Genomic DNA, 71,080 nt, shown 5'->3' with positions numbered 1-71,080 from the left:
AAAGTGTCCCCGGCTCGCCACCAGGCCCTGGCCCGCCATCAACCGCCATCGGCGCCTCCGGACGTCACTGGGCGTCATCGAATGTCGGTCTTAGAGACAGACCGCGTGCCCTGGGTCTAGGTCAAACACTGAAGAGAATATCTGTCTGTCTGTCTGTCTGTCTGTCTGTCTGTCTGTCTGTCTGTCTGTCTGTCTGTCTGTCTGTCTGTCTGTCTGTCTCTGTCTCTCTCTCTGTCTCTGTCGCTGTTTCTGTCTCTGTCCTCTGTCTCTGTCTCTGTCTCTGTCTCTGTCTGTCTCTCTCTCTGTCTCTCTCTCTCTCTCTCTCTCTCTCTCTCTCTCTCTCTCTCTCTCTCTCTCTCTCTCTCTCTCTCTCTCTCTCTCTCTCTCTCTCTCTCTCTCTCTCTCTCTCTCTCTCTCTCTCCCGGAACTGGCTGTGACCCCTGCGTTCTAGCTGTTATGACCTGGCAGGAAAGAAAGCGGTAATGGCCATTTTGCTGCTGAAATGTCCGCAGAAGAGCACCTTTGAAAACGTTACAGCAGGTCTGACGTGTTCAAAGTCTATATACAAACGCATTATTCAAATAATTTATTAACTATGAAATAAAATCACTGTTTGTGTGCTCTGCGTCTTGCCACAATCTATTACCTGGCTTGCGAGAAGGAAACGCGCTTTGTTAGCATTGAATTAACCAAGGCTCTATAGAATAGGAAACTGATATTGGTGCAGTGTGGGCGGGTGAACCATGTACCAATATGCCTTATAAGTCAGCTTGTGGTAAATTTGTAGGTAAAGTTATGTGTAGCGCATTGCCCTGCGAAGCTACATAGTTCAGCCCAGCCGCGGTATACACCCGGCGCCCCGTCTGACCCATGACCCGTCGTGGCCGGCGGCCGACGCCCTCCACTTCCGGCGGGACCGGTCGGCCGCTCCGGCAGGGTGTTTGTTTACACTCTGCCACCCGAAGGCTGTAACGAGCCCGGCCGGACATACGACACGTAATACTCTGAGCTCCAGAGACCAGGGGGATGTGAGACTATGTGGGCGTGTGAGCATGTAACGCCGATGGGTGGCAAATCTGGACTGTACTTGATTTGTGTTCATGGGAGGGCATAAAGCTGTTTTGTGCTGCTTATACATCAGGACTCAGGTCACTTGCTTATGAAATCACTGATCAGTGATAACTCTAGTGAATAGTCACAAAAAGTGCATTTTAGCCAACTTTTTGGTAATAGCACTTTTAGCAATCCGTCCCAACCGCATGTACTGAAAATATATTATTGTTTCGCCATCCCGAGCTCGTCCGCAGTTGCAGACGCCACCTCGGAGATCAGCCCCCTGTGGCGGACCGGTCACCCTACTCCGGTGACCCATTAGCGCGCACGTGTTGGCGGCGCCGTCCGCACATGACTCCCCGTGGCACGTGCTCCGCAGTGTCCTCTCCACACAACAGCCCCCTGTGCCGACTGTCGAGGGCCCGCTGGCCGGTGCTCGGCAGCGGACCCCGAGAGGCACAACATCCGGTCCCGCCGCCGGAGAGACCAGCTCAAATGGCCGCCGAGACGGACAACTGTCCCACTGGATGCGTCGTTTCCGTCGTTCTGTGTTTTTCTAGCGAGGAAATTTACGTTTCGGGCGTAGACCGTTAGCGATGTCTTTGAGGCGGCTGTTGAGGATATGGAAGACGATGCTGCTCTTCTGTCTCGGGTGTCACCTAGGGAGCCCGAGGACGCGTTTATGGGTCCGTATTTCAAACGGAAACGGTATTCATTGGTCCTGGCAGACCAGTTACTGCTAGACAATGGTGAGATTCTCCTGGAGAATTGGGGGGCCGAAGCGCGGTTAGTGACCTTACGTTATCACATAAAGTGGACATAAGCATGGAAGAAAGTCATCGCCATCGTTCGTTCGTTCCGCTAAAGTGAAGCTTGCATTCGAATGCAATGTCTTTATACTTCCACCTAAGCATGCAATCATGCGAATAGCATGATGGTAATAACACGACTGATCCTATGCTAAGATAGCGAAGGTATTTTGTAACTGCAAAGTCGACGACAATCGATAACGTGGCCTTACGAAACCAAATGTCTCTTTTAGTTCGCATTACGTTTTCAATAGCCTGTCGTAGAGCAAATCTATAGCTATAAATGCCGATTACGTATGCCATCATGACTGCCGAATTTGTATGCATTTGCCATTGACTTCGTGGCCTCCGTTTATGTATAAACCCCCAATTTCCGTTGCAAGTTGATGTCCTAACTAACCACCATCTCGCTGTTCCGCATTTATATTGCCTTTACACGGTTCGGTTATTTAAACCCCTACCCAGCAACCAGCTGTTCTCTCCGCTCTTTCCAACTGACCACGTGGTGCAGCCCTCCCCTGCCAGATGACCACCTGCTCCCCTCCCCCGCATCGCTCCCCCACCCCATGGACCCGCGACGCCAGCGACGATCAGTCGTCGAGGACGTCGATCGGTCGTCGAAACCGACGCTCCCTGCGGCGGCGTGGTCCCCTGCCTCGCTGGCCGCGCGGCCAAGAACAATGTACGGCGCGGAGAGAGCAAACAGTGTGCGTCTGCCGACTGTCTGAGCAGGGCTGTCGGCTGTCAGTCGTCCTGACGTCGAACCTGCGTTCAGATGACGGGATGGTGTACTCAGAGACGAGGCCCAGCCGAGCGCAGCCAGTGAATGGCCGAACGAAAACAATGAACGTACTTTTGCAGAGGTGCGAGGAATCAGAATGAGGGAAGAGAAACTCCGAGTGAAGGGAAGAAAAACAGTGTGAACGGCAGGACGTCGAGCCAAACGATGTTTGTGGTGTAGGCAGTCGTTTAGAGACGAGCTCAAACCGGGTTGAATGAACATTGGATATGACTAAATGTGACCGAAGGAGGAATTCGGTCAGAGTTTCACGTCATATTTCTGCTCTTACTTTCGTACGAGATGAGGTTTTCACTTTCATTCATTCATAGACGATTCGATTCTTCTTTTGATTGAGATTAGAAAACGCGTCACACATTTGAGCACATATATTTCATGACTGATGAACAGAAACGAGATTACACTCATGTGACTAGATATCTGAAGACTGACAAATAAATGAACATGACACGGTTTTGGAGTGCTTCTCCGTTTAATTATGACTCGTCCCTGACTATATAACAATTCGATATTTGCACTGCCACACGGCAAACAAACAATAACAGCAAACACATGACCAGCGTAGACTGAAGCGCAGGCCGACCGGCAGCTTGCGGTCGATTCTCGCATACAGCAGGAGACACGATGACTGACAGGCCTGGACTCCAGTCTCGAGGCCGGGACTCCAGTCTCGAGGCCTGGACTCCAGTCTCGAATCGTTCCTCCGATGAGACGGCCCACTGGACGCCGCCCGCGGCGGATTCCAGGAAACTCGCGCCAGCTCCCCAGCCGTTCTGAGAAGAGAGCGACCGGAGCCGGTGTCGTTTCCACTCGAGACTTCAGTCGATCGATACACTCGAATTCATATTCTGCAGCGGAGGAGACAAGATGTTAGAGGGTGCATGGAACATTGCCTTGCAGATCTAATATATCAAGCTTCTTTAACAGAGGTATTTGTGTTTCACTTGATATGCAAGCATTTGATGTCATCAACATGTAAGTTAACATAAATAAACAATATTATGGGACATAGTACGGTTCCTTGTTCAACACCTTATGACTCAACTCGACATGATCCCACTACCCGTTAGACCTGGCTCCCACAGTCACCGCTAATCCCAGGTAGCCCGTCATGAGCACGCGCCGCTGGGTGTTCGCACGTCTCTGATTCACCCCGCTCTAGCTGAGTTCGTGAATCAGCTGTCCCCGAGGCGTTCCAGGCCAATGAACCACGCCACCGGGAGGCTCCCACAGCTAACGATGATGGTGAAGCCTCAGGGAGTCCCGACTAGTCAGCGACGTGCGACTTTGATAGGCGCTTCGTCATTAGACGCTACTTTCACGTCTGGTGGTGAAGGAAGTCCCACTCCGCGTACCTTTGGTATACAGACGCGCCGGCTGGGGCGTCTCAGATGAAGAGGAAGCTGTCGTAGTTCCTCGCGGGTGCCAAAGAGAGGGAGCCGGCCCGTAGACTGCCCGTACGACGGACCTCTCCGGTCTCCTTGTCGCGACCAAGGCGGTTCAGCTCGCGGCCACGGCTCCAGTGCAGGAACTGAAACGAGGGACGTCAGAGTGAGGCGGCTGGTCGGAAAATAAACACGGAGCGAGGTGGGAGATGACGTCCAGATATTCCGCATAAGTCTGGAAATAGAGTTGATGAAACGGCACCGCACTTTCATTATCATCGCGGATGGTTTGTGATGTGCTCGACCAAAAATATTGTACCGAGCATTCTTGTCAAATAACCGAGCTGTTTTTAGAAGCATCTCCAGGATAAAGTCAGACTATTATTAGGCTGAACTCCGAGATGTACTAGGGTAGCATTTACTGTCCATATCCCAGGCACCCGAAACGTCTCCTGCTCATCCCATGCTCCTCCTACGCAGCAGAAGCAGGACCAGCGGAGATCTCGCCTCATCCGACGCCTGCTTATCAATCAATCCTCCCCTCCCCCTCCCCTACCACCGAGCAGCCACTCGGCCGCACCGCGCTGAGCCATTGATGTGCCACGATTGACGCACTAGCTCCGGCAGCGACCGCGGTCACTCGCCAAATAAACCCCGTCACTGGACGTCGGGGTACCGACCACCCAGCATTGCTTGCATACATCCTGACCAGAGGGAGCCGGCGGAAATGAGACAGGGGCGGGGACCGGGAGGGGCGTTTAGCGGAGGGCGGTGGCCGCGGGGGCGGAGGGGAGGGAGGAGAGGGTGGATGATGTAACCAGCATGTGGCAAAGGTGAAGTGCTAGGATGGGTGGAGAGCAACAATGAATAATGTAGCAGCGTGTGTGAGGCAAAAATAGGCGTTGCACCGTGTCGAAGCTTCTTGGAATGGTTGTTGATGTGCAAGGACGTTTCAAGGCAGGCAAGTGTAGAGGTGTGAAATTACACCAGAAGGTAAGGAAAACATGGTTAAGGCGGTGGTTATATAGTTCCCGAATGAAAGGAAACACCGCACTGTACGAATAAGCGCTACTCACCGATCTCCTGAGCGGGAAGTCTCGTCCTGACCGCGGCGTGCCCGGCGGCCTCTTCATCAGCACGAAGCTGTACTCGGCTGGAGAGGACCACTCCTGCTGGATGGCCAGCGGACGGTCGTCAGCGTGCAGCTTGCGCTCGAAACTCGTCGTGTGACACACCTGCAAGAGCAAGGTCGCATACAATCAGCGGACCGCCCAGCCGGAGACTGCACTGCTGCAAAAACTGCAGACGAGTTATGATGATGTCGGGCGCTGTCGTAAGCTGGGGCATTCCACGTCAAATCGAACAAAAATCGGCTGTTTTGCACCTTACCATCAGCGATTTCATTATAAATTTGTGAGCGAGTTCCTGTGTGGCTCCGGACATTACATTGATGTTTTTTGCACATTCTGACCACAGGTCTTCTAAATATAGTGCATCAAATTTTTACAAAATGTTGCATCTTTATATTTTTGAACGACCATAACTTTGGTTGTACTTGTTTGATTTGAATGAAATAAACCTTACTGTTTAGGTAATTTCTTAAGCATTTGTTTAGAATTGCACCTACTTAAATATATGACCTTGAAATTTGCTTAACTCTGTTCTTAAGCACAAATATTGAAGTAGCAAAAAACACGTCACCTTCGATTTGGCTCATTTTCATATATTTTATTGCCTACCATATTCTTAACAACCTGTGAAAAAATTAGAGTGGGCCATTCATAAGTTTTGAAGAAAATTGCACATATGCAAACGCATGTTAGCACGCGCAGTGGAGGGGGAAGAGCGAATTTCGCCCACCCCTCCTGTTTTTCGCCAATATCTCATAAGATTAATGCGAAATTAATTATGGCTACCTGTCAAGAATTGAATTGGACATCTCATCGTGCAAGCAACAAGAAAATCGGTTCACAACTGTTCTAGTAATAGCGGTGTAAAGTGAACATCCTGTCGCCGCAGCGACCCGGCGACTCGGCAGCCGGCGCCGACCGCTACGCGCCGCCTGAATTGTAGACTGTGCCGGGACGGAACGGAACGGTTCCGTCTTTACATCGCGCTCCCTACCGCTTACGTTCGATTCGCGTCAAATTTTGTGAGATGACTAAGAAATGTACAGGCAATCTTATGGTGATATAATTTTAAAAATCGGTTGGTAAACAATTGAAATATGAACGTGTAAACACAAAATTATGATTGCTGCGTTTCCCGCATCGGCCGAGCCCGCCTCAGCCGGCGACATGTTACTCTTAGCAGGCCTCTAACTGCCATATTTATTATTGGATTAACTAGAAATTCCCCATGCATACTAAAAAAAAATGTATGTTCTTTCGTATAGTGAAGATCAAAAGACGTGAAGATATCGTTGCGTGATAATGTTTTCGTTAAATTTACTTCATGATGCATTTCCACACGGCTCAAAATTCACCGCAAAATACCGTTAGCCTGAAACACTTTTACTATGGAACATGAATGCTTGACTACGATGACTATGCATTTCCATTCTCGCAGAGTTTGGGATATCAATAATCAGCAATCATTCATTTCAGAAAGTGTACACAAGCAAGCATGTCTTGACTCTGTCTTTCAAGGTCACGCGCGGTTGCGTGATGTTGATGCATGAAAACGGCGTTTGCTGCGAAAGTTATGAATGGCCCACTCCAATTTTTTCACAGATGGTTAGGAACGTTGTGACGGACATAATATGTAAAAATTACGCAAATCGAAGGTGACGTGTTTTTTGCTATTTAAATTTTTCTGTTTTAATTCAAGGTCCAATGCTTTTCAAGGTCACTTCAATTTAATTTTGTAATTAAAAATCAAAGCCTTATCAATTGCCTATAAGACCCTGTTAATATCATTTTGATACCAGAAAGGGAACCAGAGTTACAGCCATTTAAAAAATTGATGTGTGGCATTTTTCGCTATATTCGATGACCTATATCTCAGCGATACGTTATCAAATTTCGAAAATATTATACGTAACTCAGTTTTGAACCATGCCCAGTCTGCCTACAAATTTTTAGAAAAATCGAAGGGGATGACGGATTTCGGTGTTTGATTTGACGTGGAATGCCCCAGCTGTCATCGCAAACTGTAGCGAGCCACACTGTGGTGTTCTGGTGTCTTTCTCCCTCTAACTGGACTGTCAAGCTCTTGTGCAGATGCGTCTACATAGCACGATGGTTTACACGATGCGTAGCGGGGGAGTTTTTGTCATGGAAGCTCGAAGACTTTCACATGTATCGCCAGCGCAGAAAGCAATGTCCCGATGGATAAAAAGATCTTTACCTCGTATATGCTGAAGAGGTTGACACTCTCGCTAGAGTTGTAGCAGTTGAGGACCAGCTGGATGACCTGATCCACCGTGGTGCGCTCAGAGATCAGCAGGCTCTTGTACTTTGACTGGAACGAAAATAAACAAACTTGATATACGAACTATTACGACCAAAACATCGCTAAAGCACGCATGGTTTTGGAAATCACTTTACCAAAAATGAAACGAAATCGCAGTAAACATCATCAACATTTGCAAGTGAGGCGATGCACACTAGAAAAAAAAACACGTAATCCGCCTGATTTAGACAAACTCCTATTCAACAACCAAATGGACAATGAAGTACGGATCGTTTCATCATGCTCACCTCGGGCATGAGAACGCTGTCGCAGACCTTCACCAGGCCACCGTGCCTCATTCGCACCGTGAACCTGTAACAGACAGAACACAATGTTAAACAGCGGTCACTCTACCCACCACACAATGTGTCCACAATGCGTCCATCTAAACACCACCTGGACGGCAGGACCCGTCCTTTTAAATCCCGTAAATCCCACCCATGAATGGGACGGACACCGAACTGTTGACAGGCGCCTCACTGGGACCCTAAACACCCAGCCGCCGCGTGGCTCCAGTTCCCACGCACATAGCTCTCCGGGAGACCTAGTTTGGTGGTTTGGTCACCACATTTGGGTAACGAGCTGTCCTCGGTTGTGCCGCAGTTTTCACACGGCCTGCGGACCGGCGCCGCGGGTCTCTCAGACCGCGGTGTGGTCGAGTGTCGCCCAGCAGCGAGGGGAGTGAACGGGGACACGGCGCGAGGACAGCCCCGGACGGGCTGGAGGGGAGGGGTGCCGCTCTCACGGGTGCCACGTATACTGGCAGGCAGTCACACCCGATAGCCGTGTTGACTACAGGGCGAGTTTTAGGGCGCTGTGTGCGGGGCCGCGGGCGGAGGGAATGAGGAGGGAGGGAGAGAGGGAGGGAGGAGGGAGGGAGGAGGGAGGGAGGGAGGAAGGGAGGGGAGGGAGGAAGGGAGGGGAGGGAAACTCCCAGCCCAGCTGGCTCCAGAGCGGAACGTAATGGAGAAGACAGACGGACGAAGACGGCGACGTGACTGGCAAAAAGGCGGCGTCGAAGAGAGGTCACAGCGTGAAGAGTGCGTGACGCTATCCCGTGAGACAGCTCATGTCTGCTCTGACTTACTTGGAGTCGGCTCTGGGGTAGCAGGCCTGCAGCTGAGCGGGACACGAGTCGTCGTCCAGAACCAGGATGGTCCGCACCGCGGCACCTGTCGACAGAACAAAGAACCCGCCGTCAGTCGGTGGTCGACCGGGCCGTTATTGGGCCCACACCCACTTCCTGGTGCGAGAGGAAGCTGCGGCTCCGGCCGATTCCGGACCATCATCAGCGACCATCACGACCCGCCGGGTCAGGTCACGCCACCGTCCATCGACCGGGTCAGTCGAACGGTCACGTGATCGGCCAAACGAAGTGGCACAGAGGCGCATCTGGCACTGTCGGTCCAGCAGCCACCGGGTGAACCCAATCGACCCTGGGCGGGGTCTGTGCGCCGGTAACGCCGCACAATGTGGCGCAGTGCGCCGCGCGACCACACAATGCGGCGCAGTGGCCCAGTTTGGGCCTCCAGCACGCGACTGGGTTGGTAGGGGACCGAGGCCACACGCACATTTGGCACGCCCCCTTTATGATAGCCGTGCATGGCCGGCTTTGGGCGCTAGGCGACGGAGAACCCCGAGCTTGGCTGGGCGTCGGCGCGATCGCAATACCACAACGCGAGGAATGCGTGAAAGTTGAACGTCCGGAATGTAAGATTACTCGGCCTCGTGGAGGTCGCTGTCAAACCGCATACATTTCACTTCGGCACCTTATCTGCTAATGGCACGCATATGGATACCACACTACCGCTCTTTCATACAAGGGCATAACATTCAATAAAATAAGCCAGCCGGTATATCATTGTAGCTTAAATTGGCGACATTCGCATTTCAACTGACCTGTGCTCCTGGTGGCGACCTCCATGGTGAGGAAGAAGAGGTTCGGGTCGCGGTGCTTCATGCGGTACTTGTTGAGCAGCTGGTCCACCAGGTCTCGACAGGTGGTTGTGTACTTGACGCTCATCGTCTTGTACTCGAGGTCGGGGCGTAGGCAGCGCGTGTACACCTTCACTGTCGTCTGTAACATGGTGACACGCTGGTTAGATATGATGTTCGGTGAAGGCTCAGATGTCACCTACAGTTTCAGTGGGTGTTGTAACTACACGGAAAATACGTTTGACATGATGTGTCGTGGAAATTCGAAAGAAACTCATCATCGTCCTGGTATGAAGGAAACAAACGACATCTCGTATGCAAATACATACTATATAATGTAAAAACTTAGGATGTATATGTAAACACAGATTACGTCATCGTCTTCACAAGCCATGCACGACAGCCTGACGTGCACCATAACAGCGCTCACGTACGATATAATGGCTTCAAAGGTGGGCCGGCCAAAAACGGGTTAGGGAAGCCCAATACATTAAACTTGGTTCTGCATTTTGGGCAACCAGGCCATGAGCAACAAAGGATATGAATATGATTAACCCACTGGCACTTTGATATGCTTCGAAACGCTACAGTGCCTTGGGCTCTTTTGCGTTTCGTACATTCACAGGAATGCGAAACGCATGCATGACATCTGAAGCGGAACGCCGTTGCAGATCATTTTACGAGAATCTGCAGCCAAAAAGAGCAAACGCACTGCAGTAGTAACATGATTAAAATAATGATCATGAATAATTTCAATATGCATTGGCGAAATGTAGTTCATTCCTTATCCACCAACACTCAGGCCAGTACGATGGATAATATGTCAAAAAATATGTGTTTTGGAAACCCTCAGCAAAAATGCTTGGGATGTGTGAGTAAATGATACCTAGCTTGTAGCCAACGAGTCTCAGTAATGTTTCAAGACATAAGCGTTCGCATTCCGATGCATTAAAATTCTAGCACAAAGCACCGCAAGCAAATGATGGTGTGTAAGTAACCGCATGTATATACGAAATGCTCAGGAATTAAGACCATGCCATAAACAAGTTCATATACAAGGAATGTCGGACAAGCATCCGCCATCGAGCAGCGTACCCGGCTTCGATCACGCTCCACACGGTACTTCGGATCAGGCTCTTCCGTGAGGTCGTTTCTCCTCCACGACTCTCTGACCCACTGAGCCAAGACCAACAATGGAAATTATGTGGGAACTTTAGAAAATTGAATGATGACTGCTGATGGCGGGTTTCAGCCCGGCTAAAGAGGCATCGGGAACCATAGACGACCCACGTAAGTGCTTTAATCGACCACCGGCTTTCCAGACCACTATCCGTGGTAATGGGATACGGTCAGCGCCACTGGACGGTTCGGATGCTCCTGTCCGCTATTCCACACAAACAATGGGCTGGCCTATAGGTCTGCTTCTGTCGTCGCCTGGCTTTTGAGTGCTAGAGACCACAGGACCGATTGACAAAGCACTGCTTTCAGGCGGGAAGTTTTGTCTGAGCTGTGTGCATTTTACTGAATTTTGGTTGTATTCTGGAACACATTCGACGCGTGTGAATTTTCGTCCGCGAGACGAAGGGCACAGAAGAGGGCCGGAGTCGTTTGTTAATGCATCTTCTGCAGACGAAACAGCCCATCAGCAAAATACACTGGGCTTTCCTCAGGGAGGCATCCTAGCGCCTGTTCTATTTTAGTCCTCTACCAGACCGGGCCCGAGCAACCCTTCCCCGGGACGGGCACATTCCTAAGAGTGTTTTGACGAACGGGGACCGGTTCTGGGCCGTGTGATAATAACAGACCCCTCCCTCTCTCCCCGGACTCACCCCGTCCCCCCGTTCGTACCATGAGGAAGGTCACTGGCCGGGGTAGATCCCCGGGCCCACCCCGAGTTGAACAGGGAGGATCGCCCGACGGCGGACGACTGGAGAAGGTCCATGGCCGGTCTGCATTGTGCCAAAGGTCGGAATGATGTCTCATAGGGTCTGAGTGAGCAGTTGAGAAGCTGGGATAATCCTCGGTCATGCTAGATCGGCACGGCGAGGGATCACTCTCGAAGGAATTCGCCGTCATCACGAAGTCATGTGCCCCGTGTATCACCGAAAAGGAATTTCGGGACGATAGAAAACAAGATTCCGAGTAGGGCTGTGACATCGTCGAGTCACGTTATAGCTGTGATGGCAGTCGCCAGAGCAGGTTTGTGAAAGGGAAGGCATGAAGGGCTTCAGAAGATACAGCATCTGTGTGTTGGATTGCACGATAGAGACAAATATGCAGAACGTATTATGCGGTCGTTTGGTAAGGCTGTCCCGCCTTGTGCCATTCAATTGGTGTCTGTAAGAGGTTGTAATTGGGGCGTGATGTGTTGCTACACCATTTCATTCAGACAAAACCCATAGCATGCTGTTCTGTAGCGTTCCAAAAACTCGTTGGAACTCACCGTGGGCGGTGCGGCGGGCACGCTGGCGCTGCCCGTGCTGCTCTGCGTCTCGTTCAGAGACGTGTACGAAGACGAGCGAGACGACAGCGCCGGCTCGTGCAGCGAGCAGAAGCTCATGTTGGAGTTGATGCTGAGCGTGTCGGCCTTCTGGCCGCCGGGCCGCAGCAGCGACGAACTGGAGCGCACCTGCACGTGCTTCAGCATCTTCCTGTGGGGAGGGAAACTCGGTGAGCGATGGGTGCTGAAGACGTGGTCATCAGTCAAGGCCGGTAGACTCGCCCAATTATCCTGTGTGTGTCTGGTACGCATGGCTCTCGGCACCCTAAATCCGACCTGTCAGTTTCCTTGTTTATCGACTAATCACCATGAATTTACGATAGCTGGTGCAATCATAGCGGTCAAATAGGCGCCCCGAATTTTCCGTCTACAACAAGCATGGTTCGCCTCTCTAGTTTGCAAAGTTTTGTGCCGTCAATATCCTCAATACAATGGGTAAAAATGTTTGGCAAATAATTGAGTGCGGCGAGGAGCGTCAGGGTCGCTGGGTCGTGAGCGCTGATCTCAGCATTGCTGGGTAGAGGCGACTGTTCGAGCGATGCCGATACAGTTAACATGGTGCCAGAGTTTACCTCGTCCGGAATCTAAGCCCGGGAGGGCGGGGAAGCAAGTCGCCAGCATAGAGGTAAACAGGGCAGTTCCGCGTCTCTTTCCTTCTCTTTAGGCAACACGGATGCGACTATTGAGGATTGGCTTTTGGAGGCGTTTTATGCTAATAAATTGGGCTAACCAGGAAACGGCACATCGCATAATGCATTTGGTGAACCCAAAAATACTTTTAACGTTTTTACGAGCTATAATTTATTCCCGGGCTGCTTGTTGGTATCAATTATTTTATCGAGTATGTATTTTAATGTTGTATTGACTATTAAACAGCATCTTCTGGATAAACAAAATGCATTTAAACATTTCACATCACGTTCAAAGAGGATCTGAAATAGCAATCAACAAACAAGATCGGCTATCCTTTTTTAAACCAGTTAGCTAAGAAATGAAATGTCAAACGTATGATATAATATTATCTAGTGAATTCAACCAAACTTATGTTTTAATCGAAATTTAATCCTTTTGAACATGTACTAAATGATTTTGCTGATTTAACAATTTTATCAACAGCATTGCTGATAGCCAATTGCTGGCATTGATACAACTTTATCTACATATGAGAAGTGTGGGATTCTGCAGAGAACTTGCTAAGTTACGTAACGTGGTTTCTGTTAATTTATTCCAATCGATTTAATTAGTAAGCACAACAAATGTCACTTTAAAAGCCGATGTAAAATGAAGTTCGCCAGCTAGACGTAACAGTATGTTGTTTGATCGTTGTGTTTTATGGTCTGATTCGCGTTAGATCAAGACATTTTATTGATAGGCTTTCATTCCTGGCCTGAAAAGTTAAGACGGAAAAATAAATTACCTGTAGTGTGCAAGAAAAGGAATAAGCACATACCTGAAATACGATCCTTCGACCAGTAACTGCTCCCTCGACTGTAACTGCCTCTGATCACCTCTCACAATCGTCCCTCTGGGCACTCTCCTCACAGGACCATGTCACGAGGAGGTCCGTCGTACACCCCACCGCCTTCACAGTCGCCGCCGTACTACGGGACGACTCCCAGTCCCGTCTCGGCCCAGAGTCAGATTCGTTCCAGCGCCGCCGCCGCTGACGTCACACCCCGTCGACCAATGGGCGAGCCGTCCGTGGTCGGCGCACGCGCCCGCCCCCGGCGGTGGGGCGGGGGTGGGGGTGCGGGGGCGGGTGTGGGATATTTCTGTTATGCCAGTGGAGTAAGATAAATAAGAAAATGTAGCACTTAACAATACATTTTTCAAGCTTCTCTTATTTGTTGTGCTACAGACTTAATTCTGCTCGTGGCCGAAATAGCTCAGTTGGGAGAGCGTTAGACTGAAGATCTAAAGGTCCCCGGTTCGATCCCGGGTTTCGGCAGTTTTGGGTCCCGGGTGGGTCATTGGCACGACGTTAGTCGTTTCGACCGTTTCCATAAGCAATAAGCATCCTGCTTCACTTACCCCAGCTCACAAATTGAGGTATGGTTTTCCTCTTAACCCAAAACGCAATACATTGAATGATCGGCTGTGGGCGGTAGGAAACTATCCCCGCGTTCGATGTCTCCCGGACGACGAAGATTCTACGCCGTCCGGCCAATCACGTTCCATAACCGCAGCCGAGCCCCCGCTGACCTTGGACGGGATTGGCCGGACGACGTAGAATCTTCGCCGTCCGAGAGACATCGAACGCGGGGTATGTCTAACTTTTTCAGCATGCATGGCGGGAAGAAGAAAACTTACCAAATTCATCAATTGTTTGATTAGTAGCTTAACATTCACAAAAATAGAAACAATGTACACCTTACCCAAATTGACAGAAACAACGCAAGTAAAGTGAGAGTTACAAAAAGAGATAAGATACGAGTATGAAGTTGTTTAGGTGCATATTGCGAGCTACTATGACCTTCTACCGAATATGACGATAATATCCTTCCCCTGTTTGAAAGGCATGCCTATGTGCAAAGCTCAGATATACGAATTGCCTATAGGATCGAAAGCACGCCTTTTACAAATAACGACACAGACTCCAAGTCGTGTTTGCTCACATCTGGCCGGGTCCCTGTGTCAGGCACGTGTCAGCAGAGCGGCTCAAATGGCCCACACTGCAGGGGCTGGTTTAGACCCTCCCATATGCAGACTTTTCAGTCCCCGGTTTAGCAAACACGTGCCATCCCCGCCTGTCCTCCCCTCCCCTTTCCGCTGCTCTCATCCTCTCTCTCTCCCTCTCTCTCCCTCCCTCTCTCGGCGACGCAGCCGTCGTCGGCTGCGTCGCTGGCGACGCGTCTGCCTCGCACATGTCGCCGGCGGAAACGCAGCGGCGCGCTTTGATGTCGCGTCGGGGACCTCTCGCTCCGGAGAGAGGTGGCCTCTGAGCGTCGGTTTGTTAGTGAACAGGCGTCGCCAGCCGCCCGGCCGATCTGCGTCACTGATGGATGATCGGGGACGGACGTAACGTTTATTTCAGCACGGCTGAACAGTCGGAAGATGCATCAGTGATCCTGCTGGGAAGTTGGACGAATGTTATTTGAATCTGGCTGAGAAAAGTCAAAAGGCTGGCTCATGAGCCTGCGTAGATGCCTCGCGGACAAACATTGATTAGGAATGAAATTCGGGCTTGTGTTTCTTTGCGCTAGTCTGCTGACTTCACCTGATATTTGGAGTTATAGCATGACAACGTCAAAGGGTCGGTATGAAAGTCATTTTAACCCTCGCATGTGTAGGGGGGTCGGATGGACCCCCCCCATGGTTTTTCGCGAATAACTCGCGTAAAAAGTGGCCGATCACGACGAAACTTTCAGTACCCTCGCATTGATCAATTTTACACCTACCCTGAAAATTTCATGACCCTGACCCAAATGACCTTTGACCTGTGACCTCTTTTCCGAGACCATGTTTGGCCGGAATCGCGATTTCGCGTATGTCGGCTCGCACTAGCCGCGTGTTTGCAAGCTTTTCGTGGTTTCAAACGTTCAAACATGTGATTTGATGTTACTCCCATGTGTGTCAAGGTCACCTGAAGGTCAGGTCAGGTCATTGACCTTTGGTGACCTCGGGTGACCTCGGGTCACTTTTTCGAGTTTTACATGTTTCTAGGCTAGTTTTTGGAGCTGAATTCGAATTTAGCAACCATTTGAACATTTACGAAGTAGTTTTGGTGACTTCGTAACATGTTACGAAGCTGTCAGAGGCGGTTGACACGTACTACGAATACCCGTCACGACGCCTACTGGTTGACCTGACCTGACCTGACCCGACCTGGTCTAAATGCTTCAAGACATCATCTGTGATCAAAACTAACACGATATTCGTGATCAGCACCCCGAAAAACCCCTTAGCAGCCACACTTTACGACTTTCTAACAGGTCCCGATTTTCCCGACTTTGGGTCATTGACCTGACCTGGAAGGTCACCCAATGACCTAGGACCTTAAAATTGGGTATCATCGGCTTCCTCTCGTCACGGGCAACACGCTCGTTTTTTCCGCGAAGCTCTAGCTCGATCAGGGGCCAAACGGCAAGGGGGGGTCCAACCGACCCCCCCCCCCCCCTACACATTAGAAGCTGGCAAACGCCGCACACATGCGAGGGTTAAAGGATAAACCAAAAGGCTCCCGATGCCCACCATCTATTATAAAGTAAGATCCTTGAAAGTGAAACCAAGTCACAACCCACATCTGGCAGAAGCTCGGTTGAGGACATTCCGAAGAAGATAAATAAATTACGTGCGAGCTACACTAACAAGACGCGCTCACGCCTTTCAAGCCACCGCCCCGGCCCTGCCGGCGCCCCGGTGGCAAGCTCATTACGCCAACCGGAGGACATATTACCCACGCCTGATCGGGTGTCACCGCCGACGCCGACGGCGCCGACGCTGACACCCTCTGGCGCGGCTGTGTGACCTTGCGTCTGCCCCCACCCACCCCACCCCAGCCTCCAGGGTGACCCGGGGATCGGGAGTTCCGGCTGTCGGGGAGGACAGGGAGAGGAGGAGTGGGTGGGGAGAGCAAAGAGGGCACACGTGGCTCAGATGGAGGAATGTGGATGGAAGAGGTGACTGGCGACAGCAAGCGATCAGTGCTAACTTGATGTGTCTTTATTATCTCCTGACAGTGCATTGCTGATGCACCTAGTGGTTAATGTCATGAGCTGGTTAGTGGGTCAAGGGAATCAAGAGGGACCCCCCAGCTCAGATTACGCATCAATCTATGCTTTATATGAACGATCAAAGTCGATCATTCGATGATTCGGGTATGGCTATGCTACAGCATTTTGTAGAAATTATGTCCATCCGATGCTACATGTGATTGACTGGGTCCAACCGGTCGATTTTTCATATCGGGCACAGGATTACACTGTGTGTCACCTGCCTGTGGCCCGGCCACGTCCGATCCCATCACACTGGCTCTACAAAGAGCGGATCAATCGGATCACCAGACGCTATACAGAGCGGATCAAACTAGCTCCGTGGGCAGCCGGGACAGACAGGCGAATACCGAGCGAAGCCGTACATTAGAGGTAATCGCCTTACGGAGCCATTGATAGCCGTACTGTATCGGTTTCTGGTGCCCCTCCTACGCTCCAGGACTTATCGGAAAAATGAGCCGGAAAAAGCCAGATATTGGCGTCAGGGAACAAGGCTGAAATATAGATACAATATATGAGTCGCTCATTTGATCTACCTCAGTGATGGTCAAAGGATGCTGCGAGAACGGGCACTGGACGTTCATTGCGAATAGTGCAATATCCAGCTACTTGGATGCCTCTCAGCTATTGTGTGTAATTCTTTTTGTGTAATTACAAAACAAAATGTCCAGCAAAGAGCATCACTCACGAATGTTCAGTATGTTCAGTATGAATAGCTGCAATATCCAGCTATACATACGTTGCTGCTTGTCAGCTCTACTCTGTGTAGGTTTAGGTACGTACCATGACAAAAAAAAGCATCCACCATGGAAGCAGTAAACTTGTGAGCGCCTGATAAAACGTAAAAATAGTGATGGGTCTAAAAACTGAAAACACGTGTTTATCTAAAAAAAAGAAAAACCTTGCTACCTTCAACGATTTTTCAAAAATGTTTTATAACGTTCTTGCCTCTCACAGGTTTGCCATTTTTAAATGTCATTACTATCATCTTGACAGAAGTTAGATGGGAAGGGCCAAGGACCGTTTTCGCCCTCCCAAGCAAATCGCGGATAACCATGAGTCAAAACCGTGTGAGCCGCCAGCCTTCAACCGAATTTATCGCAATCGATAACCACGCCTTATTACAAAACCGTGTTCACTGGTATTGCAGATAAAACTGCAGCACGATCTATTGCATGGCATGATTTATGCTCATGCGGTACAGCTCAGTCGCCCCTACATTCACACCCCCGCCACCAGGGAAGTCGTTAGTAAACTGCAACGACTGCCATGTCCTTCCGGCAGCTGGACTGTTGCAAGGCTGGTGCAATGGCAGGTGTTAGGTTTCACGGTCGGTTAATCTTTATTGCTGCGCATGGTTCATAGACATATTTGTGTGCAATTGAGCGGAGATCGCTGGTGTACTTTGACTGAATGCAATGCTCCAGTTACGCTGGAAATGCTTCCTGTTCTTCAAATGAGATGGTGTGCACTTGAACAGTCCGCAGCAGTGCCGTCTTATCGTTTTTGATGGTCTTTCCATTTGAGATAGACATTTTTCTTAGTGTTCGGTGCTATTTACAAAATAGACGTGTCGATCCGCTTCTCATCTACTAATACGGAATCGGAATGCCGATGCCAAATTCGTCATGATTCATACGCCATGATTTTGTTATAATCTTTTTTTACGTCCATTGGTATGTACCTAATCCGATCTGAATAAGGGAACAGAAAACAGTACGAGACATACTTCATCGTATTTCTTGCGATGCACCCGACTGTCTAGTTCCACCTTTCCACCAGGCCTTCCCCTACTTCACTTCTAGTATTCCCCTCCCCATCCTCACTCACCATCTAACCACACGCCCTCCGCAGAGGCGGATCCAGCTCAGAGTTTTTTTTTTGGGGGGGGGGGCAAACCATAACAATTTATCGATTCTTTCCATGCCTCGTCCATAGGCGTAATGTTAAAATTATGCCGTTTGGGGGGGGGGGGCAAATACCCATTTTGCCCCCTGGATCCGCCACTGCCCCTCCGCCGGACACGGGCCATCCGGCCGGACCCGGAGGAGCGCTCCGGACTGTCCGGAAGTCGGCACGTGCGGCCGACAGGGGCAGGTGCTTCCTGCGGCCGGCGCGCGCCTCAAATCTGGCCCGGGCCGACCAGGGGACAGGGGAGGGACGGGGGCGGGACACTTCCGCTGGGGGACTGAGTTTTATGACAGTGACGGTGAGGGGTGGAAGTCGATTGCTCCACCCCCAGCTGTCCGGCGGTCCGGCGGACCACGACGGACCACAACGGACCACGACGGACCACGGCACCGGCGTGGTCGGCTGGTGGCCCAGGCCAGGGACAGGGGGTGTCCTGGCTGCTGCGCACTACGCAGCCACAGGGTAAATGGGAGGTCAGGGCTGTGGCACTGCGCAGTTTGCCCCAGGGTCAGTAGGACACTGGCTGATGCTGATGTGGGTGTGTTTATCGTGTGTGATTATCATCAACCCAGTGATATCGTGACAGCAGATCAGCACCAATTTCATCAGAACACTGCAAATGCACTGTTTCTAGGCATAAAAAATAATGTTTGGCCCTCAGCACCTCGTCTAAGGAAATATTCTCATGCATCAATATTGCAAAATAAATATGCTGTTGTCACCTCAATTTTCCATTCGTATTAGTGTATCAATTACGGAAAATCGTGATACCGATACCAAACCAAATACCAACAATATCCATGAAAAAATACCGAAACCGAACCGACTTGGGAATATGAGGAAAATACCAACTTTTTACCAAATTCTCAGCCTCTTTTACATTAGTGAGGATTCATAATACCAACAAAATACCAAATGCACTCGCCTTGAAATACCAAATACCAAGTTGGTATCGGTTTGGTATCGGTATACCAAACAGTTGGTATCCGATTGACATCTCTAATTCGTATCAACCATCTTTTCCATGCAGGATGTTCAGTCAGAATGCATCCGCCAATAGCAACTTTCCACAAGAAGGATAATTACTCACAGACAAGGGGTAGGTGGCAGGTGCGTCAATTGATGCAGTCCACTGACACTCAATATCAGCCACCTGTTGCATCATACAGCCTGCAGCACATAACACCTGCATCACCCCTCCCTCCCTCTTCCTCTCTCCCCTCACTCATCGCTCTGTACCCGGCGGCGTCACCCGGAGCCAACAGCAGGTGCGTCTACCTTGCTGCATCATCATCAAAGAGTCTTTGACCCTAAAGCGACCTTGACCAGGTGGCAGGCCCAGTCTGGACTCCGATTACAGCACGGGGGTGAAGTCCTAGACACCACCGGACTGGACCCAGGTCATGACCTTGGACTGGGTCCGGTCCGGACCGGACCTGATCGGACCGGAACCGGACCAGACCGGACATAATTTAGTCTTCGCCCGGCCCCGGACCAACGTCTATAAGCCGCCTCGCTCTTGGTCTAGCCCCGAACCAGCCCCGGACAGGCCTGGACCAGTCCCGGACCAGGCTCGGACCAGGCTCGGACCAGCCGCTGCCTGGTCCAGCCTCGGAGCGACAGGTGCCGGGCACAGGAAGGGGCGGGGCGGGGGCGGACGAGCGGCCCACGCCGCCGCCGCCGCCGCCCCACGCCGGCCAACGGTTTACAGCCAGCAGACGCCGCTGAATAGGACGAATAAAGCGATAAACTGATTGGATTAGGCGCTGGCGCCCACCAGTGCTATTGCCAGTGTCGATAGTCTATTGTGTCGGGACACTGAGGGGCGACGGCTGCACTGGTGCGCACGGACAGTGGAGGATTAATGGGGGCTCATTGGGAGGGTTCAAGGATGCAGACGTGACCCCGGGCGCCCGTATGATAATATACGGAAGCAGCACTGCGGTCACACTAACTGGTGACCGTGAAAATGTACACCATCGATTGTGTCATTAAAAAGGTTCCTCTTCTTGACCAAAGGTGAACTTGCGGGACAAACGGTCGTTCATTAGACAAAAAGGAGACTGAAAAAATGGGACAACTTCTCACCGAAAATGATATCAGGGGTGAACATTGGACAAATGTGCCGAGTTGGGGTTGCACGGGCGTAGCAAATCCGTCGCTGCCCTAGCGGTGACCTTGACCTCCGCCATCTGTTGCGGCCAAGCCGGCGTGGAATTGGGAAAGCTCGTGCTACACAAACGCGGTACAATAATCCACCCCTGAATGAATTGAACTGAATTTACCTAAAAACCACCATAAATTCGTACCTTGGTATCTCATTATTTATCCTCCCACAGAAGCTGATTGGGTCGCTGCATTCTGCCCCAATCACCCCCCGCTGTCCATTGCCCTCGAGTCCGTGCCGCCAGCCGCTGGTCAGTTCGCAGCTGCCGCTATCAGCTACCGCCCGCTCTAATCACATTCCCGGAGCAATTTCTGGCCGGCGCCGCGGCGCGGCTCTGATTGGTCGCCGCCGGTGTGACGTCACCCGGTGACGTCGCGTGGAGTACGCAGCCTCGCGGTGTGCCGCTTCAGTTGGTGACCGCGGTTTGTGAGCGGTGGTGTGGTCTGCGCTCCTGGGTCGGGATGGTAGCGTGAAGTGTGACGGGGCTTCTGATCGGCAAAGCGTTGACAACTTTGGTTTCCTATTCACAGGTGAGAAATGAGTGCTATATTTATTTGTGTTGCATGCGGCCTGGTGTGCTGGAAACTGTCCTAAGCATTCCACTATGCAATGCAATTCAAACATTTAATCTTATAGCAGTTAAAAAAACGACAAAAATATTGGTATGTGATTGGCTATTGGGCTTATGTTTATTGCTCTCCAAATGTGTGAAATGTGACATTGACCGAGAAAGATACCGTTTGCCCTTGTGGCGCAGTGCAGTTTGAGTTCTCTTCCAAATAACTTCAACGTTACACAATACCGTAGCACGATACTCCCAACTTCCGCCTGACAAACACATCATCTAAGCAGTGTTACTATGACAGTGGACAACATTCCAACACGCAGCTAACAGGACTCGAGACAATCTAGAGCAAGACAATGCCGGCTAATTAACTGTCGCTAAATAGTGCGGTCTCATCAGAGACCACGTAGCCTGTCCTGTCGTCCGTCGGGCCTTTAAAACTGTAATGCAGCCCCCGCGGGGATCTGAGGCCAGCGAACGACATGCGTCGCCGGAGAAACAATGGAGACTTCAACTGGAGCAGCGGAAGCTAGCACCGGCGACCGCAACGCGCGGACGGACGCTAGCACCAGCGCCGCCGCCCGGAGCGAGGCGCCGGGCGCCACCGGCTGAAAACATTTCCGGTGAAACTGCGTCGTCATTATTCACGTTCAAAATAGTTCCATGAAGTAATTGCAGGTGATTTTTGGGGAATTGCGCAAGCTGTGTCCTAGCGCAATCTGCTGTAAGGGTGCGTAAAGAAATCGATTAGTTGCGTTCGAGTCCTCTGTCGTAAATGAAAAGGCTTGAAGTGACAATGGATAATAACTAGCTATTCTGTTTTAGCGAAATGATTCTTTAAAACATTTTTATACATTACTTATGTCACAATTTCGTTTGTTTCATATGAATCAGACACTGGTTGCAAGCGTTTTCTTCTTGTAGTGCTTATCAAAGCGGGTGCAAAATGTTTACTTAACTATTTGAATATAGCCAGCATTGAAGATACACATGCGAAGCACATAAGATGACCATCAGCACAATATTGTTCACTGTATACAATGCATGACATTATATCTGACCCCATATCATATGTTTTCAAGGTCAGCGCAATGTGGTAACTGTAGCAGCAGCCGTAACTGCTCGATGTCAGACCTTACCCCTTTCCATGAACAATGCTGCTCGTAATCGAATACCTTGATATAACCACCCAGAGCCCACATTGCTAATTTGAGCCGGGGAGTTGAATACGTGGGCGATGTCTGCATTGTTGCTGAGATAGCATTGTCTGTGGCTGAACAATGCGCAGTGGGGTGCGTTTTGGAGATGCGATCTCCAAGGCTAGACAGACGCACTGTTCAGCTGCAACACCCCTCAGGGTTAGGGTACACCGAGGCCAGGATTGGTAACTGAAGATCCACAGAGACTGGCCTCAGTGGTCCGGCCTGCTGTTGTGATGTTATCGGTTGCCTTTGTTTGCTTTGGAGTATTGCCTAGCATATTGCTGAAATTTTATGGTGAAGGACTACATTTTCGTTGAGTTTTGCAATGATGACTATGTGATATTTATTCACTTTCAATGATAACACAAAAGCAAATATTCTAAATAGCCAGACGTTTCGGCCTCAGGGTGCCTTCGTCAGTGACAATACCGAGATACTAATACATTAATAAATTAATCAATATAATCTTTTACACTTTCAAAATACACATGACCTGGACATTTTTCAACCATTCTGCACATGAGACTCGAGATTATAAAAACCAAGAACATAATAAAAACTAAATATACATTTTTGACACGTTCAACTTTTAAAGCATGACCTTTCGATAAGATGATAATTGATATGCTACACTTCTTTTTCTTATACAAACATACACAGCACAATTGTCGGGCATAACTGTTATCAGATGTCGTTCAGTCGTATTCTTCCTTTCGAGATTCATTCTTAAATGTTTCTTTTTTTCTCTCTCTCCTTTTCTTCTCCTTTTCGTTTTCCTTTCTACGTTTTCTTAGTTTTCTTTAACGCCATTTTGGCTCCGGATTTTGCCCATGTAAAGAAGCCCGGCTTCTCATTCACTGTGTTTTCCAAAGAGATGTGAGCTGCTTCCAAAGCCTTTCGTATTGATTTGGACATTCCTTTTTCTATGACCTCAGCCTGGTTCCAGTTCGGTAAAGTTTCACATGTTTCGATGTGTAAGACCATTGCATTTGAACGATTGTGATTTCTTACGTCGCGCTTATGTTCTTTGAGTCTTGTTTCTAAACCTCTTCCAGTTTCTCCTATGTACGACTTATTGCAAGCTCCCGAACAGGGAATTTTGTACACTACACTTTCTTCATTTGTTATTTCACGTTTTCGTCGAGTCAAATTCGCAATTTTTCTACCAGAGACTACTGCTATAGAAAAAGGAATGTCCAAATCAATACGAAAGGCTTTGGAAGCAGCTCACATCTCTTTGGAAAACACAGTGAATGAGAAGCCGGGCTTCTTTACATGGGCAAAATCCGGAGCCAAAATGGCGTTAAAGAAAACTAAGAAAACGTAGAAAGGAAAACGAAAAGGAGAAGAAAAGGAGAGAGAAAAAAAGAAACATTTAAGAATGAATCTCGAAAGGAAGAATACGACTGAACGACATCTGATAACAGTTATGCCCGACAATTGTGCTGTGTGTGTTTGTATAAGAAAAAGAAGTGTAGCATATCAATTATCATCTTATCGAAAGGTCATGCTTTAAAAGTTGAACGTGTCAAAAATGTATATTTAGTTTTTATAATCTCGAGTCTCATGTGCAGAATGGTTGAAAAATGTCCAGGTCATGTGTATTTTGAAAGTGTAAAAGATTATTTTGATTAATTTATTAAAGGGACCCTCCCACCTTCAAAAAAGTTAATGAATTGGCATAAAAGTGATGTAGCGTGAATCACAAAGAGCGAAAATGAACACCTACCGAATTTTACCGGAAAATATTCAACCGTTTTCGAGATATAAGACTTTTATTTTTGTTTACTTTTTGGGAACTCCGCTGTTTCTATGACGTCACATAAAGGTTTTCTTTACGTCGGCATTTGGAAGCAATAATTTGGTATCAAAGTGCGACAAATATTGCGCGAATGATGCGTTTGGTTTATCTTATCAAGGTCAATATATGATGGCCAACAAAGGATTCCAGGACAATTCTTCTTATGGCATTTTTTCGTATCGCAATTCTTCGTCTGCAAATCTTCGTCAGGGCATTTATTCGTATCGCATTACTTTGTCTCGCATCAGGGTATATGAAAATCGGCTCGCATTTCTTCTTCAACGCAAATATATGCAAGAGTAATGGACAAATAAATGCACCGACGAAGATTTGTAGACGAAGAAATGCGGACGAAGAAATGTCATGCGAGGATTCGTTCGGGTACCATGACATTTATGTGATTTCAAAGTCAAGGTTCACAGCTGATCTGCTAAATCAAGCCAAGAATCCAAACTATCAAAAAACTATAAATATTTGTCTGTCACAGAGGTCTCAAGCAATATAAGGTTGACATATGTTGAATCAAAAATCTACTGCCACAACTCACATCTCCTGCCTTAGTTTATATTGTTGTTTTAACTTGCTTTCAAGAGAAACAGAAGCCAGTATCTGATAGGTATCACTTCAGATGATTGTTTCAAGATCTGAGTTCAAATGGAATTAAAAGCAAGATCAAGATGAAACAGGGATTATTGCTGTTAAAGTAGTTTGGCCATGATACAACAGGCACATAAATCATTAGCCAAATCAAATACTGGTTGGTTTGTCAAGATGTTTGTTGTCTGTTGTCTGTCGAGCTGCTATGAACACTGAACGCTCTCACTCTTACTTTAAAGAGAGTAGTTTAAGTTGAATGGTAGTGAGCTGTAATTAGACAAAGCAGCTATTCAGTGCTCACATCAAGCCAGGCTAGGAAATGGCATCAACTGTGGTGGGAGGAAGCAGGTTTGGTAGGCCTATGTTGTAAACTTCTGTTGTGTCTTGTGTTTGATCAACTGATGTTTTCTGCTCTGTTTTGTGCAGTGATAGTAGCAGGTAACTGCATGCTTGTCAAATTATGTGAATAAACGAATTCATAACATTGCATTTTTCTCTCCATGCAAGGAACAAGTAAGATGTTGTAGAAAATGTGATAGAGGGCTGCATTGCTGATTTCATGCACTTTATCAGAGCTTTATTTAGAATTGCTTTCCTGAAAGCTACACACAGGCCACAGCACTGAAATTCACAATGTCATAGCTTTTGACAGAAAAAAAGAAAAGACTTGCCTAGGTAAAATTGGCTGAAAGTATGGCAGAGCAGGTCTTGATGCGTATGCCCATCCGTGTGCTTGCCGAAGCCGAACTGACTGCAACACATTAACTCTGACCCACCATGGTGGCTGGCATATCCTGAACTTTCACCACTCTAAACAAGACAACTTTCAGCCCTCAGCATTGTATTAAAACACTGTACATGGCAGTTGACACTCAAAATTTGTTTCAGTGCCATCCACGGACAACATCAGTCGCCATTCACCAGGCCAGTAAAAACAGAATAGATAATAGCTTCAAACCCATGTAGTCAGAGTTACTAGGTCTGCACCTCAAAACAAAATCCAGGTGACATTCACCATGCCAGTAAAAAAAAACAGGTAGGTACTTATAGGTAACGTAACAGCTTCAAATCTGGTAACATGTTGGTCAGACTTAACACTACCATATGTACATGGAATAATATGATACCAAACAATAGTGCAACCATTCTGGACAACAAAAGTGTATGATAAAATTAATTTAGAATACTTTGGCAGCATGATTTACGAGCACAGGCAGGTGCTACCTACCAGCCTTCTCAATGCTTGTAAAACCAACATTGTAGTTTTGATTTTACCTTACATGATAACACACTTGGCTGCAATGGCACATTTAATTTAACACTGTGAAAAGACCAGTTATAACCACTTCACAAGCACAATTGCACCTCATGCCGACATCCTTTTCCAAAGACAGTCAGCAGCGTCTTTCGTCAAAACTGGAAGATCAATCCCCTTTCAACTGTTAACATCAAAAATATTTCTTCATGGTGCGATCTCCTATGGAAACCTTGCGGGAAAAGAATTAATGTCAATTGTCAGCTCTTCAAATTTCTTTGGACTTAAACTTGCAGTACCATATCCAGTTTGCTTTGATATTTTGTTTTTCATTCCATGTTGAAGTTGAACACCAAGCTCCAGATATAGCAGGCAGCTTGATCATCTTCGGCCTTGGTATAATATCAGTCCAAGTTCCAGTGGTGGGTATCTTCTAATATTCAAATTAAAATGAAAAGCAATAGGCTTTCTCAGCGCCGACGACGGATTTCACGTTGATAAAAAAGGAAGCTCAAGGTCAGCAAAACTCGGGTTCAAGGAATGGCGGGCGTTGAAATGACTGCTGACGTCATCAACAAACCGCTAATGGTTAAGAGATAGGGACTAAGCTGGTCCCACCCTGCAAGTAAAGGGAAGAAATTTCTTGAACACCATAAAGCTGCGGGGGTTGCGACCAGGATAAATGGTGGTTTCTGAGCCTGGCCGCAAACTTGGCTATCTCAACTCAAAACTAGTGTTAAGGTGGGATGGTCCCTTTAATGTATTAGTATCTCGGTATTGTCACTGACGAAGGCACCCTGAGGCCGAAACGTCTGGCTATTTAGAATATTTGCTTTTGTGTTATCATTGAAAGTGAATAAATATCACAATGTCTGACACGATACATGTCTGACACGACAATGATGACTATCTTGCAGGCTGTGTGGCTTTCCTTATGGCCCGATCAATGAATGAGCGTAGTAAACTTTGAATGACTCTGTCCCACGGGTCTTGCAGGATTTGCCAATGGCAAATCGTGCCTGTGTCGGATTTTGTTCACAGTTTTAGACCAGCGCCCCTGTCGGGTCGTGACATTCGCTGGGTGCTGCCCATTGCAAACCAGTGATAAGAACGCCTGGATTTGCTACCGAATAATGCTTTGGAATTATTTCTATCGATATATAGTTGACCTGGAATTGTATATCTAAATCTGCGCCTGACACACTTCTCAGTTATGGCATCACAGCGTTGTTTTCGCCTGCGCAGTTTTAAAGCTCTCCAGTCTCCACATATTATCCCGCATGCATTCCTCCATCAATCCAGACATTAATTCCATGAAACATCACGGATCGAGCCAACGAAACCTTCGTTCAAGATTCATAAGCAGTAAGCACCGGCTACCAAATGATCCATACCAATCTGTTACTGCCCTCTGAGTCTCTTCTACTCCACGCCTCAGCATGTGACCGTTTACCTTAGGTCGATCATATGACCAGTCAACGACGCCAGTCTTCAGTCCCTGGGTTCAGTCCACCCAACAGCCAAGTCTAGAACCATTCTCCGTAACCAGTCCACTCCACGCCCCAATCTGTAACCGTTTTTCCACTGAGTCCACTTCACTCAGCATGTAACCATTTTTTCCTAGATCCGGTCCACCCTGCGCCCCAGTCTGTGCCGGACTCAGTACCATCCCGCGGCACAGAGGCCGTCCTTCCGGCGGGGTGGCACGCTCCACTCACCACCGGCGCGGGCGGACGCCGCCGAAAACAGCTGACTGCTTCCGGCGGACGGTCCCGGGCGGAAGGTTCCCATGCCGAGTCCGCCGGGCCGGCCGGCGCACCCCTGTTTTGATCCGCTCAGCTCCTGAAACCGAACCGCACTGGGAGAGTTGGAGCCATTCAGTTAAACCGGTAATCGGTCAAAGAAATGAGGGTGCCCTGTTGAGGTAAAGGGGATGTAATTTGTATTTCAATAAGGATGGAATGTCGGCAAGTATTGCTAGATGGCCATTTGTGGTATAGGTAAGATGGGATCGTTAATTATTTCATGGCGTTTAATCTAGGTCTCTCGTTTTTCCCACAGGAAGATGCTGAAGCACGTGCAGGTGCGCTCTAGCTCGTCGCTGCTGCGGCCCGGCGGTCAGAAGGCTGACACGCTCAGCATCAACTCCAACATGAGCTTCTGCTCGCTGCATGAGCCGGCGCTGTCGTCTCGCTCGTCTTCGTACACGTCTCTGAACGAGACGCAGAGCAGCACGGGCAGCGCCAGCGTGCCCGCCGCACCACCCACGGTGAGTTCCGATCTTATCAATTCAATCCAATTAGAGGAACAAGTTACTTCTCATCCATCACTGAGATAGTCGTTGTTGATAGGCATCGCAAACACTTATCGTAAAACTGTCACATTCACTTACATGAAATAAGCTACATTTACTTGTACACGCATGAAAAATGCACAACACCTTTGATTTTTCTGTCAGTCACACTTTTGCAATTATCTGGATTTGCATCTTTATCATATAATGCTAGATGCATCGTGTGTGTTGGTGGGGGGAGACCTCGGTGTCCTCTCGGCTGGATATTAATTAATTCAGGGTGGGCGTGCGACAATGTTAATTACTCACCGTGTCTCACCACTAGCTGCCCGTGCCCTCGCCGACAGGACATCACCTTCCCGCTGTTATCGGTCCACTTCTGATTCAATATCGGTGACGAAGCGAATTTCACACCGACGCCCACAATGGCTACACGACCTTGATGGAAATTAAGTTTGGGCTTGTTATAGTTGTAACGGAGGGCCGTTTTTTGAAAATTAATTGCCTCAGATGCTGGACGATGACGTGATGTTTATAACAACCACGAGATAATGTTTGAATAAACATGATTTGGCACTTCAGAATGCATGTCAATATCAACATTGTTTCTTCTGGTCATAATACCCCCTTGCGAAGTGTGTGGGAGAAATGTTTTGCTGGAAATACCCCCCCCCCCAAAAAAAAAATAGCGTGTTTATATCATTCTCGTAATGTCTTGGTGAGGACAAAATATTCCTTGCATACCTAGGGCAGCTTGTTTACGCCATTTTGTTCACAAGCCTGCTATGTTTACGGTGAGAAAGAGACCGTTAAATATTTTGGTATGTGGCTCTAACCGGTTCTCTCTATTGAAAACGTGACAAGGTGATCTGCCCGTTCCAATATATGCTATAATCGCTAACGACATCGGTAAAGTGAAAAGTGGCCTGCATTCCAAAACAGCTCGGTAGTACGGGTTTACAATGATGTCGGTGGCACGAAGTCGACCTAAAGCGATGACAACTCAATGTGGAGCCCTCAGCAGCGTGCATTGTCGTGATGCAGATGTCAGTCCATCCAACGGTTTGGCATGAATACGTCCGTTTTGATAATGCTCAGAAAGTCAAATACGAGATCCGACAGCGGATATCTTGTGACTGAGCCAATTGAGCCATGCATATGTTACAGGGAGTATGCGATTTCAGTTAGTTTGCAACGACCCTAGGGTGGTTGTAACCTCCCTGAACGATCAGTTTGTTTGCAACGACCCTAGGGACGTTACAAAATAACTGCTCGTTCCGGGACGTTGTAACGAAACTAGGGTCGTTGCAACCTCCCTAGTTAGTATGCAACGAACCTAGGGCTGTTACAAAATAACTAGGGAGTTTAAGAATTCATCGAGTCTCGTTTCACGGGAGGGCCGTCAACAATCTTGTCCAATGAAAATCTTATTCAGTCTAGTTCATTTTAAAAGAAAAGGAGAACAAAAATTGAACATTCAGCTCAGGAGTATATGTGGTGCCCGGGACAAAACACGTAACTGTGATAATTTTGGCTGCATTATATCGCTAGCATATGCTTACATGTAGAAAATATAGTTACTGGGGTAGGTGTGATGGATATCCGTCGCTATCCGTGTGCGGGTTATCCCTCACACTTATAGGGGTGCGGGTCCGATAAAACCCATCGTTTTTTCGCGATTATCTCGCGCTAAAAGCGGCCGATCGTGACGCAACTTTGAGTGTTCTCGAACTTATCTACGTTACTGGGTACACATTCTCTATACAGTTCATGATCCTGAAACCAATGATCTTTGACCTTTGATCTGATTTCTGAGACCATGGCAGACCGAAATGATTTGCCGTTTATGTTAGCGCACTTAAAATTGCGTTTCAAGACTTCTATTGTGATTACATAAAAACGTGCCAACATGTGACCTGATGGTTGTCCCATGCATCATGATGGGTTCCCGCGCCCCGTAAGGGGGGCCGAAACGCCCCCCCCCCCTGTTCTTTTCCGTCAATATCTCATAAACGGCTGGAGATATCGCCACCAAACTTTCAGGACCCCTCCGGGCATCAATTCTACACATTGTGATCAAAATTTTTCCAGAGGCTATGATAGGTTGGCCACAAATAACGTCAGAATGACGTCATGTTCTGTCATTTTCGACCGAAAAAAGACCTTCGCGAGAAGACCTGTCAGGCCTACAGCTTTGAAGATACAGAAAAATGATCAAGACATAAAAGGTGTAGAATTGAAAGGGCTACAAAACTGCTATCTCGGATTTTTGAATTTTTTAGTTTTGACCCCCAAAAATCAAAAAAGTATTTTTTGGATATATTAGCCAAAAAATCCAAAAAGTTTTTTTTGAGTTTCGAAAAAAACGGAATATATGTGATAGCACCTACCGTCTTCTATCTACATACCAAATTTCAGATCGATACCTCGTTTTTTGGCCAAGTTATAGCGAAAAAACTGTTCAAAAATGATGACGTCAAATTTTCAAACTCAATTTTTGGTAATTCTAGACGTCGTAGAGCAAAACAAAGACAACCATTAGACTCCCCGTGACGAGCTGCATCGAATCGATGCCCATTTAATGCAAAAATATCAACTTTGAAATTTGGCCTAATTTGACCTGACCTGACCTGACCTTCACTAAAACGTGACCTAGGCTGGCCCCAAAGGCTGCCTAACCCATTTAATCGCATTTGTCATGTAAAATGGACCATAAAACATGTATCACACGACACTTTCATATTGTGACCCCGGTGACCTGACCTCGCTGTGACCTGACCTGGTATCAGTGACCTCAGATAGCAAAGTATGTGTTTGACGAACAATGTACCATCGATGGTTTTCAATAAATTACCAATTGCAAACGCATGCAGGGCGGGGCTAGGTTATTGGGGTCAGGTCAGTGACGCACAAGTCGGGAAAATCGGGACCTGTTAAAACTTTGGAGAGTTAGGTTGTTACGAGATTTTTCGGGGTGCTAATCACGAATTTCATGTTAGCTTTGATCACCGATGATGTATTGATGCTTTTAGGCCAGGTCGGGTCAGGTCAGGTCAGGTCAACCAGTAGGCGTCTTGCTAGCTGTCCATAGTATGTGTCAACCACCACTGACAGCCTCGTGACATGGTACGAAGGCGCCAAAATTACTTCGTAAATGTTCAAATGGGTGCTACATTCGAAATCAGCTCCAAAAACTAGCCTAGAAATATATGAACCCAGAAGAAGTGAACTAAGGCCATCAAAGGTCAATGACCCTGACCTGACCTTAACGTGACCTTGACACCCACCATAATGCACGGGACCACCATCATTTCACATGTTTGAACGTTTACAATCACAAAAAGACTGGAAACGAGCGGATAATAGCCGTTTTTACGAAGGGCTTCCTGGCGAATGCCCAGCTAATTTGAACAAATCTGCACAAAATGTGTACTTGATGCCTTGATGGCCGTCGTGAAATACTCCTGAGCTGAATATTCAAATTTTTTTCTCCTCTTCTTTTTAAATCAACTAGATTGAACAAGATTTACAACGATATACGAAAGATTGAACAAGATTTTCATTGGACAAGATTGTTGACGGCCCTCCTGTGAAACGAGACTCGATGAATTCTTAAACTCCCTAGTTATTTTGTAACAACCCTAGGTTCGTTGCATACTAACTAGGGAGGTTGCAACGACCCTAGTTTCGTTACAACGTCCCGGAACGAGCAGTTATTTTGTAACGTCCCTAGGGTCGTTGCAAACAAACTGATCGTTCAGGGAGGTTACAACCACCCTAGGGTCGTTGCAAACTAACTGAAATCGCATACTCCCTGTAACACATACAAGTACAGAGTGCTAAAGTAAGTTTTCTTAGAAACGACTACATCTATTTCTGTTCGGCCATTGCTGCCATCAGCTAGGGGAGACCCGGGAGGTATGGGCCGGTTTTGTGGAAAGGCAATTTTCTTCCAGTGGGCAGTGGCTAGCCCGGTTTTTCACTCTGTGCACGTGAAATTGCCTTTCGCCTGCAAAGTGTGCCTGATATTAGGCATCTGGGACCAACTATTTTGCCTTGAGATAACTTTCAATAAATAATGTGCTTTTTCGATCCATAAAAATACACCGGGAGGTATGGGCCATGGCCCGGGAGGTATGGGCCGATGCCATGTTTCATATTATTTTCTCGACAATGAGAAAATACTCGTAACTGGTATCTACATTGATCTCTCTTAGAGCCCAGGAACCGCATAAGCGGCCAACAGCTTACTTCATGGAGGTCTCTTGGGCATATATGTATTTTGGTAAACTCAATCATGCACCATGAAATAAAAAATAATATTTTTTTCTGTTCGAATGAAATTTGAAGTTAAATTTTCAACCTTGCGCGACAAAAATAAAACTTCTTGAAGATGACACTCAATGAAAGCATCTTTTTATTGAATTAGGCTCAACGGGGGTGGGTGGCTCGAACCTCCCGGTTAGGACGTCAAAATTTGCATAGCATCTCAGCTCATAATTTTGCAAGAAAGCTTCAAATTGTCTATCCAGTCTTAAGTTGCATGCTTTAAACTTTATGTTAGCATTGGTCTGACATCATAAAACGAGCCTGGTTCAAATTTATCACGAATTTTCTGTATGTACAGTATTTTACTGGAAGAGGGCAAAAACGCTTTATCGCCGCTCATTGCCAAAGAAGACTGAGGAAGATTTTGAAAATCACGTGGGTTGTATAACGGAATGGCTGCTACCAGTTTACGCGGTCAAATGTGTAAAAATACGCAACACTTCTTCAAAATTGCGATGGCCCATACCTCCAGGGGGCCCATACCTCCCGGGTCTCCCCTATATTTCATATTTGTTTTTGCGTGGCTACATTTCTTACATACATTTAAGTCAGATAAACCTGCATATCGTCTGGTCGGGCAGTTTCTTCACGACCCTCCATTTCCGTCATTGCTGCTCATACTCCTTCTGCTGGCTGGAGCAGTTCTCTGAAGGAACGGCACATGCCGTGGCCACTCAGAGGCATTCCTCGCCGACCGGAGCGGCTCTCATCTGACGTTTTTACGAGGTGTTAAACTCCCTAACGAGCGTCCGTTCGCCGGGCACCGTGTGTGCGGTCAGGACAGACAGGTTGTGGCTTCATGACGCCTCTCATCTAGCCGATCTTGTCCATCAAAAGACCGTTTCATCTACCCGGCTGGAGCGGTCAAGAGCGCGTGTCTACGGGGAGCATCGGCTTCCTCGGTCGTCCCGCTGGGGTTAAGTGGGTTCGCCGAACGTGTGTGGGAGGTACCGGATAGGAAAGGGCTCGTTCGTAGTATGGACAGGGTTCTCCTTATAGGGGCAGCTCGGTGAGAACCACGTGGCCATGACGGTAATGCGTGCCGCGTGGTCAGGTGCACCCAGCACGAGGATGTGAACGGGATGTGCTAAACGTGTCCTTTTTAGGCGCTTCCTTACCTAATAAACTATCCACATATTTATCGTCTTCGTTAAAATTTTCAAAGAATGACTATGGTGAAACGTGTTTGTTTTTTTCAAATTAATTAGGCTGCCTTCCCCTTCTTACAGACGACGGTAAAGGTGTACACGCGCTGTCTGCGCCCCGACCTCGAGTACAAGACGATGAGCGTCAAGTACACAACCACCTGCCGAGACCTGGTGGACCAGCTGCTCAACAAGTACCGGATGAAGCACCGCGACCCGAACCTCTTCTTCCTCACCATGGAGGTCGCCACCAGGAGCACAGGTCAGTCGAGCACCGGAGCGCTGGAGACCACAGGTCGTCGCCTTCACTTCCGCGGGTGTGGGGCGGTCGCATCGGGTCCCACTGCGGGTGAGTCACCTTTGGCATCGCTTCCTCCTGCGCCACAACCGCCGCCGCATCGGCCACAAGTGTGCCGCGCGGGCCGCATGTGTCTTCACCTCAGGTTTATGATTCACCTCCGCACGCAACCTGTGGACAGAGGTGTGTTGCTGGCTTTCTTCCGGTAATGTTTATGCCATTTGTCAGTTTCTGATCCACTTTGGTCTCTAATTCCATTCCTAAAGAGGAGCGAGTTATTCATCTATTTTAGACAATTGTTTGTGTTATTTTCTTTTCTTCCATCTAGCATACCTTAAATTAGCACGCAGTGTACCTACTTTACCGAGGATTGGATTTATCACGTTCGTTCAATGTACAACTACACAATTAAACCAATATACACATTTATCCCGAGTAGGTATTTATTCATCGGCTTCAGTTCTTGACCCTCAGGGTCGACCTTTCAAACGCACCTTCACTCTCTGCCGTCACATCATTGACATTCTGCGTGGGACAGAAGCGGGGCCTGAGAGGGACATTCAAGGAAGTGTTTATCGAGACGGACACGACTACGACGGACTGCTGAGAGCATCTCATACGACATTCAGTCTCTTCATACACCACCCAGGCTCCCGGTTCGAATAACAAGGTCACACGTTTCTGCACTCAATGCGTGTCCCGCTGGCTGTCCTCGCTGTCCTCGCTGTCCTCACCGATTGTCCTCGCCGGCCCAATCGTAGCTATCGGGACGGACTGTCAATGCGCACTATTGGAGCCGCCAGACGTTTCTCTGTCTCGCTCCAGCGCGCTTCAGTGCAATTTGATGCAGCGTTGATGGACGAAAATATACTCCGCGCGTCGTGCGGCTATGGGTTCAAGGCGAGCGACACAAATAGCCTTGATGGACACGGAGAAAGAACTGTCCTGGTGGTGAGGGAGGCCGGTTGGTCGGACAACACAGCGCGGCTCGGCGATTGATGTTTACCTCCGATAGGGAAGAAGCGACCAAATTACACCCATGAAGTCCGGGAAGTCGCCGACGATTATCTTTTCGTCTGCGGCGGTAGTTTTTTATGTGGTGAATATAGAGCCATTGTTCGTTTGCAATAGTGCATGTCAATGATGGGCCTCCTCTGCCCCTGAGCACCTGACATTAGTTATGTAATTATGCATTGTGCAACTGTGCATCTGAGCGTGGCATCGCGCCCATTAGGCGGCGAGTGTGCGTGCTGGCTGTCATTGTGGCGCGTTTGCTAATTCCCACCTGTCGCAATCTTCGGCGGGACAATCGCCGCAATTTTGGTGGCACGCGTGCGCGACATTGTTGCCTGGGGCGCATGTGTAGTGGGTAGATGACACTTATAGCGTCCTAGAAAAGTCACCCTTATCCCCCAACCCCGTCTCAATGTCATTGATGACATCGTTCACAGTCAAACTGCTGGTGTCGAGCCGATCCGGGGTCACGCGAGGTCAGCTTGTGGGGCTCAGTCGTCGCGGAATTTAGACAATAGCCACTGGACAATGCTCGGCTCGCGGACTGCCATACTGAACCAGTGAACCACTTCCACCGCGTGCGGTCCTACTTCTGTCCGGTAATCGCCCCGCCCGCCCGTGACCCGCTCTCGTGACAGTGCGCTGATTGTGGAGCGCACTACCGTCCGACCGCCACCTGCTGGGAACTGGACCACCCAAATGACGTCTGTCTCGTGCCGTCTGTCGCCAGGTGCCGCCGTGCGGACCATCCTGGTTCTGGACGACGACTCGTGTCCCGCTCAGCTGCAGGCCTGCTACCCGAGAGCCGACTCTAAGTGAGTATACCACAGAATGAAGGCAGCTCGAGCTGTGTAACCCGTTGTTGTCCAACCGTTCTGCTCCTCACCACCGTCCTAGTCCAGTTCACACGGTTCCGCCGCTCTCCGAGAAGTTCCGGGAGTCCGCAGGCGGCCCGCACCACTTCTCACGGGTCGTGCACTGACGAGTGGTCGCTGGCCGCCCTTCCGGCGAGGCGTGAGCGCGTCGAGACAGACACTCGCCAGTAGTCGGAGTAACGGTTCGCTCGTGCGGCCGGCCCGTGCACCGCCTCGCGCAGTCACGGCACGGAAACGCTCCCACGAATCGTCACGTTCGGGCGTCACGAGATGCGTCACGTGACACTAGTCCTCAGGCGGTGGCGATTGATGTGGTGGACACTGGTCACGTTTGCTGTTTGCTGACCACGGCTTGTGCGACCTTTTGAACGTGGACAGTATTTTCGCTGTTGACTTCTGCATTAAACTTGTACTCCGTTCTAATTTTTAGTCGAAGTTTTTATATTTTTACCGCTCAGTTTCCCAGCGTGTGACATTCACTCACTACCGTCCACTTTCAACACAGCACGTGCTATTATCCCCCTCCCTACCACAGTCCACCTCATGCCACATGTCCCGCTTCTGTCCACTGTCCAGTGACCGGTATGTGGACCACCGTCCTCTATCTATATTGTCCCGTCCCCGACGACTGCTCGTTTCGTTATGACAGGCCGTCCCACTTGTAAACGCGTCTGTCGGTCTCTGCCGTTCGCAGTCGTTCGTAGAGGTAGAGCACGTGAAGTGTGACGCCTGGCCGACCAGCTGCCGCGGCTAATGGTTTATGTGATCCATCATCGAAATGAGCCCCAGATGAAGGGTCGACCGGTGTCGGAGAGAAGAGAGCTGAAAGCGCGGGCGCACAGTGTGTTTATAGGTAAATGGATCACGCAGATAGGCTGAATGGTTGGTGATCAGAGGTTATTTTATCTCGTTTAATCTGTTATGGTGAGAAAGTCAGCCGTTTTAGTTACAGTCTATTGTGTTTCACTCTTTCAATAACATCTTTTTCGACCAAGATTACGTTCAGCATCGCTTTACTTTGATAATGACATATTTGTAACATTTACAACAAAAAATTATCCAGCAATAATTTAATTGCAAGCGCACATATTGAAAAAGAAACATCATTCGTGGGATACCTTACGTGCAATTGATATGAACAAGACATTCCCAGGACTGTAAGCTATAGCACAAAATATTTACATACATAAATGGTCGCACAGTAGGTATCGCTAGTTCACAGTTTCCCATAACCACACATATGTATGTAAATTTCCGGTCGCCACCACCACCTGACAAACGATTGGCTGTTAAAACTATGTCTCCCAGTTTCCTATAAATTGCAAATCACTAACTTTCCGTCCGTCTCGTGTTACAGGTTTACGGTACGGATGAGGCGCGGTGGCCTGGTCAAGGTGTTCGACAGTGTCCTCATGGCGGGGGTATGTACCGAATCTACATTTTGATTATCATGGTTAAATAGAGCAGCTGCTTTGGTATATCGAACGATGAGAGCTGCGTTGAGCGAACCCCGTGGGCCGCTGATTTGTGTAGCGTATCGTCGCAGCAATCACAGACGTCGCAGCATTATTAATCATCGCAGCATTAAATGGAAAATGAATTGTTATGACATTGCATTCAGCAAAGGTCATGCGCAATGCACGTTTCCTCCTAGTCCTAACAATGCCCCTGTTGTCATTTCAGTCGAAGTACAAGAGCCTGCTGATCTCTGAGCGCACCACTGTGGATCAGGTCATCCAGCTGGTCCTCAACTGCTACAACTCAAACGAGAACGTCAATCACTTCAGCATATACGAGGTACGGTCCACATCAGGGTGGTATGGGGATAGACGAAAGGCCAGGTCTATTCGTTTACTTCACTGAATGGTATACCTTGCGGAAGGTTTGCACTTTGCAGGGACATTGCAAATTTCCTGTGCAAATGAGGGTCAACTCGAGACTAGACAATTAGTAGATAACTGCTGGGCCACTCTTTTTACCCTCGTTAACCTTGACTGTTATCTCTCCAATGTTTGAATACCTTCCCGTTTCTGCAGGTGTGTCACACGACGAGTTTCGAGCGCAAGCTGCACGCCGACGACCGTCCGCTGGCCATCCAGCAGGAGTGGTCATCTCCAGCCGAGTACAGCTTCGTGCTGATGAAGCGGCCGCCGGGCACGCCGCGATCAGGACGAGACTTCCCGCTCAGGAGATCGGTGAGTGTTGGGTTTCATTTAGCATAAGCGTAATTGATTGTCTAGTTTAAAGTGATGCATATTCTATTTTCGCTGTCGCGATACTTCATTCAAGGTGGGTGGGTTATGTAATTTTTAATCAGCTGACATCACCAGCTAATCAGCTGACATCAGCGTTGGGGGCGGTTCCACCGGCTCTAATCCCACCCATGCTGACTCGCTCCCCCGTGGAGTCCCACCCGCGGCCCGCCTAAAGGGCGGCGAGCTTTGTTTACTGTCAAATGACGTCATAGGATTTCATCACAGTGAAGTGATACAGTTGGTGGTATGATTAGTCCGAATGGATTATATAGAAATGACGGAAGGAAGTTACGCTGGGGTGAACCCAACGGAAAAGACAGCGCAAACGATTAGATAGGTCAGCATCTGGTGTGTTTACCCGTGGTTTACCCACATTGCCGGGAAACTCAAACCTGTTTCTTGAGTGAAAAGCATAACCTACTTGATTCCACTTTAAGATTCGAAACAATGCAAGCAGGAAGCCGAGACCCTTTCAAAACAATATTTCATCTCAGATTTCCTTTTTGTGCGCAACGGAAGCAGGTGGACGCGGGGTGACAATGCTCCACCATGGGCTCACAAAGCCGACCGGTAGGGTGGAGTGCCACTCGGGGGGAGGGGGGGGGGGAAGCGCCCACCGCGCCCACCCCAGGTCCAATTGTCTCTGAGCCTCAAGCACAGCGGAGGGTGCCGGCAATGATTCATGGAGAGCTTTGTTCCCGTGCGGCCAAAATCGACCGTACCAAATCGGCCCATTACAAACGATGACTGTGACGTTATGTATAGAAGCATTATCGCACTTCCACCCTGCTGCTCGTGCGCTGTTGCTTTGGTCACGTGAATCAATGTCATCCCATGTCTGTGGTGTGCTGCTGTGTTACCAGAGGCCACCCAGCATTGCTGGTGTCCACTGTGTCCTTCGCTGGCTGAGTGTCGGTGATAGCACAGCGTAACCTAACCATCTTGTCCCGTGTCTTCCGTCAGTTCCTGCAATGGAGTCGAAACCGAGGGATGCTCCGGCCCAACATTGAGACGGCCGCAGCAGAGGAGCGGAAGGCCAAGGGTCTCCGGTCGCTCTCACTTTCACTGGCTCCCTGCTCTGACTACGATAATTTCCTCTACATCTGAGCCACACGAGCACTACGCGTGTGCAGCATATACCAAAGGTAAGGGGACGTGCCCGTCATGAGCTGCACTGCTGGTAAACGATACAACTATAACGACACAACTATAACGACTTAACTATATTATATCCATGTTTTTATAGACAAATATCTACTTGCTCTAACTATTGTTAGAGCAAGTAGCTCTAACTATTGTACTTGCTCTAACTTTTGTAATAATAGATATGATTTATTTCTAGCTAGCCGGTATGTAATGATGGTCCACTGACGTTTCTCTCTCCTCTTTTCAGAATGGTCTGCCAACATGTGATGGTTGACTTCACTCCGGCTCGTATAAGCTCGGATGCGTTAATTCGGTTCTCAGTTCAAAACCGTCAGTTCAGCTTTGCAAGCTCAGCAGATCGTATAGCAAAGTGCAGGCACTTTGCTGCCTGCTAGCAAACGGACAAAGTGCAGGCACTTTACTGTTACTCTATAGAGCTGAAGTGTTTTGTGTTTGAATGTCCGACACCAAACGTGGTTGTTTGTTTGATATTGTTTCACATTGTTGATGTGACGTGCGTGTCAAGACGTTGTCGGCGTTGTATTGTGGAGACGTGCGTGTTTATTGAATTATTTTTAGCCAAAACATGACTCTGCTTCGTACATAGTGACGTCTTCCGGATGAAGCCTACTGGTAGTCAACTACGCTAATTTAAAACTTGACATGAACTATGAGTATCGTTATTATTTAAAGCAGCCTGTCTGTGTGTGACTGAATGTTCCTGCTAAATTATTTCAATCTCCCGCCATTCGTGTAGCATCCTTTGTGTAGATGGTTTAATTTATTTCTAGTCACTGTCGTTTGAGAGATGTAAGTTATTGTTGTTGTCGCTTTTTAATAAAAGGACGTTTCGTTTATTATATTTGTAAGCACGAGGACGGACTTAGTCAGGGACCGGTCAAATCGCTCAGAGGATGGAGTCGCATAAGCTTAAAGGCGCTGTCGCGAGGCGCGGGAATACTGTTTGCACATATGCGTTTTTCACAGGTTAGGTCAAAATGGACACTTTTAGTTGAGCTTGATGCTCTCAATACGCGATAAACGCCGAGACAGCTGAGGACTACGCATTGAGCACAATGTGTTTCTAAGTGAGTGTAGCAAATCCGAAATCAATCAGAATGAGGAAAAATCTGTGGCATTGGAACACTTTTTAGGCTTTAGAGGAAAATATTCTATGATAATTGACATTAATGAGTGCAATCTCTGATATTTATAAGAGTATAACAATGAGCACTGTTTTATAAAGACATATTGATTGTTGTCTTCAAAATAAAACATTTTAATGAACACAATGAACTAGAATGCAGGAAAATTTTGAATCTTGGGCCCTTTCTTCATATCATTGATCTTCAATTCAGACAGCCATTTCACTGACCGTTGTCGGGTTGAACAAATAAAGATACGTAGACAAATACCTCAAATAAAGCTATTTAGTTGTCGAGTGGCGCTTGCAATAATTATGACTCGCTATTTGTTTGTGTGAAATGCGATACTCAGTCCGAAGACCAACCAACTAGCCTAAAAAGCTTTAAAAAGAGGATAAAAAAAACACGAGATAATCATGGCCACGTCTCAACAAGGATCATGTAACAGAATTCAGCTGATCTCTGCAATACTTCGCCTTCGCCTCGCCTCTCCTACATAAGGCAATGGCCAAGGCTGTCCTCGTTGATCATAGATATCGTCGCCGCCTCGCGCGTCCGTCGCTGCCGACGACTGTCGATGTCGTCACTCCGGCGCCAGCTGTCGTGCGTCGCGTCGCGTCTCGGGCGGCAGCTGCAGCCGTCGACGGGGCGCCGACGGGACCGACGGGGGCCGGCCGACGCGACGGCTCCGACGCCACGGGGTCCGCAGGAGCCTCCGACACGGAACGGCTGTCAGTGGTGTGGCGAAAGGTTTGCAAATAGATCGGAAGGCAGGGCGTTCCGTTATGTCAACAGGGTTACAAAACAATGCCGGAACAGTTTGCCGGAAATGTTTGAGACTTGGCACCTGGCAACCTGCGTGGTATTTGCGGTGCTACGGGTAAACGATTCGCATGTCAGTCGCAAAGATAATAGCGTGGTCTCTTATCAAGATCACTCACAAGTCGAGAAGTGCATTATACTTTACCCGTGCTTCTAAGTTATTCCTCCACTTTGGACATGTCCTGGGTTCAGATTCCGTCTTCTCTCGCACACGCGCACCCAATTCACGCACGATTATGTTGATAATGCAACAACCTGTCGAAGCGTGCACGTAGTTTCCTTCGTCACTGAAAAGAATGGACGGAAATATAGTTATAGGTTTGTCGCCTATGTGACTGGCGGAGGAAGAGTGTATATAGGTAACCTTGCATGAACAGTGAATGATCATTGATCAATGATATCTCAGATTAAGTTTTAGCTACGAAGACAAGTTGGTGGAATAAATCTACCTTGCGTGCGATGTTTTTACGTATAAACTCGCACATCTATAGCAGTATATAATTTTCCCACTTCTATTCAAACCGAAATGGAAATGGATTCTGCACAGCTCGTGTTTTTCAGCTTATTAACCCTCACCGGACCTATTGGTTTTCTACATACGCGCCGGCCGAGGGGGGGGGGGGGGCGGGTACGACCCCCCCTCGCCGTTTCGCCCCTGGTGGGGCTAGCGCGTCGCGGTAAAAACGAGCGTGTGCGCCGTTACGAGACGCAGAGATTGGTACCCGATTTTAAGGTCCTAGGTCAACCGGTGACCTCTGAGGTCAGGTCAAGTGCCCCAAGGTACGGTTCAGTTTTTTGGTGAATAACTTCGCAAAAAACGGCCGCAGAGCGCCGATTTTGGCAGCATCCTGTTCGCCTCGCTCAGGCGCGTCGAATGATTTACTTTTTGTCCGGGTCAGGTCAACTTGGGGTGTTGACCTCAGGTCAAGGTCAGGTCAGCACCCCCAGGTCACGAAGCTGGTCGAAAGAGGTCATGTCGCATATCATTCGATTTGGCAGGCCTTCCTGAGTCCATTGGTGGCTTTCCCGACTCGCTAGCTCAATTTGATCAAGAGTTATTGACGAAAAACTAATATGACCTTGATGACGTCATAAATGACGTCACGCAAGGTCAACATTGCAAAAGTGACGCATCTAACCTTGCAAGGAGTGCATCAAATCACGATTCTGTGTGCTTGAGATAGTTGGAGATCGTTCCCGGCGCCAGAATAGCAGTTTTCATTTTTCCCCATTGACTTATAATGGTGAGGTCACGAAAATGACCTGACCTCATATGACCTTTAGGAAAAATCCGAGATATACAAGTTGTGGGACTCATAATGGATACTAGATCCTGCAAGTTTCATTTCCCTGTGACATCTCCTCTAGCAGTGAGGGCGTTGCGAAGTTGCGACATCTGAAGACCGTGCAGAGGTTCACTTATGACGTCATAGGTCAGTGACCTGACCTGACCCAAAAATTCGGTTGGTGTCAAAAGATGCGGCTTGGATCAAAGGTCAGGTATGCCAAGTTTCAGCTCTCTATCGGTGTTCGGAGCTATCGCGAAAAAACCCTAGGTGGGGGGGGGGGCGGCACCCGCCCCCCCCCCCCTCGGCCGGCGAGGGTTAAACGGCAGGGTAGGTATCGTGGGCTTAATAAGGAAGAGTTGGGGCAAGTTTCGCCTGCATAAACCGCACAAAGATGGTTTCTGAGACAAAAAGAGAGCAAAACAAGTGTTTGAGTATTTTGTTACGCTTGAGAGCTTCCGAACCATTTGGTAATTCGATTTCCTTTTCATTATTACATCAGCGCAGCAGCTGAGAGTTCAGATAAAACCGTCCAATAAAGCTTTCTCCCGGCTTCCTTTATCAATTCACTACGGGGGCAATCCCCACATCCGGTGGACCTCGGATTCTCTCCCCAGCCCGCTTCTGCCGCACCCACAGGCTCTGAAAGAGGGGTGGAGGAGAGGGGAGAGAGGGGGAGGGGGCGGCGGAAGCTGCCAGTCGGGAGACACCCGATCTTCCTACCAGCGTGACGCCGCCGTCGTCTTTCACCCCCTCTGTCTCCTCCCAACCTCCATGTGTCGCTTCCGTCGGGGAGAGGGAGGGAGGAACGACGAATAAGACGGCAAAGACACGACACAGCCGCGACGACCTACCGCACATCGGCGGCCCGTGCCACGCGCCGCGAGCCACGTGTGGCGGCCCGGTGAAGACGCACGTGTTGTCGCCGGTCTGTGAGGCACGTGACAGGAAGCCGGTGTTCCGTCGGGCTCGGTGGGGCCTCTCAGAGCCGCGGAGCTGGTAAACAAACAGGTCTGGAAGCTGCTCCCCGGATCAGCAGCCGGGCCACGTCCGGCGGAAGCGCGCCTCCGCCGCCCGCGGTCAGAGGTCAGCCCCGAGGGCACCGCCGACGCGCGCAGTGCTTATTTCAAGGTGTTTGTGAGGTAGAGTTTAATTACTACGCTTCGTCACTTTCATCTGCGGAGTTCCCATTCCTTGTGTTTTTGAATGGTGAACATATTTTGGCCTTGATCATATTTGTTGAAAAATTGGATAAATGCAGACCTGAGAAACTACGTAGGCAAAAAGAAAGCATGCATCCGTTTCTGTTATATCATGAAATATTTGCATCGGAAACATGCCATCAGCACGCCGTTGATGTTCCTCCGCGTATGACGTATATAATATATTTTCTCCCGTGATTGAGTGGGTGCACCAGCGTGACCCGAGTTCCTAGCGAACGTCAGTTAAAGACAGTGACGTAAAATAATACGTCACAGCCGACAAAGGCCACAAACAACTTTCCCTGCGCGCCTTTATAACGGCTCGGTGTCAGAGTAGATGGCCCAGGAGTTCACCTCTGTTACTGCTGACGAGCCTTGAAATTAAAAAAGAAACCTCCGACAGACAAAATATTTTATGAGAAAGCGAAACCATGACCAAGAGAGGCTGCTACGAAGCTAACTAGAAACAATACGCCGCTCTTTGGCTGGCCGATGTTTTTAATAACTCGCAAAGATAAGGTCAGCTGGCTATCACTTCATGCCTCTGCCCTCTTTATCTTACTTATTTTTGCTACATACGAAGTTTGTTCATCAGGGGAAAGCGATTATGAAAAGCAGCCTGCAATAAAAAAATGATTTTCTAGTCAGCCAAATGTTCATCCTCAACATCCTCAAAGTTAATGTTAGCTGATCGCTCGACCAGGAGATACGCATCTCACAAACGTTCTGTCGGTCATACTTTCTAGTTTTATACATCGTAAGCTACCGGCCACCACCCAACAATTACCCCCAAAAGCCGCTCATTTACTGGACAGATCACTGGCGAAGTGTCTGGAGCTGCGGATCATCGATCATTTCTATTCCAGCTGGACCACATTCCGCGCGTGTCTCAGGGGTATAATTGATTCAATCCATCATGTTCTGAGTGTTATTTATCAATCCCGGCGCACGAAGCCAGGGCGCACGTCCCACATCTTTTTCATGGCGCTAAATACTGGTCGGCGATCGTTATCTGGGTTTCTAGCCACCATTGTGCGCTTTGTGCGCGGTCCGCACCGCGCCGCTCTTCCCTGCTGTTTTTTAGTGAGGAGCTGCGGCAGAAGTCATAAGAAGCTCTCCAGAGCTCAGGAAGAACTGCGCTGTGTTTGTGTGGCATGCGTCATTTTCTACAGAAAATGACGCTACAAAATCTACATTTGAAAAAATCTACATTTTCTACAGAAAATGTAGATTTCATGCTGCATACCATTACCCATTTATTTCAGATTGCAGCACGAGCAATTTGATTGGAGCTTTTAAAATTCGTGACAACATAGTTGCCAGCACAAGACTGATCTATCAATTGCTGAATGAGCAAACAAAGCACATTACATTTTTACCTGATTTACTGTTTTATCACAGATAACCACATATCGAAAGGCGTGGATAGCACATTGGAGTCCAAGTGAATATTTCCATTTCTATCTGTCTCGCCCACATTTATCATCACAGGCACATCCAGCCTTTCACAGAACTTCCATCAGTGCGAGGCTCTGATCAGGTCCCCTCCCACGATCACTGGTCAGCTCGGCAGTGCGTTGGGGAAATCTGGCGGCTCGTATGCGCCGCGTGGTCAGCGCATGCCGTGGCTGATAATGACCAATCTGCGAACATTTGTAGCCGGCCGCCTCGGGGGGCTTTCACTGTCCGGCAGCCGGGGCCCGTTAATAGATCTCCGATCTCGGAGGCGCGGTCCAGAGATTGAGTCGGAATCGAAAGCGATCTACCGTCGGAGACGATTGAACGGTGTTGTCCGGTATCACTTGAGTTATAGCTGTTTGCGGTGAAATGGCAACAAACGGCCCGGTCTCGTCTACGACGGCAGGTTCAGCCCGCAGGATAATCATTCGAGTTTCCAGCCGATGACATTACCTTCCATTCTAGTCTAAACAATAGAAATGCTATTAATGTAAATAAAAAGGTCGCTACGGCACGCAAAAGGCATAGCAATGTGAAGTGAAACACTAGCCACTGGAACTCAGCGTTGCTAGCACCTTAAATATCACCCTTGAACTCGTAATCGATTTCAATGGGTAGCTAGATGCACGCAGAACACATCGTGACTCGGTTCTCTCACGTTTAAATCGCTACCTCGGCTGAGAAAGATGAGGACTCAGCACAGCGTAACGGCGCCTGGTATCTAATGAGACGTCTTTGGCTGTGAACACTGGCATTAGAAACGGCAAACAGCTTCGTGATTCCCATTATAGGTGAGAAGCTGCTCGCTCGTAGTAAAAAACAAACTGGAATCATCTGTCTGCGGCACACGCAGGTGTCAAACAGGTAGGCTCTTCACAAGTGATAGGTTTCTGTTTCGTCCTCGTGGTTTTCTCAAAACTACTCCCAGGCCCTCTGACGACTGACGACTGACGACTGACGAGTGACGAGTGACGAGTGACGAGTGACGACTGACGAGTGACGACTGACGAGTGACGTCAGTCGTCTGTCGAGTGACGAGTGACGAGTGATTTCAGTCATTCTCGATTGACAAGTGACGGATGACGAGCCTATCAGCCTCTCTGACGTCCGACGAGCGCCGTTTAGCGTGTTTCGCCACCACAAGCAAATCATCCTTGAACCTCTACCCCTCCTAACCTGCCATTTAATCACCTCTTCCACCGGCCAGGAATTCGCCGCGCAACTGCCAACAAACACGTCCGACTGTTTTCGTGCCCGGTGCGTCTGACACTCCCAATTATAAGGAGCCGGGCGTTCATTAGCTGCGACCCCGTGGCCGGTCGGTGTCTACCCGTGCTCCGAGTGCGGCAAGTTGGTGGGAGCGAGCCTATCGGTCGGATCTGTCCCACAAGCGACCCGGCTCGGCACTGTGTGGTGTATGGCCAATGGGCCCGGCCGAATGGGGTGAGTGAGAGCGTAATGGGATGGTCGGAGAATGGTGATACAAACAGTACTTCGGGGACGAAGAATGAACGCTTTGTGAGGGTTTAGGAGCACAGAGACTTTATTTGCGTTTAAAGTTGTTAATTTGGACAACAGCTATGCACGGGCTAGCAGAAATAAAAGGAGGAAGCCTTGACGAATATCATTTATCATTATGATTTGACATACGCGAGCTAAACCTAGTGGCTTCATGATCCTAGCATGAACTATGAAACATCATTCAACTTTCAGAGGCATTTTCATTGTTTTCCTTGTAATATCACCTTCATAAATCTGTGCCAGTTTCCGGAACAAATCGCCCATCCTCGAAATACCTGAAGAACAACACCAAACCGCAACACGTACACAATCTTCTCTTCACAAACTACCACTGAATATCCGCAGCCGCTAATGTCTGAGCATTAGCCCAGATAGCTGCGGCCAGGAAGGTCTCAATTGTGTGCGCTAATGGCGCCTGCTGCGGTGTACCGGCGCCACCCGGAGCTCGATTAGTGACACCGGCGTCATCATTTTTCAAAATTATCTCACTTTCTACTTACCGCGCTTCTCTATCCGCGATACCGGTGGATGCCGAGGGGCTCATGGATTTGTCGAGGAGATGAGTCTGAGCCACTGTTGAGCCAGGGGTGTGCAGAGGGCAGGTGCAATAAGCGTGTTTATCCTGAGCTGTCTAGAAGACTTAAATGACTACCGGCGCAGGCGGATTTGGGCGCGGAAACATCCGACAGGCGTGAGGAAAGAAACACGACAATGCGATAACTACATGCGTTACCCTGGCCTGCTGTTTTGGTCGACAGCGGATTGCCTGTTGATGAATAATGTGCAGGATCGTCCAAAGCCTAGGCTATATGCTAAGAATCAACCCTTAAATTAAATAAGTTTATTATGACTATATAACATGGAACAAAAGCGCCCTAGTTAGTGAGCACATTTGAATGAGGTGACAAAAAGATTTAGTAGTTAAAAAAAAGGAAATATTTTAAGACTTTTGCGTGGTCGTGTGCATATGATGTATATCACTATAGTTTTGTCATTCTCTGCAGTTAGCTAATTTCAGATGGATATCTGTGTCCCATCCGAACAATATACGCCTAAACACATGCCAACCCTTACCCAAACAGCTCAGTTAAAACAGCGTGAAGCTATAATGTAATGAGCTTTAGCCAGATCGCAAACAAGTGATCGACCCTCTGATGTCATCCTCTTGGACTATTCGCCGGTTACTTACAAGCCCCGGGACCAGCTCCGTGTTGATAATCGGCCTTTAACGTCCCTCGCTCGCCCTGTTGTCGCAGTCAGTGAGCAGAACAGCGTGTTCACCGGGCTACGAGTCACATTTGTTTTCTGTATCTGACAAGGGATCGCCCACCCGTGAGCAGGAGCCGCACGCGCTGGGGAGTTGATGAGGGTGACCATCAGCCGACCAGTCGTCTTACCTTCGAGAGAGAAACAGTGGTACAAAAAGAATTATTTGGGACACAGATGACACATGAATGGGAGTCAGAAGAGTCAGTCATGAAGAGAATTCAGCAAAACTAACATACTTTCGTAAATGAATTGCTGAGGTACGGCATGCAGATTGCAGATTGCAGATGACATTAGAAATATTGATTTGAATTCGATGCGATACTATATAAATGCATGCTTTTTTAGTTTGACTTCCCTATCGAGCTTGCCGACTCCAAATGAGTTAGCGAAATGCAAATATTTACACACTGATGATACCCCATAAAACGTTTAAGACAAAAGCCCTTGCATGCGTTGAATTTCATGCTGCCTTACCATTCCGTTTGGGCATTTTCAGTTCCGTGGTTTTTACGCTCGGCTAACTGCCACCTCCCATATGTCTAACAGGTGTAACAGCTGGGCAATGATGGCCGCACCGTTACCACTTACACTCCCCAAATTACACAGGAGGGCGTGCCCAAATCATCCCGGCGAATCGACATGCAACGAGCGGCCCGAGCCGGGCGGGTATTATTTCGACGGTGGCTCGAAGGCAATGCGGCGCTGGATCTCCGTCAATTAGCTGCTGCGTGCAGCTGACTCGGAATCGGTGGTTGTTTCGACGTCACACCGCCGTTGAGTTTGTTGTTGAGGCTCTCCTCTTCATGATGCATGTTCTGTTACCACACCATCGTTCCATAGTCATCCAACCACTGTGACTGCGTCATCGAAGTTACAGGTCGTTATGTTGCCATTACCCAGCAGGCAACAACGGCATAACCTTCATTTCCGATTCCCTCCCGTCACATCGCCCTTACAGCGTCGTTACACAGCCGTTGTATACCCGTCGGCCGTCATGCTTCCATTCCCTTCCGTTACATTAGCGTTACAGCCGCTACCGCTGCGTTACAGCCCGTTACTCGGCTCTTCCTCGCCCATTACTCGCCCATTACTCACCCATTACCTGCCCATCAGCACGCTACCGCCTTGCACGAGCCCCGCAGCAGTTTGGTAGGCAGTAAGTACCCCGCCCTGGCCCGCCCCTGGCGGAGATGACTGGTAGGCAGCCTGCAGACACGCGTGCAGTGCCCAAGGCGAGGTGAGCGTGCACCTCAGCACACGTAAACCAGCAGCGGATGCATAACAGAGGGATTGGCCATGAGGCAGCGAGCAGCGGGCTCAAGAGGAAGTCCAGTTGTATGCAGATGTAAAACGAAAGTATAGTCGACTACAGAATGATGTTCCACTTTTCACAGGCAATTATTTGCCTGGAGTGGTAGGCTGTGCCGCATCACACGGGCTGAAATCAAAATTATAGCTTTGTCCCAATGCTCACAATCGACACGTTGCGTGATAAACGGCACAACTTAGCCCTCCGGTCAATTCTGATAGCTTCTGAGGTGTGGAACATCATTCTGTAGTCGACTATACATGTAAGTTATTTTCGTCGATTATTCGTGTAGATCGTCAATTTGATACCTATCCTATACGATTATGTAGGTTATGTCAGATAAAATGGTGTTGTCTTCATTTGATTCATGCATCCAAATGCAAAAGCTGCTAGCTCTCATATAAAAAACTCTAACTTATATAAGGTACTCCTTATAACTAGCTTTTAGCTTATAAAAGCTAAATTATCAAGAAAAGTTTTAAACTATGCTGTATGCACTACCGCAGCATCCAAGCCACTTCTCCCGTCTGTGAACCACCTTTTTCAGTCTCTCTCGGCGTGTCCCACTGGTGGGCCATTAGGGTCCGGTTGACGTCTCACCTCCTCCCCATAATGAAGACACACGCGGTCCTCAGAGAAAGTCTCAGTGATCGGGCTCCGCCCCACTCATGCATAAACAAAGAGCCAGCCGGCCGCGCGGGTCCATACCGTCGGAATATGTCAGCGCCTCGGTACAAACGAGCACAGGGATGACGGAGGTGTACCCGAGGTCTGATTATGAGCCCGCTTCGGCATGTTATTGGACTCGTTAGTGGACTGAGAGGTGGCCTTGACATGCTGCTCCACAGAGACTGGTGATTAGGAACTCGATTTGAGAGCATGGTTTTGTGCTTACAGAATTGACTCTTTGACGGTGTGGAACAATCAAAACAAAGGCTTGATATGGTGTTCCAATGACCAATGCAACCCTTTCCATATTTTAGAGGTCGATGTGTCATATGAGTTATTATTATTGACATTGTACCTAGACATAGTTACGTTGACAGCTGTGCTGGTTTTATTTTGCTGTTCGTTTACTTTAACATTTTCAATTCATTTCCACTTGCCCAAGGTTTTGCTTGTGCGCCGGTTGTCGCCACCGTGCCGTTCCCTCCACGGCGCAATCCTTCCGGAGCGGTCGGTCGGCGCGACTGGTTGCCGGCAGCTGCATTCCTGTCGTTACGGCCGCGCCCTGAGGCTACCGCCCGTCCTCGACCGTGCAATTAGTGACGACCCGGACAAAACCTGGTCCAGGGATCACCCCACTCAGTTCACTGCGTGCCACCGAGACGGCACTACTGAGAAAAACCCAGCCTCGTGATGTTGGGATGGCTGGTCAACTGAGTGGGTGGCAGGGGAGGGGACGGGGTTCTGCATAAGAGGGAGGGGCATGAGGCTTGGCAGTGTTACTACACACAGAAAAATATTAACACCGTTAGCGGTGTAATTGCACAGTACATATCTGAGCACTTGAGGAAAGTTAATTTAGTCCCTTCCCCGCTTAAATTACTCGCGCTTCTAAATGAACACCAGGAAGAAGGTAATAGAACACTGTTAGGAGGGTTGGGTGTTTTGCTACATGTAGTAAAACACCCAACCCTCCTAACAGTGTTCTATTACCTTCTTCCTGGTGTTCATTTAGAAGCGCGAGTAATTTAAGCGGGGAAGGGACTAAATTAACTTTCCTCAAGTGCTCAGATATGTACTGTGCAATTACACCGCTAACGGTGTCAATATTTTTCTGTGTGTAGGTGAATAACGAGACATTTGACATTAGTTAGCCTGGTCATGGGTGTTTTTTTACATAAAAGTTATTATTTTTGCAACTGAAGAGATTATCACAAGAATGATATTTTGCTTATATATGACGGTAATTTGCTTTTGCCCGTTTAGTAATTATGATTTGACATAAACTTTACTGCACTTCGATGGACAAACATGTTAAACAGTACATGCCTACACGTTGGCTCTGTATTACTGTCACCGGATCCATGTTTCCTATGTTATTGAATAATTGACGAATACCGGCTCTTCAACCACCGAAGGTATGGGCACAGACTTCATAACGGGTCTCCATAAACATTAACACAACAATCAGAGATTATACCGATCCAAGCTGGGATAATGTTAATGCATGGACATAAATGAGTCAGAGCCTGGAGAAATTCACATGGAATTCTTCACACCTCAATGATCGTTCAATGACAGCTCGGCTATGACTGAATTAACGCTGTTATGACATATGGGAAATAACGAAATGTGTCGTGATCGATTTCATTGGGTGAGCTGTAAGAGCTGTTTGATAGAGTACACAGACCAAATGATCAACAGTGTTGCTGTATACCTACCTGTGGGGAGCATGAAACTCACAAACTCACAGTGGTGCTAAAATTTAAAGACGAAGAATTAATGCCGTATGCATTGTAGTAGCCGTTTTCACGACGGGTTACCTGGCGAATGCACGGTGCACCTAATTTGACCAAATCTGCACCAAAGCTATTTTACCAGTAAAACGCCTTTTGGGCGAAGAACGAGCGAGCGAGACAGTGAGCCCTGCACAGTGCACGTGCGGAAGGGCGAGAGGGTACTTCCAACGGGCTTGCGCAAAGCACCCTTCTACCCGGTCGCTAGCGGTGTGCCAAATTTGAACGCAATCGGCCCAGCCGTTCCTGAAATCTGGAAGCGGCATTCTGCACGTGCGCACGTGCAAACGGGGTCCAAACTGACTTTTGCACGGCACCCTAGTCCTACTAACTGGTCCCCAACCGTGTACCAAATTTGAGCGCAATCGGCCCAGCCGTTCTCGAGATCTGGAAGCGCCCCCTGCACGTGCGCACGTGCAGTAGCACCTTAACCGCAACACATGGGCATGCATTGCCTGGTGGGTGCCTACCTGTATGCCAAGTTTCAGCGAAATCGCCCCAGTAATTACCGAGTTATTAAAATGGGAACACATTTGACACCTCTTATTGCTGTATTTTGCACGTGCACTGGGGGTGACCCACATGCATCGAGAGTATCCTATTTTTGGTAGAAGGGATGCTGCTACCCTACAAAAATTACTGCAAGTCAATCGCCCAAGCGGCTGCTGAGATATGAGCCTCTCAAAATCACTACTTTTGCAAAACAGCTTGAACACCCTTGACTTTTCACGTGGCACGTGCCACGACGGTCACTGAGATGTATCAAAAGTAGTCAATTACAGGGTAGAAGGGATGGGGCTACCCAGCAAAAAAGACCGCAGACCAATCGGTCCAGCGGTTGCTGAGATATCAGCCTCTCAAAAGCGTTACAGGCCGGGCCGGGCCGGGCCGGGCCGGGCCGCTCATACTGAGATTTTTCCGTTATATTGAAAAGACTCGCTTCGCTCGCTGCGCTCGCTCGCTCGTAACAACAAATAACTATCTTCATATCATGAGTTTATTTAGACTTTTAATCGGAAATAATTTCTGATGACATGGAAAATGAGGTCTGTAAGCGTCTGTGCAACCCAAACAGACAACTTTTAAGAAATACAATGACCTAATTTGACAAAATTTGACCCAAATATGCACCTAATCTGCACCAAATGTGTACGGGGACCCGCAGTTGCTATTGTACGCGAACCCCAAGTCTAACCGTCTGTCCTGTCCAGTAACAACCGATAACATTGATAACGACTGCCGGTCCCTGTACAAGAGCAGCTGAGGTTTTCTGTGCGTGCCCTCTGACAGCTTATCGTTGTTCCCTCTGAGGGTGCTGGGACAATTTACTCAGGGTCGCTGTACAGTAGCAACTGCAGGTCCCCGTACCAGGTGGCCCTCATGAAAACAGCTACAGTAGTTTCATTTTTGTCTGCCAAACACCTTCCAAGTTCCAAACACCAAACACCTGCAACAACAAGCTGAATGTTATCAAAAACAAAGCTAAAGTAAATGAGCATCCACTGGCAGCAGCTACCGGAATCCAAACATTAAAGTTCTAACGTTTTGTCCCGGCGTCCTCTGTCATGCATCGATGGAAGAACGGACTACTCCTCTTTGCACCTGTCGAAGTTTCGAAGAGGGCGGGTTAGGGAACGGCAGGTGGAGCAGGCAGGAACCCCAGGATGCACCGTGACAATGCAGACACATTCAGCGCCGTTTTTGCCGCCGATGGCGCCGTAAAAAGCGGCCAGGTCATTTCCGAGCGGATCCAGGCGTGACGGGCCACCCGTCGGCCGCATAGGCTCGTGGATGTTTGAAGAGTTTGGTCGCTCGAGGAGGGGGCGGACCACACTGCTATAGAGGGCGGCATGCAGGGAGAATGTGATATGTGGTCGGCCAGGTGTCAAAACAAACACCTGAATTAGTAGAGGGTTCAGAGAGGCATGCGTTGAACGCTGTACCGGTGTAAGACACCTGTCCAAATTCCACGACGTAAAATAACGCGATCCATCAACGGACGTGTGACAAATTCGCGAAATATTGCCCACAAGTTATTCTAGCCGCGCCAATGTTTTGATTGATATCTCATTGACATCTGTAGTTAGGATTTTAAATGACCTTTTCCTCGATAATTAATTGGAAATACAATAAAAAGTAAATATTATATCGTTTGGCAAATTTTCGAACAACAGTTCATTCTCAAGCCACATGAAACAATTGACAATTGTTGTCAATTGTTTCATGTGGCTTGAGAATGAACTGTTGTTCGAAAATTTGCCAAACAATATAATATTTACTTTTTATTGTATTTCCAATTAATTATCGAGGAAAAGGTCATTTAAAATCCTAACTACATATATCAAGATGTTCCTCGCTAGAGCACTGCATACCATTTCTTCATTGACATCTGGTTTCTCTCGATATAGTGGGCTGACTGGTGTGCATCTGCATGGCCAGCTTACAGTTTGGACTTGCTGATGAAATATACCAGGCCGTTTGTCCAAATACACCAAGCAATTCATCCGGAACATGTCATGACAGCTCGTCAACCTGTCCAGACGATGTCATGACAGCCAGCCAATCTGTCCAGGTGGTGTCACTTCATGCAGACTATAGCCGTTTTCACGACGGCCATCTGGTACACATTTGGTGCACATCTGGTGCAGATCAGGTGCAGATTTGGTCACTAATCAGGTTCAGTGTGTCTCTTAGCAGCTATCAGCTAGGGTTACCCTAATTGCTTATATGCCTGCTTTATAATATTATCAGAGAACATCGTCGATTAAAACACTGAAATAAATTCATAAAATGAAGATATTTACTGTAAAAGAAATAAGGTGCATTCGCCGGATAGCCCGTCGTGAAAACGGCTTATATCACTACTCCAAAGGTAGAATGTTCATCGAGGTCTGTGATGACCACAAGCATGGGGACAGTGAGGATTATGCCACTGGAGTTTCCGTAGATCAACCGCTGGCAAATAGGGCTCAGCCCTAACAGTTCAGCCTACATCAAACCATGCGTAACACTTGCCATGATAGCGGACTGGGTTGTAAGTTAAGCCTAATGTCGAGTTCATTGCTAACCACAATGTTATTTCCTGTGGGTTAACATTGCTTCCATATGATCAATGTGTCAGGGCAACCTTATAAACGAAACCGAAGCTCATGCCATGACGATAAAGGAGCGAAGTACTAAACACGACTGACCATGAGTTTGTTCAGCTAAGTCTTTCCTGTATAATTACCGACGATACCATTCCGGGTTCAATCGTCAGTGCAGCACTTCACTAATGCCATGATATCCCATTTGGGTAATTACCGTTACAGTTATTAACATGTTCGGCATCCTTGCAACGGTTCATGCCAGGGAAGTACACGCTTCACAGCAGCTGAACGTATACTGTGGCAGCTAGAGTATGACGCCTTCTCAACAGCCTCAGGTCCCCACAACGACCATTTCAGCTTGCCCGCAATGACATAAAGGCATTCCCTGCATCGCCATCGTCTGAAGTTGAGCTGAAGTGGCGCTTACTCCTCCAGTAACCTGCATCCATAATCCCTAGCATAAGATTTACATACATCTCATTTGGTATTTAGCACGTTGCGAGAGCAGCTTGTGGACAATTGCCGCTTATCCACACATCCGTTGATGGACCACAGTCACACCTTATGGTGCAGTGTTTTGAACTATAAAATATCAATTATATGTAAGCACAGAATACATTATTGCCATAAATGGTGTTCGACACTTAGCAAACGTGCAAAAAAATGCATACTAATGCATTACAGTTTTTAATAACCCTAAGTTGCCTGTTTTAATTGGTTGGGTTCGCCATCGCAGCATTGGTCCGAAATTAAGCCGATAATTTTTCCGGGTCATGGTCGAGTAGTATGACCTCATAAGCATCAAATAATTAGCGAAGCAATATTGATAGCTATACTTTCGACTTGATAATGTGCTACAGCCAGCCGGTTGCAGCGAATCGTAGCTCAAATAGCATCGCGACTTCTGAACCCGGGATGTAATCACCACCTGTGTAAGAGAGTTACCTCACCCTATAATTGATCGGCAGTCCAAAAATGAAACAGGGAAGTGACTGCCGGCTGCAACGAGCCCTCTGCGGAGCCATGAAGGGTCGCGCCGCACGCCCCAGAGTGGCTCACCTACCCATCAATCCCGGCCAAACTCAGACAAACGGTGTGAAGGAGAAACTGGCACGGCGGTAGCCACATCCTGGCCAGCCCCTCCTTACGGCCCACCGGCGGAAGTCAGGAGACATACGGCGTCTTCGGGTGCGGCGCGCTCGCTCGGGCGCTTCCTGTGGTTTCACTTTTGCCCGGCCGTTGGCGCCGGTTTGAGCCCGCGGTGTGTCTGCCTGTGACGAGCGGTGTGTCAGGCTGTGTCAGGTGGTGTCAGCTGTGACCTGACCCCCGTCTAAGGACCACACACCGCCTCCCGGCCGTCCGCGCTTGGCTCACCGGCCCATGATCAGCAGGAAATGAGAGTGCTCAGCGCCCCAGCTAAATGGAGCGGCGGCACGCGTCCTAATCAAAACTGACGAGCAGACGAGTCCACGCACCACAGACTGGTCTATCTGTGGTGGCAGCCGCCTTAGAAAGTGTTCCTGGTGGGTCTCCCTTTCAGCTTAAATGATGGCCGTGAATGGTCTGCAAGCTCCTAATGGCAGGAAATTATAAAGGACTATTATTAATAGTGATCAAAGTCGTTAGAGACGGTCCAGGTGTTCACAATGGCGAAACTCTCCACGCATAAAAGACGTTGTTAGATAATCAACTTTCTCACCATTGTTATACCTACCAGTAGCACAAATAGGTACATATGTACGCAAGGAGTCAAGGAGAACGCAAATGAGCATGTAACATATTAGCTGGTAGATAGAGAAACGTATACAAAAAATCGCACTTTACTTAGGAAATAGGAACTTCGGAAGTGATAAACAGCTTCAAAAATGATGAGCGTTCTGACACGCTGAAACCGTAAACGGTTGTCCAACACATACAGTATACTTGCTAGAAATCATTTAGCCATAGCTATATGATAGGCATAGAGGCTTGTAAACACATGCTTGAACTTTGTTAGCTTGTTCAACATCATTTTGTTGTGCTCATAACGGTGGTGCATGTCCGAGTGCTCCGTTCCCACTGGACAGTTGCTAATTAACCCTCCAGGAAACAGCGTATATGCTTATACACAGAGGTCAGTCGTTGAACAAATGCTGCCAAACGGTAGGTGTTTCACCAAAGTGGACAGTTTCCCTGTCCCGGGTCTTCCCTCCCGCTCTTCCTTTGGTGTCATTAGTGTACACTGTACGCACATGGTTTTAATCATCATTTAGTGTTGACGCTACTTTCCCGCAGGCTCAATGAAGCTCAGTGAAAAGTGGAACATATAACGCGATGCGTCTGCTCAAACATTTACGAGATGTGCATTGGAGCTCCGTCTTATAACGCGTTTCAGAATAGACAAGTTCGCATCAATAATGGTAAGATGGCAAGACAGGCAGCCCGGTCAGAACGTGCGTGACACGTCACACACAGTGGCGTATCCAGAATCTTGAAAAGGGGGAGGCCAAACCTGCTCAAGGGGCCCCACCCTTACCTTAGGGGCCCCAGTAGTGGCGTACTTAACCCACGCCCATGTGCGGTTATTTGCCACTTTCACCATGTGAGGGAGCCTTTTTAGGCACACTCGGCAATCTAAAAAAGAAAAGAAAAACGTGAAAAAGCCATCGATATCGATAGCTCTGTATGTAGTGTACAATTTATTTCAGCAGTAGGCATAGTTTTTTTTTTTTTGCTTTGGTCGTTGCCTGGGCCACTAAAGATTATCAAAAGCAAAATGTTTTGTCAATTTTTTTTTACGATTGTAACATTGTTCAAAGGGCAGTTCGCTTAGTGTCTTGCGCTGGTTAGTGTCTTGGTTGGTTGATACCCTTAACGTTAGAAGGGCCCGACTCGGGTTGAACTCTGATCCAGACTCTGATGGCTCTATGTCGCCCACATTGGCCTCACTCCGACCTCTGAAGGCTCATTCTGGCCTCTGAAAGCCCCACACCGGCAACAGAGTGAACCACGCTGGCCTCCGGGCCCCATAATGGCCTCAGGAGACCCATGCTATGGCTGACCTGATAGCCCCCCCCCCCGCTGGCTCTTAGGAGTCTTTGAGTCAGTCTGACGACCCTATGCCGCTCTCGAACCCACGCCGGTCTCTAGAAGCCCATGATGCCCCTGAGGGTTCCACGCCGGCCTTTAAGGGCCACTCCTACCTCAGGGGGCCCAAACATGCATCAGATCTGAAAAGTGGTTGACGAGGCCCTCGAGGTAATGGCCCGACGCCAGCCTATGAAGGCCCGCGCTGGCTTCTGAGGGCCCAGCACCAGTCTCTGAAGTCTGAAGTCAGATGACAGATGGCCCCACGCTGGCCTCGAGGGTTCACGCTGGTCACAGAGTCTCCCACACTGGCCTAAAAGGGCTCCACACTGTCTTCAGAGGGCCCCAAGCTAGTCTCGGTGGCCAATGGGCCTCAATCTGACCTAAGAAGGCCCCATGTCGCTGGGCTTAAAAGACCCACGCTGGACATAGACGGCCCCATGCTGGACATAGAGGGTCCCACACTGGCCTTACAAGTCCTCACACTGGCATTAGAATGCCCCACACTGGCCTTAGAAGACCCCGCAATGGCCTTAGAGGGCCCCATGCTGGCCTTAGAGAGCTGAGCGCTGGCTCCTTAGGGCTCTACACCAGCGTCAAAGGATCCCACGCTCGAGTCTAAGCTTCTTTATGGCCGCCAAAGCGACCTCTGAGGGCCCACGCTAGCCTTGGCCTCTGAGGGCCTATGAGGGCCATCAAATAGCCTTTTAACCCGCGCCCTGCTGGGGGGGGTGTGTTTGAACACCCCCCCTTGTGGTTTTTCGCGAATATCTCAAAAACGGCGGCGCGGAGCGCCGCCGTTTTTGGTATACCTTATCACACATCAATTCTACACATGTTGTGAAAATTTCAGACCAAGGTCATTCAAGGTCAGGTCACCAGGTCACTTGAAGTGACCTCACCTCATAAAAACTTTCAATGTCTGTCATAGCTACACCGAGTGACCGATCGCTTTGAAACTTTCAGCGATTGCTAAGAGCAATAGCATGTACAAAACGTATATCTCAGAATTTTGATATCGATGACCTAAGGTCAGGTCAATTTTGCGACCTCCCCATTATAAGTCAATGGGAGAAAATTGAAATGCGCCTCTTTTGGATGAAAGACATTATAAACACTCCCAAACACCGAATTACAAGTGTTTTAGACACACTGAACTTGAAAATGGTGTCCGTGACCCTTGTTTATGCCCTGAGGTCATCTTAGGTCACGAATGGTATCTATCAGTTTTTCGCAAATAACTTTTGATAGAGGCATGCTAGAGCGATGAAAACGCCTTAGATGTGTTCAGCTCGACGATACGGATCGACTGATATGCAACATGACCCTTTCCGGTCAGGTCATGACCTTGACCTGAGGTCAAATTTTCAAGTTGACCTTTCAAGGTCAAGTTATAGTTCGTTCGATGCGTCTTGACGAGAGGAACACGATGCCGGTAAAAGTAAGCTCGTACAAGGCTTGGGTCAAAAGTTATTGCAGAAAAACTGTTTTCGAAAAAATCGGCTATTTTTGCAGTTTTTGCCCCCTGCAGGCAAAACCGTTGACGTTAGGTCAAATCTGAGAAAATTACTCAGAAAGGGCGTTAATAGGGCTATCGAATGCGCTTTTCCGCGGCGCTGTAGCTCTATTGGTTCCCGAGTTATGCGTTGGCTTCTTGGAAATTTTCGACATTCGACCTGGAAATCGGCGAAATTTTGCCTTCAATGACCTCTGGTGACCTGACCTTTGACCTGACCAAAAAATTGACCGAAGTGATTTCGTCATTATTTTTTACGCTCTTTCGAACGCCGCCTTCCGCGTATCGCTACGTGGCCCAGAAGCCGAGTTACAAGGGGGGGTGTTCAAACACCCCCCCCCCCCCAGCAGGGCGTGGAAATCCAGGACCCCCAGCAGGGCGCGGGTTAAGATAGGTTGACGCAGTTTGACTTTATTTATGCTTGAGCCAGTACTTTGGATGAGCCCCTGAAGGTCGTTTCACTTGGGACACTCTAGCAGGCACGTACCCAGGATTTCGCCCAGGAGGGGGCCGCCTGCTCTCAAAGGGGCCCACGGGTCACCCGGATGCCGCTGTCAACCCAGGCAGGGGCGTACCCAGAACCTTTCGATGAGGGGATTGGGCACAGTGGGTCCAGTCCCCCTTGCAAACGGCCCCTCAGTCCGTATGGCTGTCTGTTTTTCTATCTGTCTGTCTGTCTGTCTGTCTGTCTGTCTGTCTGTCTGTCTGTCTAAGCCCTGAGAAAATGTGCAAAATTTGCAGGTAAAAATATCATTTTTTGCTTGAGAAGTATTCATAAAATGCACGGTATATTATGAGGAAGTGAAGCGAGCGAGCGCCTCAGAGTCACCTGTGTTAGTCCTTCAGAGGCGTCGGTGAAAGGCCATCAGATGCGCTGGTGTGGTGTCCTCACAGGCGCCGTTGTGAGGGCCTTAGGGCTTAGAGACACTGGTGGGTGCCATCACTTAGGCGTGTGAGGGGCCCTGAAAGTTACTGGTGGCCCTTAATAGGCCTGCAAGGGACCCTCAGAGGTCAGTAAGAGGCCCTCAGACTTCAGAGTCGCTGGTAAGTGACCGCAAGATGCGCCATGCATAGGGCTCTCAGAGGCGCCGGTGTGGGGGCTTTCAGAGCCGCCGAAGTAGGCCCTTAAGAGGCACTGATGTGGGGCCCTTAGAGGTGGCAGTGGAGGCCCTCGCAGGCGCTGTTGTGATTCACAACGGTGAGTTCACAACTTCACAACTTGTGAAGGCCCTTAGAAACACCGGTGTGGGCCGTGGGGCCATAGCAAACGGGTATGCAGGGGCCCTTACAGCTGATCCCTTATTGGCCGGCAAGAGTCCTCACGACCGGCAAGGTCCCTCAGAACCTGGCGTGAGGCCCTTCTGGAGATAAGTGTGGCTACACAAGAGCCCATGGGGTGTTCTCACAAGCCCTGTGGTCTCCTTTCCAGTTGAAGCGTTGCCAGCGCGGGCCGTCTGCCGCCAATTGGAACCGCAGGGCCTCTCGGGTCCGACGGGACCCTAACCTATAACGGACACGTGCCCCCTCGCCCCTGGCCATACCATTGAATCCGAGTGATCACGGGCCGTTCAGGTAATCAGGGGCCTCTCAATTGACCAGGGCCTTTCAATTGACCAGGGCCTTTCAATTGACCAGGGGTCTTTCAATTGATCAGGGGCCGACCAGGTGACCAGGGGACCCTCTGATAAACAGGGGACGGTTATACCAAGGGCTCCACGGGTAATTAAGGGTCTTTATGTGACTGCAGGGGCCATTCATATAACCAGGTACTCCCCGGGTAAACATGGGCCCTTCAGGTGACCAGGGCTTCTTCAGATCACTGGCCAGGGGTCACCCAGGGGATCAGGGGCCCCTCAGGTAGCTAGGGGCCCTTTAGATAACGAGGGCGGGGCCACTCAGGTAGCCAAGGGCCCCTCAGATAACCAGGGCCCCTCATATACCAAGAGGCCCCAGTGGTAACCAGGGACCTCTCAGAAAGTCAGGGGCTCTCAGGCAATCACGGGCCCCTTAGGTAATCAGGGGCCCCCCATGTAACCATGGGCCCCTCAGATAACCAGGGCCCCTCACTCCTCAGGTAACCAGGGCCCCCGTAGCAAGGGGCCCCTCAGGTAACCAGGAGTCCTTCAGATAACCAGGCACCAATCAGGTAACCAGGGCCCCCTCAGATAACCAGGGGCCCCTCAGATAACCAGGGGCCCTCAGATAACCATGGGCCCCTCAGATAACCAGGGGCCCCTCAGGTAACCAGGGGCCCCTCAGATAACCAGGGGCCCCTCATAACCAGGGACCCCTCAGGTGACCAGGGGACCCTCAGGTAACCAGGGCACCCCTCAGGGCCCCCATGGCCCCCTTGGGTACGCCACTGCACCCAAAGGGCCCACTTGCATGTTTGATGCCAAAGGGGGAGGCCATGGCCTCTTGGCCTCCCCCCTGGATACGCCACTGGTCACACACTATCACACGCAACGTCATGATCCATTAGCGTTCGTTATCGTCCTTTCTCGACCATTCGTCCTTCGCCTACCGGCCCTGACCTTCGGCAGCCTTTATACCGCGTGAGGTTCCCGGACAGGTGCGGGGCAGGTGTCTGTCCCCCCAATCCTGCCGACCCGGAGACAGGTGGGCCTGACCCGTAGTGCCTCCCCCTCCCTCCCTCCCTCCCTCCCTCCCTTGCCTTCAGAGCGTGACGTCACGGCTCCACCTGCCCCTTCCACGGACTGGTCCGGTGGCAAAAACAGCGAGCAGTACCGACACCAGGCGCGGGCCAAATAACACCGTGGGAGAATCCGTGCAACGGACCGGCGCGGCGCGGGCGGCAGCTGACGCAGCTCTGGGGAGGGAGGAAGGGCAGCTGGTGTGGACGGGAGCTCTCAGAACGGCACCTGCCCGTCGTCGAATCATCTTCGTCTGACGTGTCTAAATTCCATAGCCGCCGGCTGGCGCCGACTCGTCGCCTAATGGTAATGACCGCCCGTGGGCTATCACGCTACCCATCAATAGTCCACTGTCCGGCTTCCATGGAATGTTGCTTGTCTGGAACTGGGATTGAATCATACTGACCTAGACTAAGCTCACATTTCAGCGAAACCTCATGGCAGGAGCATCTTCCACCGAAAACGTTATTTGTAAAACGTTAAAAAAAAAAACGTTAAAACGTACGTTATTATTGAAATCCAATTATTTTTGTCGTTATTACGATAAACGGGACATTGGCCATTCATTCAAATACTCAGTTTCGTTTGCTTCCATCGTGTTACAAGTACAGTGCCATCATGAGCACTAACTGATGCCAGCCCATCCGACAAAACCCGCCGCGGAGTCTGTGCTGCTCGTTTCCACGAACCCCTGAAAAAATACCCCCCGTCTCCTTTCCAGGCGCCAGCTACCTCGTTCATCACCCCCCCCCCTCCCCTCACTCCCCCCGGTCGCCCCCTCATCCTGCTCGTCCCATCTTCGTCGCGGTGCGTTGGGAGCATCTGCTGCCCAGAAGACATCCCCCCCTTCATGCCGAGGGGTGGAGGGGGCGATACCTCCGTGGGGGGTCGGCGCCGGCACGCGCTGCGGGTAGGGCAGAGGAGAGGAGGGAGGGAGAGGGGTCTGGTTCTGTTGAGGTCGCTGTGGTAGGGTTTCCGGCGCAGGAGAATTCTTTATCTACGGATGCGGGTTCAGCCCACATGTTCTCCACCGCAGAGCTAGGAGAGGTCTTCGTTGGGTGAATCGGTGATAAGACACGGCTCAGTCATCAGTGTAGTTATAGTATGATCTCCCGCGGCTTTGACATCGTCAAGCAGTTAATCTCGTCGATAGTGTGATGTGGGCTGTGGTTAGGGACGGTACTGCATGAGCACATGCCTCGAGCGATGTGTGGTTTGTGCGGTCGTTCCATTTCTACCGCTCAGTCCGGACATGTTTGATGTTAGGCATGAATACCTATATTGGCCATCAGCTTAACCCTCGCGGGCCCGGGGGGGGCGTTTTTCGCCCCCCCCCCCTGGCGAATATTTGCGATAGCTCCCGAACGCTTAGGGATAGGAAGGCGAAACTTTCAGTACCTTTTCTCCCATCAATTTGACATCTTCTGAAGTAAAAAATTGGACCTAGCCCCCTTGATGACGTCACAAGGTCCATTTTTCTAGACCCCTGCACGGCAAACTTCGGCGTCACAGACGCAAACTTCAAATAGCTGCTAAAAATAGAGTTTTAGAGATAAAGACAAATTACGAGCACGGCTGTGTAGCGTTTGACCTAGAGAAAAATAGAAAAATAGTTTTGGTGACCTGAGGTCAGAGGTCAGGTCAACGACCCCGAAATGTGGTTTTAGTTTTTCGCAAATAACTTCGACAAAAATGGTCCTAGAGCTACGGCAGTGGTACCATCGCGCATTCGCCTTGTCAAGCCGCGTCGAATGATATATATTTTGTTCGGAAAAGGTCAAGTTTCATGTTGACCTCATGTGACCTCGAATGACCTCTGGTTGACCTTGACATATGAAAGGTCGTTTATGATGGATTTGTACCCGCTGATCACGAATCTGGCATCTATTTTCCTCTAAGCCTTCATTTAGAGCTTCCGGATGGCAAAATTGTCTTATTTATTATTACTAGCTTGAATCAGTGAAATAGCCTCTAGCAGGGATACTCTTCTGTGACCTTGACCTTTGAGCAGCCTTCTATCGTAAGATGAACCACAAATAGGGAACTGATAAGCCTCAAAACATTTCAAAACATCTTGGAAGTTAGGACGCAAGATGTGCGAAAAAGTGCCAAGTTTGAGGTCAATTTTGAGCGTGACCTTGACCTTGACCTTTGATTTGGAGCACATTTTCAGAATCCTCAGATTCTCTTCTTTCGTTTGACACCCAATTTTGCCGGTTTGATGTAGCCTGCCGTCCTCTAGAAGGCTTACTTTGAGATCACTATTCACTACACATGTGCCGGTTTTGGCCTTTGACCTTGACCTCTGACCTTGAAAATTGACCTGAGGTCAACAATTTTAGGTGCATTAGAATCGTCTCGTAAGGACCTTTCGTTTGGTATCGCTTTTGTTTCCGTAGCTCCCTTATTTACGGAGTTAGACAGGGGGGGGGGGGGCGAAAAACGCCCCCCCCCGGGCTGCGGTGGTTGGGATTACCCCCCGGGCCCGGCCGGGTTAAGTGGCCGGTGGCGCGAATGAAAAGGTCCTAACTATTAACTTATAAGCAAGCGATGGTGAATTGCGCATCGCACACACCACATACCGAAGGACGGTTTTAGGTACGAGTACTATCAAAATACCGGGAAGAAATCGTTATTTTTTACCTCGATTTGAGTATTGTAATATATAATATGAAATCGTTGTTTTTGCAAAATTCGATTGCTGGAATCGGCATGCTATTTTACTGAGGCGGTGTGACGCTTAATGCCGTTTTAAACGGAAGATGTTATCCGCCATTGACGTGAAATTCTGCTATTTATGGTCCTTTTTAGATTAACTCAAATTTCAAAACCATGTAAATTTACCTTCTCAAGTTGCGCCGAGTATTAGTTGCCATCATGCGGACGACGGGCAGCGAGAAATAAAAACAAACAAGCTCAAAAACACATTACTTCCCCTAGAAAAGCCATCTTCTACCTAGGACTTCGCACCCCATCCAAAACACATCCACCTGGCCTCTAACACCCGTATTGACCCTTCCTGTCAAACCCTGACAGCTGAGAGGTCCTTTGACAAGACAGTGACGGAACACACGTGGCCCAAAATCACCTCAGCACAGGAGGGACGCCACATCACCCTCTCTGGGGCGTCTCTAGTTCTACCAACAGCCGGTCTCTCATCTTGAGCCCGACGGGCGCACTGCACACGGTCGCGGCACGCGCCTGGGTTTAGGCGCCGGGTGGTGTCCCCCTCCCTCCCCCCTCCGGATGCGTGGGGATAGAGGGAGGGAGGGGAAGGGCTCGTGCCATCCGCCGCCCGACAGAGACAGCTGCCACCTAGCGGAGGGTGACGGAAACTGGTCGTCTGGAGGTGATTAGTGATTACCACCCTTCGTTGGGAGAGCGGAGGGGAGGAAAGGGGTTAGGGTAGAAGACACCGTGAGTTCTGTAGAGGAGGGAGGGTTGTTCTGCCAATCCCGACAGTCAGCTGCGTCTGGAGTCTCATGGTGGCGCTATGGTGTCCGAGCGAGGGGAAGATGGCGGTGGTAACGGGGTCGGAGACGGGGACCCGCTGGAATTTCCGGCAGCTGATACCGCAGACGAGGCCACAGCCGCACCCGGTGTGCTAGGGTTTTTTCTTGCAGTTAGGGAGCCAAACGTTAACGCTTTATTTCGGTCGCCCACTTCGCCAGTCTGCTCTCAAGCTGACGGAATGCCATAGGTCCGAGGCATCAGTGGTATTTAACTCACTGAGCCGCTTCGATGTAGGTAGTTATAGGCAAACATTCATATCGATACATCTCTGAATATTACACTCAACAGTGGCTTAACCCCCGCACCGACGGGGGGGCGGATATCCGCCCCCCCCCCCCTGAGGTTTTTCGCGGATAGCGGGAAAACCGCGGCGCGTAGCGCCGCGAAATTTGGTACGACTATTCTCTCATCAATTTTGCACATGGTGTGCAACTTTGAACCTCCTAACTTTCAAGGTCAGGTCACCAGGTCACTTTGAATGACCCAACCTCAAGTCACTTTTTTGCAACTTTGTCACCGTGCCAGAGCTACAGTAGATGTCGGAGGCCTTTGAAAGTCGCAGGATGTTATAAGGTCATTAGTAGCTACAATTTTTATATCTCGGAATTTTGATGTCGGTGACCTAAGGTCAGGTCAATTTCGCGACCTCCCCATTATAAGTCAATGGGGGAAAAATCAACTCCCTGTTTTTACCACTAAAACGGGTCGGAATGGCCCCATATACCATACATGACTTCATATACGATCAACCTTCACTACCTTGAGGTCTGTTTTGCTGTTGGGCAGCTGTAAGGTCATGTGACGTCATCAAAGGTCACCCAAGATTTTTTGCCAATAACTCCGTACAGGAACAAGATACAGCCGTGCGGATGGTCTCATTGTGTTCAGCTCGTCAAGACGCATCGAATGATATACATGATGACCTCGAGGTCACGTGACCTGAGGTCAACCTTTGACCTTGACCTTTCGAGGTCAACATATATATCATTCGATGCGGATTGACGAGAGGATCACGACGATGCCCTTAGTTTGTTCCTATCTTGACTAATTCGAAAGTTATTCGAGAAAAACTCCATATCTAGCGCCGCCATTGACTTTTTCGACCCCTGTGACGTCATCTTTGACCTGACCTGAAAATGACCTTAGTAAAAATTGTAGACCTTGTCCGTGCGTATCCGATGCCGTTTACCGCTTGTCGCTATCTCGCTTTGTTCTCGAGATCTCAGGGGGCGGTCATCCGCCCCCCCCCCGTCGGTGCGAAGTTGGCGCAGACCCCCGTCGGTGCGCGGGTCATGAACAGCACAGAAATCATGAACAGCACAGAAACGCGCCAAAGCAATATCCACAAAGAAATGCGTAAATAAGAACCATGTATTGATTGATGACTGGGACACTGCCGGCCCAGTATTGCCGACTCGCCGCGTGGCGGCGCCACCTGCGCACCACCAGGGTGCGCTACTGCTCCATTTTCTCCCCGCTATCCCCAGAGGGCGCTGCTGTCGCGGCCGCCGATGTCGCCGCCGCCGCCGCTGCTGCCTTCACCTTCTCTAGCGCTTCGACAGGGAGTCGCCGGGGTCCGTACAGCAGCACGTAAGCACAGTGCCAGTCGCCGCCGCCCGACAGTTTAAGGATGTCGGCCTCCTCGACAGGTGTGACGGTGTCGTCGTCGAACTTGACCCAGCCGGTGGCGAGTTTGACCCAGCCCACGTAGTGGCCCGAGCTGCTGCTGCGCCCCTGGTGGGTCAGCACCGCCTGCAGCTCGTAGAAGCCGCTGTTGTTCGAGCCCATGTCTGGGGAGCGGGGAGAGAGCGCGGTGATATAGATGCATAATTGATAGCAGCTGGTGCGTGAAGAAAAAACAATTGATGGAGCTGTGTCAAACACAAATTTAACTCCCATAAAGGCTTCGGCTATCAAACCAGAGGCGATTTTTCAGAAGGATGTCAAGCTACGTTGTTCATTCTTTTCCATCAGCAGTTCAAAAATGTGGCCGCATAATTTTATGATAAAGATGAAACATGGTAAAAAAAAACTTTGGGTGAAAATTAGCATAGGCACATTGAAAGATAATGATATCCGCGATGAGTGATGATAATCCGCGATGAATGATGAATGGATGATAATCCGCGTGTTGCGGATTAGGAGCCAGGTTTTCAGTCTACCCATCCCACCCCGGTCCCCCCTTCTCACTGACCGTCCTCGAAGCTGAAGGGCACGCAGGCCACCTCCTCCTTTTTATCCGCCGGCGCCGTGGCCGCTTTGTTGGCCGGCACGCGCGCCTCCTCCGCCTTGAGGTCCTCCCAGGCCTTGAAGTGGGTCCGCATCGGCAGCAGCTTCTGCTGCAGCTCCTCCGAGCACAGCTCGTACACGTCCAGCAACATCGGGAACTTGACGTCCTTCAGGATCTTGGCGTTTACACCCTCCTTCTCCTGGAAATGAGACGGGAGAAGTGGGTGGTATGCGAAATATGATTGAGTGGTAAAATAATATCGAATAAAACAGGACGAACACGAACCCCGAAAACGCTACCTGTATAGCATCTTGTAGCTTTATAGTCGATAACGCTAAAGAAAATACTCTTCCTACAGAATTACTACTAACAGAACCGCCAACGCCCGATCTGTACGTAGCGTCGTAGTTACCTTGTAGAAGAACCTGACGAGTTGGACAGTGAGGTAGGCGGGCAGCCGGCTGATGCGGGACGTCTTGCTGTACGCTGCGTCACGGTCCAGCAGGGCCGACCGCTTCGTCAGCTGCTCCTGTAACCGCTGCAATCGGGCACGGGGAGGGGTCGGGTCAAAACACGGGAGACTTGCAGGGGGAGGGCGAGAGTAAGACGAGAAGTGACTAAGAACACATCAGCTAGGAGGCAGCTGCTATACGGAGGGACAAAAATGTGGGAAGTGGTCCTTTTTAGCAGCGGAGGAGGAGGAGACAGCAAAGGTCTCGCACAGAACTTGGAAGGGAAGGAAATGAATCCAATGGTACTCGACAAACGCGTGCCCCAAGGCTTGTGAGGGTCACATGACCCGCATAGGTATTTCAATAAGTGACCCAGCAAAGTGAGAGCTCACTCCAGAATGGCGTGATAAACGCTGAAATGACGCCTGGGGAACAATAAAGTGCTAGCAATACTAAACAATGCACCCGTCTCACCGATATATCTCTAAGAATGACACTTGGGTCTCCGAATCGCATGGTCCTACACAGTTACTACGGCGATCGTGCTCAAAGTTCAGACGATCATCATCTCAGCACGAGCTGAAAACGCCCCCCTTTCCACCGGAGCTCTAGGAATCCGACGAGTCTCACCAGTTTGAGCCCGGTGTGAAGGTATTTGACGTCCTGCGATATGAAACAGCTGAGCTGGAGGAACTTCTCCGTGGACCGCGTGACGGGCTCCTCGTCAGATTCGACGCACTTGAGTTCGGAGCTGAACACGCCACCAAAGTACTGGTCGATCAGCGAGCCGTACCTGCAAGGGGTGCGCGACCAGACAGGTGGTGGGGACAGTTAGCGCACGGGAGCGAGCTAGTTACACAATGCATGCCATGGCTAGCCAGTAAGGTCGCACAAGACACATGTGTGAAAGAATGCGTCCAAGACCCAGTGATTTTATCTAGGGCGAGGTTACGACGGTTAGAGCACGAGACAGGACAAACTAAGATGTCCGGGCAATGTCAGCATCAATTCACGTATCATCAATTCAAGTATCACGTATCATCCTATCCAGCACCCAGCTTCTTCAATCCTGCAAGAAAGAGAAGCTCGATTGAGCAAACCCACAAAATTCAATCAATAAAATTCGTCAGATCATGCGCGCAAGTCGTTGTTCTCACTTTGAAGGCACCATTTGGCCGTCGGGTCCCTGTTCCTGTCGGGGTTTCAACTTCTCCTGTAGCATCCTCACCAGCTCTGTCCAGCACTCATTGGCGTCCTGGGGTCAGGTGGGAGAGAGAGGGTCAACTCAGCCATATAGATCCCCATCGGCAAACGAACTACCGCTGCCACGGACAGCATACTTAGAGGCCAGAGCGATTTCGATAAAGGCGTGGACAATTCTGTCTATTTACACAGATATCCAAAGATAGTCGCCCAAACGTTCATAGTTCAACAAAAAATGATTACTCAGCCGCGAGGTTACTAAGCCTTAGCCAGAATACGTCCAAATCCACCACAGCTTCCCTTCCCATTATTCGCATATTCCCTTCCCAGCCTTCCCTCTCCCCGTCGCGTCAGCACAGCGTTTCCCACACCTGCTGCTGGAAGCCGCCCTGCTCGCCGCGCTCGGCAAACCGCGGAAACGCCGTGTGTAGCACGTTCAACATGATGATGGGCGGCACCGAGGCCACGTTCTCCATACTCGAGTAGAGGTCGCGCAGCGCAGACGTCACTGCCTGCGCGTAACCGCCCTCGGCGCCTGTAATAGGGGAGCGACAGTCAGGGGGCCGGTCAGGATACCTAATACTATGTCATATGAGTCATCACTAATGCTTTAGTGAAAAAAAATATTCGCAATATAGATATTGCTTAGCAATAGGTATAACTGACTCCTCACGAATTCCCGAAACTCATCACTAGCACCATGCCTATGAAGTCAAACTCAGCATACCACTCTGCTCCTCGTCTTCCTATCATTGAGACACATTCAGCTTTCCCTAACCCCCAGCCCACCACACTACTCACCATAATTACTCTTGAACTGTTTGAGACCCTCCGCGAGTTCCGGCACCGACTTCAGGCACTGCACTGTGGCGTTCATATAGCAGGTGTTTCCCAGGTTGGTGAGACCAGCCGGCATCTCCAGGGCCGTGGCCAACTCACTGTCCGTCATGTCCTCGACAAACTTAGTCCGCTCGGCCGGCACCTGGGCAATGTCTTCCTCCTTGCTGCCCATCATCAGAAGTGTGATGCCCTGGGGAGGGGAACGTGGAGTAAGTTAAAGTGAGGTGTGGAGGCAAACAAGATGAAATTTTACAGCATTGCGGCGGTAGTGAAACAGCTCAGCAGCGTGAACAGCAATGTGCTGTCACGTGTTGCCGGAAAATCAGCACTTACAAGATCATTCAACAAGACAGAGGATAGTTCTGATTTTTTAGAAGCCATTGAGAAAGTAAATACGACAAAATGTCGGGAATTTAGTGTTTTGTTGAGCTAGATATCGATTTAACTATTACCGATTTCACGAATAACGATTTAATCAAATTCATTACAACATTTTTTTTTAATTTAACGAGACACTCAGCAGTCCTACAGTCACTGCCTGAGT

At 49.2% G+C, this 71,080-nt stretch overlaps 3 protein-coding genes and 1 non-coding gene across 4 annotated transcripts in view; 2 read left to right on the top strand and 2 right to left on the bottom strand.

Annotated features, from left to right (window-relative positions):
• Positions 1-3,014: 3,014 nt before the first annotated feature.
• On the bottom strand, positions 3,015-13,539 carry LOC122365748. The gene is made up of 9 exons (XM_043337220.1): positions 13,385-13,539; positions 11,878-12,085; positions 9,399-9,576; positions 8,587-8,671; positions 7,748-7,811; positions 7,395-7,508; positions 5,123-5,281; positions 4,017-4,192; positions 3,015-3,509 (listed from the first exon to the last, which is right to left on the bottom strand). Exons 2-8 carry the CDS (start codon positions 12,079-12,081, stop codon positions 4,049-4,051), a joined length of 948 nt encoding a protein of 315 aa, XP_043193155.1. The 5' UTR covers positions 12,082-12,085; positions 13,385-13,539; the 3' UTR covers positions 3,015-3,509; positions 4,017-4,048.
• Positions 13,540-13,809: 270 nt separating this feature from the next.
• On the top strand, positions 13,810-13,882 carry Trnaf-gaa. Its single transcript has one exon. It is a non-coding gene; the product is annotated as a tRNA-Phe (tRNA).
• Positions 13,883-21,127: 7,245 nt separating this feature from the next.
• LOC122365746 lies at positions 21,128-40,358 on the top strand. The gene is made up of 9 exons (XM_043337219.1): positions 21,128-21,254; positions 28,206-28,413; positions 33,996-34,173; positions 35,954-36,038; positions 37,456-37,519; positions 37,782-37,895; positions 38,135-38,293; positions 39,317-39,498; positions 39,747-40,358. Exons 2-8 carry the CDS (start codon positions 28,210-28,212, stop codon positions 39,458-39,460), a joined length of 948 nt encoding a protein of 315 aa, XP_043193154.1. The 5' UTR covers positions 21,128-21,254; positions 28,206-28,209; the 3' UTR covers positions 39,461-39,498; positions 39,747-40,358.
• Positions 40,359-67,168: 26,810 nt separating this feature from the next.
• The window catches only part of LOC122365745 (ubiquitin carboxyl-terminal hydrolase 14-like), a 4,953-nt gene continuing 1,041 nt past the window's right edge, over positions 67,169-71,080 (bottom strand). Inside the window, exons 3-9 of the mRNA XM_043337218.1 lie at positions 70,498-70,726; positions 70,068-70,231; positions 69,651-69,748; positions 69,124-69,286; positions 68,454-68,579; positions 68,006-68,240; positions 67,169-67,601 (exon numbers count right to left, since the gene is read on the bottom strand). Of these exons, the coding sequence (XP_043193153.1) occupies positions 67,267-67,601; positions 68,006-68,240; positions 68,454-68,579; positions 69,124-69,286; positions 69,651-69,748; positions 70,068-70,231; positions 70,498-70,726 (1,350 nt within the window). The 3' untranslated portion in view covers positions 67,169-67,266. The remainder of the gene's footprint in view (positions 67,602-68,005; positions 68,241-68,453; positions 68,580-69,123; positions 69,287-69,650; positions 69,749-70,067; positions 70,232-70,497; positions 70,727-71,080) is intronic.

The sequence above is a fragment of the Amphibalanus amphitrite genome, unplaced genomic scaffold (assembly GCF_019059575.1).
Source record: "Amphibalanus amphitrite isolate SeventyFive unplaced genomic scaffold, NRLGWU_Aamphi_draft 000760F_arrow, whole genome shotgun sequence".
Taxonomy (NCBI): Eukaryota; Metazoa; Arthropoda; class Thecostraca; order Balanomorpha; family Balanidae; genus Amphibalanus; species Amphibalanus amphitrite.
The sequence above is the reverse complement of the archived record's forward strand: the minus strand, read 5'-3'. Positions and strand labels throughout refer to the sequence as shown.

What these genes read in the sequence shown, in the direction of transcription:
- LOC122365748 (XM_043337220.1), bottom strand. Translation starts at nt 12,081, where the DNA reads ATGCTGAAGCACGTGCAGGTGCGCTCCAGTTCGTCGCTGCTGCGGCCC. An exon ending in GGTCGCCACCAGGAGCACAG is followed by an intron (nt 8,672 to 9,398) that starts GTCAGTTGAAAT and finishes TTCTGTCGACAG; the next exon opens with GTGCCGCGGTGCGGACCATC. An exon ending in ACTTCCCGCTCAGGAGATCG is followed by an intron (nt 4,193 to 5,122) that starts GTGAGTAGCGCT and finishes CCCTCGTTTCAG; the next exon opens with TTCCTGCACTGGAGCCGTGG.
- LOC122365746 (XM_043337219.1), top strand. Translation starts at nt 28,210, where the DNA reads ATGCTGAAGCACGTGCAGGTGCGCTCTAGCTCGTCGCTGCTGCGGCCC. An exon ending in TGCCCGCCGCACCACCCACG is followed by an intron (nt 28,414 to 33,995) that starts GTGAGTTCCGAT and finishes CCCTTCTTACAG; the next exon opens with ACGACGGTAAAGGTGTACAC. An exon ending in ACTTCCCGCTCAGGAGATCG is followed by an intron (nt 38,294 to 39,316) that starts GTGAGTGTTGGG and finishes GTCTTCCGTCAG; the next exon opens with TTCCTGCAATGGAGTCGAAA.